Here is a 72,089-nt window from a genome sequence, read left to right as displayed (position 1 = left end):
GTATAACACTCTTAATATTTAACTTGAACGAAAAGTTTTTGGCACCTAGGGATTTTGACGATGGGGACTGCAGGAGAGTGAATCGCTACGTCATTATGAAGTTCCACAGAATACTGAAAATTCAAGGTAAAGTGACGTTTGTCAACAAAAAAGACTCTAAAATGACCATATAACTGACATTTTAAACGTTAGCGTAACCAATTGTTTATTATTCCTGCTTGTAAGTATTTATTGATTCAACCAGTTTAGACGAATCCACTACCGATATTTTGCGCCACTCTACTTGAAGTGTCTTCTTCAAATTCATTTATTTGTAGTACGATAGTTCAAAAATGTCGATGTTCTCCACAAATTTTCGGTTGAATTACATCAGGACGCTGGGAATATATTAAGTCTCGTGGGGCATTATTCCGTGTGGTAGTATTCAGTAAACAGTAAAGGAAAGTCGTATGACATAAGTAGCTGGGAGGCTCCGAAAGGCGGGTTCAGCCGCCTGATTGGAAAGGTTTTCCCTATCCTTCTCGTCCACAATCACCTAACCTTCGCGAAGTATGAGAGCTATATGCATCAAGTTGATCTGTTAAGTTTGAGTGAAGGCAATGTGTGTATCAAAGTTGTGTGTGTGTATTCTGTCTTCAGTTATTACATTGACTAGAGCTAAATAACTACCTGCAAGAAATTATGGAATGTCAAGTTGAATATGTAACACCACTTCTCCCTGTAATTCCCAAAAAGTGCAGTTACCTCATTATATTCAAACGAGTCATTTAACCAATTTTTTCATGAACTATCTCCTCGTGCCTATTCCGATGATAACATGGCATCGTGTCAGCACGTTCCTTTTCTGGTACAGTATTCTTGGCGCATTTCTACGATAAAGAAACAGAGATGCTAATTGCTAGTTTTCTGTCCCTCAAGTTAAGTTGTGCCTCATTTGGTGACATGTTGACTCCAGGAACACGCTCCTGAAGTCTCCAAAATATTGATATGATGTTAAATTTTATTCGGCTTTAACGTGGCTAAACTTTAACTTCCAGATATATAACCCAGTGGTTCTGCTTACGCACAGCCACTAGAGCAAACTGTTTTCACTCACAAACACTCATCAGTTTCAGAATCGATGCCGTTACATAAACTTGTTCTGCCTTTCACAACGAATCTCGTCTTTCTTATACGCTGCAATCGGTTTTGTGTTATTGTCGTCAGTCAACCGCATTCATAATGTTTGATCACTTTCTGTCACAGTTAGATTATACGACAACTTTTGCAACACAAATTTTAAACACCATGACTCATACTAAACGAACAAAAGGAACACCATTTTGTCATCTCTCAAAATCGGTGTTTCTCACAACAGCTAGTAATGAACAATTGTAAGTAGGTTATTTATGTTTTTATATTGGTAACATCACCTAGCGCTCTGTATGAAAATCACTGGCTGTGCTGTGTGCAGTCTGTGGCTGGGTGGCATTGTTGGAATAGTAGCTATTGTAGTGTTGGGCAGTTGGCTGTTAACAGCGCGTAGCGTTGCGCAGTTAGAGGAGAGCCGCCAGCAGTGGTGGATGAGGAGAGAGAGATGGCGGAATTTTGAGAGCGGACGATCTGGACGTGTGTCCATCAGAAAGAGTAAATTTGTAATATTGGATATCATGGACTGATATATATATTATGACTTTTGAACACTATTAAGGTAAATACATTGTTCGTTCTCTATCAAAATCTTTCATTTGCTAACCATACCTGTCAGCAGTTAGTGCCTTCAGTAGTTAGAATCTTTTATTTAGCTGGCAGTAGTGGCGCTCGCTGTATTGCAGTAGTTCGAGTAACGAAGATTTTTGTGAGGTAAGTGATTTGTGAAAGGTATATTTTATTGATAGTCAGGGCCATTCATTTGTAGGGATTATTGAAAGTCAGATTGCGTTGCGCTAAAAATATTGTGTGTCAGTTTAGTGTTGATCAGAATAAGTAAAGAGCGATATGTCTGAGTACGTTCAGTTCTGCTCAGCTGTTTGAAAATCAAATAACGTAAGGGGTTTACCAGCACAGTAATTCAATAATTTTTCTAGACGTTTCACAGTCTTTACAAGATAGGGTCCATTCGGAGCATAATCATTCACTTTTGCCTCACACTGTTTGTCCAGGCGGCACTATTCCTCCGCGCATGGATTCTAACGACAGTATTCATAATGCAGACACTGATATTTACAACCTTCTACTATACGATAATACGTCCATTTTTCACAAACGAATTACAACGGCTGTACAGGGAGAATTATGTGGAGATCCTTGTAAAAATACTCTTCTGACTGAAAACAACACCAATTAATGTGTTTCCTAAAACGGTTGTGTATATGAAACAGGAAACTCAAAGAGTTTGTAATTATTTGAGGCATAGTACGCTAAGTTTTAAATTTCCTGTACCCTTTCAATCTAAATAAACGTCAAGTAACTGCAACTCTTCGTGAGTTGAAATAAACGTCATCAAAATATACCTATGTGCCAGAATGTCTTAGTACCAGTTCCAAAGCATAGGCTGCCTGAATCGTTTTTTTTTATTTTTTATTAATAGTAACGAGTTTAAGTACATACGTTGTGTGTGAACTCTGAAATGTAGTACGTGGGAGCACGCTTGAAATAGGTAACTGGTTCATTGGGTACTGTCTTGATATGTTTTGGGCTCACTTCTGAGCACTGGTGCAACTGCATTTCGTTTTTGTACTTTATTTTGTTTCTGTGCTTTTGTGATTAAGTTTTCCACATTGCTGGTATGTTTCCATTTTCGTTTCTAATCGAACACAGTAAGGTCAGACGTAAGCTGTTCAGTTTTATTTTTAACTATAGCTCTTTGTTTTATTCACATATTCCTGTAGTTTCATGCGTGCTACAGTGTTACTTATGTCTGCTTTTGCAGATATTGCCCCCTTTCCTGTAGCTAATTGTGTGTTATGTTTTTTTTTACATGTCATTTATTCATTTATCTATCAATTCCGTGATTAGTCCTATACTTACACCTTTGTTTTGGTTTTTCCGTCATTGTGCTATGTTATGATCTGTTTCTGTTATGATGTCCCTAATGTCAGCATGTGTGTGTGTGTGTGTGTGTGTGTGTGTGTGTGTGTGTGTGTGTGTGTGCGTGTGTCTGTATGTGTCTTGAGTGAGTGTGCGCGTTTGTGTGTGGTTATGTGTATGTGTACGTGTGCGTATGTACTCTTATGTATGTGTGTTGTTCAGGTAAGTTGCTATGCACAAGTGCAGATTATGTAGTTCTTTGTCAGTTCAAGTTTGTTTCTTCTCACTGTTGTCTAATTCTCTAGAATCGCACGAAAAGTGTTTTGTAAGTCAATTATTTCGTGGATGAATTACAAATCCTTAAGAGTGTCTTACTGAATTTCAGCTTGACATCTGCTTTTCCTACAATTACTTTGATCTATCATTCCACTTTAGGTCAATCCAGGTGGTTACTCAGAGCTATTTTACTTTACATTTCTCGAATAGTCATGAATTTCTTAGCCTATTGAAGCTCTGCATTTCCGTTCTGGGTCACTTCCCAGTTTCTGCACCAAACGTTGATTCTCTGTACGTCTAATTGAATATCGTTGCAGACTTCAAGAGTTTCACTCTTTCTGTAGAAAACAGCATCGCCTGCAGACGGCTTTACGGTTATTCGGTAAATAATTCATATATGTTGTTTACAACTTTTGCAACAAAAAAGGGTTCAAATAGCTCCGAGCACTATGGGACTTAACTTCTGAGGTCATCAGTCCCCGAGAACTGACAACTACTTAAACCTAACTAACCTAAGGACATCACACACACCCATGCCCGAGGCAGGATTCGAAACTGCGACCGTAGCGGTCGCGCGCTTCCAGATTAGTGCCTAGAACCGCTCGGCTACAGCTTTTGCTGCGTGGTCTTTAGTCCAAGACTGGTTTGGTTCAGCTCTCCATGCTAGTCTATCCTGGTCAAACCTCTTCATCTCTGCATAACTATAACAATGCCCATCTTTTAACTCCCTGCTGTAGTTAAGTACTGTTAATCCTCTAGAATTTTTTGTCCCTGAACATTCCTCTTTACTGAACTGATATTTCCTTGAAGCCTCACGATATGTGACATGATCCTTTCTTTTCGTCAAGTTGCGCCAGAAACGATTTTTTTCGCCAATTAGGTTCAGTACCTTCTCATTTGTTGTTGCATCTTCCCATCTAATCGTAAACATTTTTCTATAGTATTGCATCTCAAAGGCTTCTATTTTCGTCTTGTCTGAACTGTTTCATTTCCACACAAAACTACGCTCCAGACAAAGATCTTCAGAAAAGATTTCCTAATACCTAAAATTTATATGTGATATTAGAAACAATCTCTTTTTCTGAAATGTTTTTCTTGCTGTTGTCAGACTGCATATGATATCCTCACATAGTAAAACTCATCGTCTACATTTAGCGTCTCATTTCCTAATCGAAATCCCTCAGCATCGCCTGATTTGATTCGACTACATTCGATTATCCACATCTCACTTCTTTTCAAAACACTATCCTTTCCGTTCATCTGACCTCTCAAGATACAATAACAGGCCTGCAACATTTCCATGGGACACACCAGATAATATATCAACATCTCCTGATTTTGTTCTATTAGTAACCACGTATGGAATTTTGTGTTCAGGGAAGTCCTTAACTCAGTCGTAAATCAGGTCCAATATTTTGTAACTTCGTGTCTTGTTCACTAAATGGCAGTGTGGAGGTGTATCGATTGCGTTCTGAAAATTAAGTAACACGGTTACAGTGTCCTTCCTTTGGGAACACTCGTGTACTTTGTTGTCGAGTGTCATTTAGCCAGCGATTGCCGAACACTGCAAATAGTTTGAAGGGTAATAGTAAATAGCAACTCCCAATTGCTTCTACGAGAGGGGACCGGTAATATCAAAGGTTGGTAAACGGTGACGTAATGCTAAGGTTCTTAGTAAGTCACGACGAAATACAGTGCGTCCGAAAAATATTGTACCCTTTCCCTTTTGTGTATAGGTGTCCAGTGATATCCCAAGCTACAACTGAAATACCCGCTGTTCCAAAGGCCACACAACAACACAAGGGATTTGGTGCTGTGGAACACGCAAAGGCATGTCTATTATCACAGTTCAACGTAACTTTTGATAATAGTTTGGGGCCGTTCCACCCGATAAGAATTCCAGTAAGCGTTGGCAGGGGAACAGGTTGCTTATTCGACGCCAAAAATACCGGCCCTTCTTCGCATTCTTGCAACGTAGCCCTATGATGTCATTTCCGGGAGCGAGCCGTGAGTTAGTATTGCTTTGCTCAACATTTCGACCAGTTCATTGCAACTGTTTGACATTTGTTAGTCTTCAGTCACGAGGCGACCTTCAGTATAAAAGACAAAGTCAACAGGAATAATGTTCGAATCTTGTCCAGGACACACCCAGCAAATCATAGTACTTGTCAGAGATTATCCAAAGTTGAACGTTTTCGCTGCATTGTGTATAACAATGATTTATGGACTATTTTTCCTTGCACAAAGATATGTATCGAAGTCTAGTATCTTGACATGCTCCAGATATTCTTGATACGAAATCTTGAAGAGGACCCCAGAGATTTATTTTCCAACAGGTTGGGGCGTCATCTCACTTTCATAATTACGTGAGAGGGTATTTGAACGAACATCTCCCACAGCGTTGGAAAGGCAGCTCGTGATGACGAACCTTTATTGAGATGGCACTGAAATCTCCAGATAAGACCCCATGCATCTCCATTTTATGTCCTTGCCCATCACTGCATCAGGACGTGCGGGACCTGCGAAACGGATCACAAAAGCCTTTACTGCTGTTACAAGAGACGTGTTAGTTGGAGTATAGGAAGGAATGCATTACCGACTAGGTATCTGCCGTCTCACTAAGGACACTCATTTCGAATCTTTGTAAGACACACAATGTGATCAATGTATCCGGATACGTTTTTCATATTAGGTGCATTTTGCTGCCACATACTGCCAGATACTCCCTATCAGCGACCTCAGTAGTCATTAGACATCGTGAGAGAACAGAATGCGGCGCTTCAGAAAACACACGAACTTCGAAAGTGGTCAGGTGATTGGGTGTTACTTATGTCATACGTCTGTACGCGAGATTTTCATACCCCTAAACATCCCTACGTCCATTGTTCCGATCTGATAGTGAAGCGAATGTGTCAAGGGACACATACAGCACAAAAGCGTACAGGCCGACCTCGTCTGTTGACTGACAGAGACCGCCGACAATTGGAGAGGGTCCTAATGAGTAATCGGCAGATATCTATCCAGACCATCACACAGGAATTCCAAACTGTATCAGGATCCACTGCAAGTACTGTAACAGTTAGGCGGGAGGTAAGAAAACTTGGATTTCATGGTCGAGAAGCTGCTCGTAAGCCGGTAAATGCCAAACGACGCCTCACTTGGTGCAAGGACCATAAACATTGGACGATTGAACAGTGGGAAACCGTGGAGTGACGAATCACGATACATAATGTGGCGATCCGATGGCAGGCTGTGGATATGGCGAATGCCCAGTGAACGTCATCTGCCAGTGTGCGTAGTGGCAACAGTAAAATTCGGAGGCTGTGGTGTTATGGTGTGGTCGTGTTTTTCATGGAGGGGGCTAGCACCCCTTGTCGTTTTCCGTGGCACTATCACAGCACAGGCCTACATTGATGTTTTAAGCACCTTCTTGCTTCCCACTGTTGAAGAGCAATTCGGTGATTGCGATTGCATCTTTCAGCACGATCGAGCACCTGTTCATAAAGCACGGCCTGTGGTGGAGTAGTTACACGACAATAACATCCATGTAATGGACTGGCCTGCACAGAGTCCTCACCTAAATCCTATAGAACAACTTTGGGATGTTTTGGATCGCCGATTTCGTTCCAGGCTTCAGCGACTGATATCAATACCTCTCCTCAGTGCAGCACTCCGTGAATAATGGGCTGCCATTCCACAAGAAACCTTCCAGCACCTGGTTGAACTTATGCCTGCGGGAGTGGAAGCTGTCATCAAGGCTAAGGGTGGGCCAAAACCATATTGAATTCCAGCTTTACCGATGGAGGGCGCCACGAACTTGAGTCAGTTTCAGCCAACTGTCCGGATACTTCTGCTCACACAGTGTAAGTAAAACACTTTGACCTACTACCTTACTTTTGAGATATAAAGGATGTTAATATCACATCAGGGATCCCGAGAATTTATTTTTTGAATATGGTACGTTCTTTTTCGGACGCCCAGTACACAGGTATACCAGTAGTCATAGAGGAATGCTAGTGCAGTCGTGGCCGAAACGTCCGGAGCACTCATTGACAATTATAAGATGACACATCACCCTGCCCAGAAAACAGTTACGTCAGTTGACAATTCCTGCGCAAGTCTACACAGTTATATGTAGCCAACAGTAAAAGTCATCGTGGACTCTGTTATGTCTATAAGTAAGTCAGTACCCAGTCAACAACCAAGAAAACGGGACGGAGAAGCAAACCAACAGCTTTTCTGAAATGAAGAGAGCGTTCACCGGTGCAGTAATTGAATTGGTCGCGTGACAAGTGTTGGCATAAGCAGCGCACTCCGGGGCTGTCCGGCCGTCTGCAGAACTGGCCACGAGTGCTTGGACCGCGCGGCGACATTCCACACTGAAAGGGCAAGGGTTCGTTGCCTGCCCACGTCGCGATTAACCCGTTCACCGGCCGTTGCGAAAAAAGCCACTCTCGGCCGAGCGGAGAGTGACTCCGCAGCTATTGACAGGGATTAATAGGCAATAAATCCTTAGAAATGGCGGCGCTGCCACACTGTCCGCTTATTAATTACCTCCGTCGGCGGTGCAGAGAAAGAAGGTCGCGTGATGTCACGGTTAAACATAAAGACGTTGTAGACGGCATTAATAACAGGCTGTCTCATTTTTTCTTTCAGGCGAGCAAGGACACGCCTGGGCGGCGCCTAACATGTGACCTGCGGGACAGCTAAGCGTGTCAGAGTGTCTTATCTCGGAACGCAAAATAATTATCCTGAAACAGTGCCGCCTACCTTACTTAGTGTATAAGGTGTGGCTCGCAACACTGACAAATTGTTTTGTAGGTTTGAGATTTAGAAACATTTCTTGAGCGTTAATCGCATTTCGTGTGCTATCGCGAACCTTGAAAGAAACTAGTTTGACGTTACTTCGCTGACAACGTCGTTCCCCTCGGTAATTAAGTTAAAATTTGTAACTAATTTGTTACTGATATGTGTAGCCAAGGACAGCCGCATTTTTCCAAAAGGGTGGGCGGAGGTAAAATTACAAAATTTCCAGTTTTAATATAACTGAATCGATGTGTTTGGAAACATGTCGTGCACCAATAAACAAGTTTCACGAGAAGTACCTGTCACTTATTATTTCAGAAGACTGATTATTAACCAGTTAGCGTTTTGAGGTTTTTCCTCTGTCATCTAAAAAGTTAAATTAATTCAACAGTATATCCAAATATTTTATATTACTAACACGCATGTACAGGATAATTTCGCTAAAATGATAACCCGAAATTAGCGGTTTTTAGCGACATGTAGGGAAATGGATGATTTTTAGGACACATTGCGAAATTTGTAATTTCTTCGAATAAAGATGTTATAAATCTGAGGGTAACAGTTTACTAATATACGTAACTAGTAGTTACCGAATTTTAAAACTGCATTTTGGCTTCTGATCTTCTAAAGCCTGAGGTTCACGAATAATCTTATAATGACAGTATGATCGTATGGCATTGTTGGCCACGATGTCCCAGTCGGGTTCGGCCGCCAAGAGCAAATATTATTTTATTTGGTGCCACATCGGGCAATTTACGGCCGATGGTAAGGATGGAATGATGATGAGGACAACACAACACCCAATCCACGAACGGAGAAAATCTCTCACCCGACCGGGAATCGAACCCGGACCCAGGCCATGAGAGGCAAGCACGTTACCACCCAACTAAGTAGGCGAAAATAATGACAGTTCATTTCAGGTGTAATGAACTTCGATGTGGCAACGCCCCATACAGCACTGAAACTGGCAAAAAACGCGCTGAATTTAGCAAAGCAACATCGAATCGGCCAAATAACCCCTAATTTGGCCAGAAACATGGAAATTGTCAAAACAACAATATAAAATATGGCTAAAAACACCGAATTTGGCAATAAACCGAATCTGTTTAAAAAAAAGAACCACATTTGCTGAAAGGCAAAACCGAACTTGGTAAGAACACCGAATTTGATAGAAACACTGAATTTGCTAAAAAAACAACGACTTCGATAAGAAAATACCGAATTTACTAAAGCCAATGGATTGGTTAAAAAATATAGAATTTCTCAATGAAACAACCGAATTTATCAAAAAGTTACATCAAATTTGGTAAAAAAATAACAGCGAATTTAGCAAAAACGTAACACCGAATATGGCAAAAAGCAACGAATGTGGAAAAACAGCAAATGAGAGAAAAACACCGAATTCGGTGAAAAGCACCTGATTTAGCAAAAAACATCGAATTTGGCGAAAAATAATACCAGATTTAGTAAAAAAGTCTCCGAATTTGGCAAAAATAACCAATTTGCAAAACAACAGATTTTGCAAAAACAACAGCAAATTTGGTAAGAAAACCACTCAATTGCGTAAAAATGACAATGAATTTCAAAGAGTTGGCAAAAAACAACAAACTTCACAAAGAAACGAATGTGGCAAAAACAGCATCTAAATTGGGGAAAATAACAATGAATCTGCCAAAAAGATAACACTGAATCAGGCAAAAGAAATTCCGAATCTGGCAAATAATAAAATCAAACTGGCTATAAAATAAAACGATTTTTCCTATCGCTACTAATACGAATATTGATGCTACCTCTTTGCTCGAACGGTCTGAAATTACGTCCTCGCACGATTATATTCACAGTTTGCAACGAATTAGGAAAGAAAGCTACAAATTTTAAAAGAAACTATACTAAAATTACCATAACAGAAAGCAGAAACTAAAAATTAAAAATAGGTTATAGAGAAAGCGCCAGAACGACTGAATACTAATGGTCAAGAAAAATTGCAAATTAATACTCCCCAAAGTGGAGAAAAAGGGAATAAACTTTATAAAACGCTTATTCAACTCGTATGAGATCAACAAGATGTTTTTTGCATAAAAAATTAATATCAGATTACGTTATCGAATTTATTCAATTAGTTTCATGCCTTCTGTTTTTTATTTTTTTACTAATGTAGCTAAAGTTGAACAACATGTGTTTCGAAATCTATATTTTCGAGTCATTCAGGAAAAGTGTAGCTCAGTTAAGTATACGACCAGATGACCGTTGGAAATCTCCCAAAATCCCCCTCATATTGCCCAGTAGAACTGACCTTAAACAGGTGAACCAGTGCCATCCCTGTCTTTAGTTTGCCTCATTATTGTGCAGAATTCATCTGACTGCTTGCGGAGCCGGGTGCACCCAATTGAATTCCAGAAAGTCTCAATTCATAGAGAGAAGAGAACGGTCCCGTAATTTGCAGTTTAGTAGACTAGCGATCATTGATAGAAGATGGGCTGCTAGGGGGTGACTGAGCTGTGTCTGACCAAGTCATACGGAGCAAATCCGAATACCCTCCGCGCTTCTAATTTCTGGCGTCCACTGCAGACTAGATACGCTACTTGTCTTTTACTCTCAAAAAAATTTTTTGCATATGCCGACTCAGTTGAACTAGCATTGCTGTAATTTAATATACATCTCACATAGTAATCAGAGTGCAGAAATATCATGATGTATTAACGTTCCTTTCAGTTTCATTCTGCAGCTAGGTTCCAGAATTGCAAGGTACTACTGACGGTGAGTGTAGGAGGTCTGTCTAAACAGTATCCGACCTTTGACTTTCCCGCGCAAAACAGAGACGATAGCGTGGCGCCACTGTACACAGTAAAGGAGAGACCTTTATGCGCATGTGTGAATTTTGTCCCCGCCTTCCAGCGAGTCAGTCGATGCCTGTCGGTCGCCGAGCGAGGTGCTACACAACATGTTCGTTGGTTTACCGATTCTCTCAAGATGACAGAACGTATCGAGCGAAGATACTGCATCAAATTTTGTCAAAAGCTTGGCGATTCTCAAAGCGAAACATTTCGTAAGACTCAGGAGGTGTTTGGAGAAGATGCGATGGGTGTAACACAAATTAAAGAGTGTTCAACCGATTCAAAAATGGCCGCGCATCAGCGGAGAGCGACCAGCGTTCTGGCAGGGACCCAACTGCTCGGTGTGCAGCTGTTGTTGAGAGGGTGCAAAATTTGGTGACGGCAGATCGTCGTTTGACCGTGCGGGAGATTGCCCAAGGGGTTGGAGTGAGTAAAGAATCTGCACATGCAATTTTGCATGATGATTTGAACATTCACCCACTGGCTGCGAAATTCGTGCCCAAGTTGTTGTCGCCGGAACAAAAAGACCTCCGTTTTGATGTTGCACAGGACCTTCTGGACACCACCAACACTGGTCCTGGGTCTCTGAACACCGTGATAACTGGAGATGAGTCATGGGTGTACGGTTACGACCCAGAAACAAAAAGAGAGTCGTCGCAATTAAAGCATCCCAAGTCTCCAAGGTCGAAGAAAGTACGGCATGTGCGAAGCAAACTGAAAGTGCTGCTTCTTTGATGTCCGTGGAACTGTGCATCACGAATACGCACTGGAAGGACAAACAGTGACAAAGGAGTACTATCAAGATGTTCTCCGGCGACTCCGTGACGCAGTTCGGCGCAAAAGACCAGACATGTGGACGGCGAAAAACTGGCAACTGCATCACGACAACGCCCCCACACATTCATCCCACAGGATCCAAAATTTCTTGGCGAAACATGGAATTACAGCCGTTCGCCGACCTCCCTACTCTCCAGACATGACTCCTTACGACTTCTGGTTGTTTCCAAAATTGAAAACGCCACTGAAAGGGTCCTTTTTTGAAAGTAGTGAAGAGATAATGTAGAACATGACGACGGAGCTGAACACCATTCCAAAAGAAGACTTCCAGAGGTGTTTCCAGCAGTGGAAGGATCGGTGGGCTAACTGTGTGCATGTACAAGGGGCCTACTTTGAATGGGATTAGGGTCCCGACCCCGTCAGGTATTTGAAATATGTTTTCTGGTGAAACGACAGATACCTTTTAGACCGGCCTCGTATAGTATTATGTTTTTAAATTTATTAAAATGTGGAGCATAAACGTTAACAATTCTTTCCTACGAACTGCTAAATGTTAGTAAGTGTAAGTTTTAATCATGGGAGTATAGAGTTAAATATTTTTTTGACATTCAGGTCTTAACGAAACTTATCTCAATGTATTTCGAAAAAGAAATGCCAGGTGATAAGGTGAAATGTAGGGAGTATAACGTCGAGTATCTAAAATCTGAATGTACAACAGCGTCTTCAGACAAGCCCTAACGTGTTAAAGAATCTTCTCTGTTGAGGCTATGAGACATTCCACAATAACTGTACATCTAACATAGGGACATTATGACAAAGTGAACAAGAATATAAGTTTTTTCGAATCCCTCCGAAATCGATTTGAGAAGGGACCCGCTCTCTCAAACATGTTCCGCAGTGTTTCACAACAAAACATAGAGCGTTTGCTTCGGGCATACAACATCTCACCTTAACAGCCACTCTGGTCAACTTCATACAATAGGTGAGAGATTCATCCTACCAGCTTTCAGTAAGGTTGTGGGAATTGTTTTACACACATGAGATGACAGTTGTGAGCAAAGGCGAAGAGATGAAATGGCTAGTAAGTGGGAGACACTGTACTAAGAACGGCAGATTTTGCATTAGATCTCGATAAGTCAGCTTTATCATTGAATGAATCTTTACGTTTAGCTTACTGGCGCCTTATAAAGAATGAAAGCTTGGTTCAGGAGCTATATTTTGTAAGGCTACTAGACAAACAAACTAAAGGAGAATCAATATAGAGCTTTGTTTAACAGTTGTTCAGAGAAAAGGATATTCCACTTAGGGACATATTTTCTTGCGCAGTCGTTGTAGCACAGTCGCTGATATGTTTACAATATTCACTGTGTCATTCATCGCCAACATTTAATGAAAACTAAGCGATTCATTACACAACTCCTTTCAAAGTGTCAGCACTGAAGTGGATAAAATTACATCCCAAACTCTCAATGCTCGACTTTTTCGAATGCTTTGTGACGAAAATGATGAAAATTTTGAACGTTTGCTGCTTCATGCAGAAATTTGATGTCTGTTGAAAGACAACTCTGATTTTTTGACTACTTCGGCATTTATAAGGAGTGTTTTGAAAGAAAAAATTCGTTGCTCAGAGAAGAACTAAAAGCGATCAGACATGATCTGTCACATCTGCAGGAAAAATTCAAGGAAATTGACGTCCAGTTGTAAGGTAACGAAATCCGTCTTATCAAAGCCAAATCTGTGATCTCAACCTTTGTTTCAAAGTTTGTTTTGTTCAAAAGAAAGCCTTCGAGAGTTGTTCCGATGTCCAAGTCTCGCGGGATTAGATGAAAAGAGCAGAATTCGTGTTGGTGATCTGCAGGTTTACTGTGATGATTTGAGTGGTTTGCGTGAAGATATGACTAAACAATTTAAGGTTCTGTTTTTCCTAGAAATTTCAGACAGGGTGACAAATTCATTTTAAGATATTGGGAAAGTGGGAGCTCTGGAGGAATAACTACTGGAGCTACTAAATGACTTACAATTGAAACCAAAATCTGAAAAGTCTATAAGGATTTGTCTGCAGAAAGATTCTTAGTCGGTATTGTGCAATATGGAGAGAGACTACGAAACTTCTTATTTCACTCCAAACATCGTATTCGGTAGAATGCGGTTTTAGTGTGAGAGTGCGACTTCCGTCAAAGGAAAGAAATATTCTCAGATAACTCAACTCGAAAGAATGACACTCTTGTTAATTGGGATTAAACCAGATATTGGCAGACTGAAAACTCTGCACAAAGTCCATCCATCACATTAAGATTTTTCTGAATATCATGTGAAAACATGAAGTCTGTTTCGGCGCATTTCAATCTAAAGTCACTGATCTGTTATAAAGTTGTATACAAGATTAAATTTAAAATAAATGTCAGTTTTTGTTTTAAAATAACATGAATGTCTTTCATATTTAGATTTCAAAGTAAATGTAGGATAATTTAGGGAGGCACTCAAGATAAGTGCATTTTCCTAAGTGGGCAGTCGTCTGAAATAGTGTCAGTGATATCCACCGATGTAGATGAACAATCCCTCTTCATGAGTGCTTTTGTATTATGAGTCAACTTCTTCATTTTCCCAAATAACTTCCAACCATTATTCCCAATATTTCATAAAAAACCAGATGAGCGGAATCTTTTACAACTGTCTGCTCCTGTCACTTCAGAATCGTCTGAGCCTGGATGATGTAGTACATATTCCCCTTAAGCATTCCTCTTCTGAAAATAAAGGTCTTCAAAATCTTTTCACACGCATTGTTAATCTCCAAGTTACGTTTCCACTTGACTTTAATTTGCTTTGTGGACAATATTTCAGGCGTTTCTAGTTTCCTGATTTGAAATTTCCTCACAGTGCAAGCTCAACTTAAATACGCTGCGGTATCCAAAACAGCGAAGTTTTGGAAACTGCACTTATTCTTTTCTGTCTTCTGAAATTTTGATATTTCCACATTTGTTCACGTATGTCCCACCCATTGAAAGTAATGGCTATTTTTACTCTTGGCGATTCCAGGTAATGGTACTGTTATGTCTTCCTTACTATTAGCCAGAAGGCCTATGTTACCTCGAAATATTCGTCCATATCAAAGAATGTTTTTGTCGACTTTAGTATACTCGAAGAAGACTTTTTTAAAACTATGAAAACTGTTTTGATGCTTTCACACTGTCATTCTTCGTTTTTCTCTTGCAACTATACTCGCATTTTGAACTTTTGCTTTAGTTCACTCCTTAGTTTCTCATAATACAAGATACGCTATAGGTTTGATAAACTTAACATCTGTTCTGCATCTTTTCTGTTATGCTGGAAACTCAAACTTCTTTTTCTAGTTCATACTGTCAAATGCATTTTGTCGATTCAGGAAAATGTCGAAGATATCAGCTTTTCTCATAGTCCTTCAACGAATATTTAAAGGACAAGTTCTGCTGTGCACTGGATTTATACAAATAGGACTAATAATATCTCCGCGATCTTCTATGTATTTTCGTAGTGAACAGTTTATAATAGTGCAGCATTTACAAGACTATCTGCTACACAGTACACGTCTGTGATAGTTAATCACATACTTCAGAGTAAATAAATAGCATAATATCGTATTTAGCATTTTTATTTTGGAACAAAAGTCTGTAGTTCACATTGAGGAATGTCTCATGGAAAACTGAAGTGTTAACTATAGTACAAATTTCAGTAAATATTTTAGTTGCTAGAACCTTCCTACAAATAGTGTATTTATTTGCTCTTGAGGCATTAGTGTTACAGATGATATGTTGCAGGTGGCAGTTTGTGTAGTAAAGAAAAATCAAATTTATAACCAGCTAATAAAATAATGCATTACTTAATTAATATTTGCATGTAGTCGTCAAGAATAATTTCTACACAAGGCACTTCATCAGAATGCTGCAATAAATTTTGTAAAAACTATGTTTAAGGGCTAGATAACGGATACAAAGTCTACGGTTCGAGCATTTACCATTTCTTCCATCTCTCGCAATGTCCGTTACTGTGATAAATTTGCTTTAAATTTTACCGTGATTCTGGGCCCATGTTAAACTTTAAGTCCTCCTATAATAGGTTGGGTAAGTTAGTGCTAACATGGAGGTAGGCAATGGTACACTCTACCTCCAATAGGGCCATACCTAATAGAGCATTGGGGTGTTGAAGCCAACGTATGGGTTAATGACAGGTTTATTGAGGTGACATCACAGACAGTCAGGTGGCATGTCTTAACTTCGCAAAATTTGCAACAAGGCACAATGGAATGGAGTCGTAAGTATGAATGTTGTGTGTTATTCATTTAGTACCTAGATAACAAACGTTTCAGTTTTGGCCCAAGTATAAATGTGGAAAATATCTACATCACACATTCTAGATCATTGTTTGCCCCGCTAGCGACGCTCAAATAAATGTATTTTAACTTAAATGCTGAGCAAGACGTCAGCTATTCATGAGGAAGCCGTATTATCTCCAGTTCAAGTGTAAACAGGTCAGTGATGGAAAGATCAAAGATGTTACATAAGGCATGCTCCGCCTTCCCTAGGTGTAGCAGTCGACGTACTACTACCTTCTGTTTATTGAGCATCTACCCTCAGTAAGAGTCCGAACACAGCAAAGCAAAACGAAGTGTCAACAGCTGTCATTAAGTTGCCACTACGGTTGGTTACTATAGTTAACGTGCGCAGACGGCCAAACATTTCGGTCTAAGCTATTCCGCTAGCCGTCAATTGAACTCTAGGAAATCTAGCACTCAAGGAAAGCTTCACGAGTAGGTAGTAGTTTGCAGTTGTTAGCGACGACATCAATGCAATGAGGTGAGCCGTATTACTCGACGGCCATTCGTCAGAGCCGTCTTGAGTAGTTCTGTGGAGTGTAAACAATTTTTTTTTTTTAAATCTGGGAAAGTTATATGAGGCAGGTTATTCCGTAGCTGAGTGTTGTCAGTCGAGGACTACGTATGTGAAATTTAGGAGAAGGAGGGGCAAGGAGATGCTGTGATTCGTGAGCCAAGGATTCAGTGTCAGCGGTGTTACTGATGTGGGAATGCTGTCTCTGAGGGCAGCTACGTAGAATTGCAATTACAGAGATGTCTCAGTGAATAGTAATTATCTCTTCAGAACGTATATAGACAAGATAGTAGTCCGCGGAAAGGGATTATGCATGTGTAAAATGGTGTGTCTTTATGTATTTCCCGTAGAAACGTAGATCAAGTACACGGAAACAGAGGTTCTCGCTGTTTGGATGTCGCTGGAGGATGACGCTGTATTCGAAGTTGACCAATACGAGCCACTTACCTTTTTGTAAGATGTTAGAGCACAACGAATCATTAGGGGAGAGAGTTGCACCTTCGAACACTATTCAGATCTACGCCTCCAGCCAGCTCTGCAGTATAACTTAAAATATTGTCTTCTGCCATTTTTAAATGTGCACTGCAGTTTTTTCTGCGAAATTTTAAAACTTCGTATATATTAGGTTTCTCTAAACGTGGAAAAATATATCAAGGTTCAACATGGCCATATACCTAAGAAAAAATGTTCTCCTGAAATTTAAAAACGTTTAAATCGATAAAATATTGTCAGTTCTGTACTTAACAGTCTACCTGATTAAGTAGTTAGAAGTAAAATATTAATAACAGATAAAGCTTGTCTTATGTATGAATGAAATCTATATAGTTTGAGGTTGAAAGGATGTGCAGCAGTCTAACATATTGCCAAAGCTCTGTAATAATGTTTATTCAGCCTAATCGCACACACTGAATTTAGACTGATGATTAAACTCAATTACTAAGTCAAGCCAATCGAGAATGGCTTCCTCCCCCGATACAGTGATTAGCAAACAGATTACACAACTAACGACTCACGAAGACGTCATTCTTAATTGTTTCTAGCCGACAAACAGAAGAACAAAATATTTATTTTTTAATTTTTGTACAAGTGTTGGCATAAAATGAAAAACAACCAGGAAATAACTGCATTAAATAATGACAATACTAAAATATATTGATGGTGTATAGAGATAAATTATACTTATTAATAGACTACATGATGTTAATAAAAATGGGCCAACCCGGTCTTAAAAGCAGTTACATGTATTAATATTTAAAATTCAAAAAATATCGACTGAGATCTGTACAAAACACATTTATGTGCTGGCGTTACATTGCGCTAAATATAACGCAACCGAGTTACTAAGTGAAAAGATAAATATATCAAAAATCGATGTATAAGTAGTATATAATACGCTAAGTGCTACTGGTGCGCTCATTGATGAGCCTTTATTATTTACTGCTATTTGGTGGTCCGTAAGTTCTGTTATCTTGGTTTAGTCGAAAAAAACTTAAAGATTTTCTTTACTAGCGGCATCAATTAACAAACGGTTGAAGGTCGTCAGCACAATGATATTAACTTAAACACTGTTTATCTATTAGGCGTCTCTAGATTTACATCTACTTTTTGACTTTACTTGGAATATTCCATTACTGCTAGCGTGACACGTGACCAAATAATGTAGATGCTGACAGGCGTGGATAGAACCGCACCATTACTTCAGTAAATCTTGGTTGCAAAATGCTGACACGAATGTTTATTACAAGCAGAAGAAAATGGTAGAAAACGAACTCGAGAGTGATCAGTTTGGGTTCTACAGAAATGTAGGGATCCGTGGGGCAATACAGACACCACGACTTGTCTTAGAAGGTAAGTTAAAGAAAGACAAACCTATGTTTGCAACATTTGTATAATTAGGAAAAGCTTTCTAAACTGTTGACTGGACTACTCTCTTTCAAATTCTGAAAATAGTAGCGATAAAATATAGGGAGCAAAAGGTTATTTACAACTGAAGTTACAAGATTCGAAGGACATGAAAGGGAAGCAGCGTTTGGGAAGGGAGTGAGGCGGTGTTACAGTCTATACACTGAGCCAGCAGTGAAGGAAACTAAGGGGAAATTTGCCAATGGAGGTGAATTTCAGGGAGAAGAAATATAAAATTTGAAGTTCGCCACTGACATTGTAATTTTGTCAGACACGGTGAAGGATCGAGAAGAGCATCTGAATGGAATTGACAGTGTTGTCTTGATGAAAAGTTATAAAATTAAAATCAGCAATAGTAAAACAAACGTAATGGAACGTAGTCTAACAGAACCAGGCGATGCTGAGGGGAACGTAGTCTAACAGAACCAGGCGATGCTGAGGGAATTAGATTACGAAACGAGAAACTGAAAATAGTAGATGAGCTTTGCTGTATGAGCAGCAACAGAACTGATAATGGTCGAAGTAGGAAGGATATAAAATGTAGACTAGCTACTGCAAGAAAATCGCTTTTGAAAGCTAGGAATTTTTTGAGATCCAGTACAAATTTAAGGTTAGGAAGTCTCTTCTGTAGGTAGTTGCCTGGAATGAATCCTTGTCTGAGAGGATTTACTTAAATCTACAAGAACATAACAACTTTAACTTTTCAGTAAGTAATAAAAATGTGAGGTAAAATCGAGGTTTTCGAGGACAAGATAATCTTATGACTGTTACCTAGAGTCACAAGTTTTCATGCAGAAAATTCTTCAAACGACGTTATGCCACTAATGCTGTTCATACGTTCCTTATGTTGTTATTATCCACAGTGGTGTTAATTTTGAAAATGTGGAGCGTGTTATGAGACTCAGACGAAACATACTTGTGTGTGTGTGTGTGTGTGTGTGTGTGTGTGTGTGTGTGTGAGTGGTTGGGTGGGTGGTTGGGTGGGCGGGTGCGGTTGTCTGCATCTACATCTACGTGATTACTCTGCTATTCACAATAAAGTGCCTGGCAGAGGGTTCAATGAACCACCTCCAAGCTGTCTCTCTACCGTTCCACTCTCGAACGGCACGCGGGAAAAACGAACACTTCAATTTTTCTGTGCGAGCCCTGATTTCTCTTATTTTATCGTGATGCTCATTTCTCCCTATATAGGTGGGTGCCAACCGAATGTTTTCGCAATCGGAGGAGAAAACAGGTGATTCAAATTTCATGAGAAGATCCCGTCGCAACGAAAAAGGCCTTTGTTTCAATGATTACCACTCCAATTCACGTATCATGTCTGTCACACTATCTCCTCTATTTCGCGGTAATACAAAACGGGCTGCCCTTCTTTGTACTTTTTCGATGCTATCCGTCAGTCCCACCTGATTGGGATCCCACACCGCACAGCAATACTCCAGAATGTGTGCGGTACTTCATGGTGGGAACACTGTAGAGTTTAATGATGCTGTTCTCGTCTAAGAACTGTTTTGTTTTATCTTGGTGATAAACTCTGTTTCACTTAAGAGTACTAGTGCTATTCCTTCATTTTCTTCTATGATCACAACGTTTCTGCTCTTTTTGGTTGTTGATTGGTTTTCCGGAAATGTTTTGCTTTTCCCCTTTCATTTTAGACTTGAAGTTGATCTTGTCTTCACTGATTATATGTTTATCTCTGTTACTCTCTGTTTTGCCAATTACTTTCTTAAGTAAGTATAGTATTTTGTGTTGTTAAACAATACCTGTTTTATTATACGCTCTGCTTCTGTGATTAGAGTTTTTGTTGCTTGTGTGACACGTTTGTGATTCTTTTGTGTTTAGGCCCGTTTTAAATAAGTCTTTTCCTTGTTTTGTTAACTCTGGTCAATTAGTTTGATAATTATGTCATCACATTGTCTTTGGCATTTATCGTAACTTCTGTATTCACTGGTATTATTTTTCATTAGTGTTTCTACATAGAGCCAAACAAGACATCAACGCAATGATCATGTTAGCACCAGTAATAACATAAAGTATCCTCATGTGGTGTCGCCATTAAACCCAAGAAATGGAATCGTGAGACATTTCAACTTCAAGTTGAATGTGCTTTATTTTAGTTATTTTCCAGATATTTTGGAGAAGACGAAACTGGTAGTAATTCAAACTTGCCACTAACTAGGAATGTGATACAATAATTGGACAGGTGAAATTCAAACAGTGGAAGTAAAAAAAAATCTACGAAAGGCAAGCTAGTAGGACATATACTGCAGCATTCAGCAATAATAACCTTAGTACTCGAAGGACCAGTAGAGGGACAAATAGTAATGGAAGAGAGAGACAAGTACACTATGTGGTCAAAAGTATCCGGACACTTGGCTGAAAATGACTTACAAGTTCGTGGCGCCCTCCATCGGTAATGCTGGAATTCAGTATGGTGTTGGCCCAAACTTAGTCTTGATGACAACTTCCACTCTCGCAGGCAGGTGTTCAATCAGGTGCTGGAAGATATCTTAGGGAATGGCAGCCCATTCTTCACGATATGCTGCACTGAGTAGTGGCATCGATGTCGGTCGGTGAGGCCTGGCACGAAGTCGGCGTTCCAAAACAGCCCAAAGGTTTTCTATAGGAGTCAGGTCAGGACTCTGTGCAGACCAATCCATTACAGGGATGTTATTATCATGTAACCAATCCGCCACAGGCCGTGTATTATGAACAGGTGCTCGATCGTGTTGAAAGATCCATTAGCGAATTACTCTTCAACAGTGGGCAGCAAGAAGTGCTTAAAACAATGTATGCCTGTGCTGTGATAGTGCCACGCAAAACAACAAGGGGTGCAAGCCCCCTCCATGAAAAACACGACCGCACCGTACCTCCACCACATACGAATTTCAGTGTTGGCACTACACACGCTGGCAGATGACATTCACCGGCCATTCGCCATATCCACGCCCTGTCATCGGATCGCCACATTGTGTACCGTGATTAGTCACTCCACACAACGTTTTAACACTGTTCAATCGTCCAATGTTTACCCTTCATGCACCAAGCGAGGCGTCGTTTGGCATTTACCAACTGATGTGTGGCTTATGAGCAGCCGCTCGATCATGAAATCCAAGTTTTCTCATCTCCCGTGTAACTGTCATAGTACTTGCATTGGATCCTGATGCAGTTGGGAGTTCCTGTGTGCTGGTCTGGATAGACGTCTGCCTAATACACATTACGACCCTCTTCAACTGTCAGCGGTCTCTGTCAGTCAACAGACGAAGTCAGCCTGTACGCTGTTGTGGTGTACGTGTCCCTTCAAGTTTCCACTTCACTATCACATCGGAAACAGTGGAGCTAGGGATGTTTAGGAGTGTGGATATCTCGCGTACAGACGTATGACACAAGTGACACCCAATCACCTGACCGCTTCCGAGGTAGGTGTGTTCCGCGAAGCGCTCTATGCTGCTCTCTCACGATGACTAATGACTACTGAGGTCACTGATATGGAGTACCTGGCAGTAGATGGCAGCACAATGCACCGAATATGAAAAACCTGTGTTTTTCTGGTGTATCCGGATAGTTTTGATCACATAGTCTGTATAGGAAACAGATTTTGGAGGGTGCTGAGTTTGGTAGTTCCGTAGAGATGAAAGATTAGTCAAAGAAAGGAAAAGATAGAACAGAGCATTAAATAAGACGACACACAGATGATATAAAGAAGTCAATTTTGGTATTAGTTCTTCAACTGTGGCTGATTTGTATGCAAATCTTATATTGGATGTATTCCCATAAAAAGATCTCCACAGCTGTGTGGGCTATTTAAAATGCTCAATTTATCGCGTTGACAGACTGACGTTACGGTAAGCCTTACAATAAATTAACTATGAGAAATTGTTCGAAACTACTAAGTGTAAAACATGTTGATAAAAGTTTGTGAATGCAGTACTCTTGAGAAACACAACGTTCTGCACTGAACTACAAACACAGGTGAGTTAATTCGACGTTTTGCGGACTTTGAGGAACATCGGAGGTGTACTGGCGTCGTGTGGTTGACTGGAACTGCTTGATATTTGAATGGACATTGTTGAACGTATTCTGCTCTACAGTCAGGGCTATCTTTGTAGCGAGCGCTTGTTAATGTTGATATGCTTCCTAACGAAAACACTTTAGAGTCTAATGGATGCGCAACTGTGTCAGCAACAATTTGACATAGGGATTTCTTTCAAGATCTGACGCGTGTGTTCTGTAGTTGGTCTTTGTCTCTGACTACCTACTCCAAACAACATCTATTTTAACCTGCTCAATATATTCATATCTTGTCCTCTCCCTCTTCCCTTTTTCCATCTACAAATCCCGCCATCCATCCCACACCCACACACTTCCTTCCATTACCAAAGCGACTTTTCATTGGAGCCTCGGGCTGTATCCATCTACTGATAGCTTCGCGTAGTTAACTTGTACCATAATTTTCTTTTTCCCCTATTAGATCGAATACTCCTTCATTAGTTACTAAGTGTATCGATCCAATCTTCAGCTTCCTTCCACAGTAAGAAATAAAAGTTTCTATTTTCTTTTTGTTTGAACTGCATATCTTCCGCGTTTTAGTTGTGTACAGTTCCCATTTTGGTGCAAAAGTATGACAAGAAAAATCACCTGACAGAGAAGGGAAATGGTGCAATCGCCGGGAAGCATATAGTGCGGCTTAAGATAGATAGAATACTGGAGTAGGAATGTGACGCCAGCGTCTTTAGTATCAGAACAGAGGAGAAAGTGGTCAAGGACGGCGAAAGGGTTAAACGAGAGAGTGAAGACGGCGAATGATACGGAAGTGCACGTAAGGTTTTAGACAGAATACTGTAGACATAAGAGAGGAATAACTATTGAATAAGAAAGTTAATGACCAAATTTTTTCTTTACAGTGTACTGATAAGAGAGAACTAATATTATGGAAGCAGTGGTAAGTTTGTATGATAACAGTCGGTGCCAAAAATAAGAAATTGAAAATAATAAATGATAGCGCGAATGAAAAAATTGCAGGTACATTATTTCGTTTCATCAGTTACATCCGAAATATCTCCAAGAAAAGATCAACCCATTCAAGACGAACTAACTGTTATCTTAAAAGCAATCCATAGCAGATTATATACATGTGTAACAGAGTAATCATTTCCAGATGACGACTAGCCAATTTCAGTGTCCATAATTAAAGGTTTTCTTGCAGCAGGTTCTTCCAACAATCTTGCATAACACTCAGATGACATCAGATGGGCGGAAGATGTAAGAATCTGCTGCACACGTAAGTATTTAAAATTTAAAATGTAACATGTGGAAGTTCATAAACGCTTAAATGAAGTAACATCATGTTGTATTTGCCTGCCCATGCCAGTACATATAAAACCCATACAATATTCTTGGCTTACCAAGCCAGGGTTATAACTGACAGAAAAAGTTGTTGATGGGCACATTACAGAGTGAAGTGACAAAACGTGTGTACATAATTACAACTATCGATGCACAACAAGGCAGCAAATGATGACTGATAACATCAGTGGAGAACATATTGGAAAAGTACACAAAAATATCTTTGAAAGCAAAGAATCACATTTTTTCTCCACTTTATAGATGTCACGCAGTCAAGTCTTAAAGCATATAGAAGCAGTCCACCTAGTACAGAAACCCTACTTTTGGATTTAATGTAGCCCCACATGAGTAATAACAGAATGAATGCGCATGTTATAGTTTTAGGCCTAAAATAAAAACAAACCAAATTTTGCGTAATATTTTGTAGAAATAAACGGTATACATAGGAGATGATGGTACCCTAACATGTATTGGTAAGCATTAAGGAAAGAAATTTTTCCTTTTCAAAAAGCTGAGTTTTAAAAATCAGATTCGAAAATTGGTGCAACAGACTGAATAATTTATCTTAAACCTAGACATTAAAAAATGGGAACATTTCTTGTGGCTCCTCCCATACAGAACATAACCCCGTTTCTCAAACTTACAGTTGATGGATACCTTTAGCATGTACTTTAGGTTGTGTAATAGGCATTCTGGAATTCTACATTCTTTGAGTAATCCCGCAACTAAGAATGAGAACTTTAAATTAGTCAAAGCTGTCAGAATACGTTTGCAGAAATAACGCAGCTCTGGGAACTATGTTAACTGTCGTTTCATGTTAATGTGTACTTTACCCGTACATTCGTTTCAATCTAGGCACTGAGTACTTGTATCTCAACTAATCCTAATCAGTTCGTTGTATTTCTTAAATCTGAGGTGCCAGAACAATTAACTCTGTTAAACTACAACGCAAAATTTTACAAAGGATGCCAAACGCTTTGTTAAACGTCTACTTACTTTTTTTGTGTGTGTGTGACACAACACCATTGTTTACAGTTGATACTTTTGTATACTGAGGTGACAAAGGTCATTGGATTCCTCGTAACGTCGTGTCCGACTTCATCTTTCCCGGTGTTGTGCAGCAAGTCGACGTGCACGGGGCCAACAGGTCGTCGGAAGACCTTGCTAAAATACTGAGCCATGCTGCACGGCCGATTTCCTTCCCCATCCTTCCCTCACCCGAGCTTGCGCTCAGTCTCTAATGACCTCGTTGTCGACGGGACGTTAAACACTACCCACCACCACGACTAAAGTGTTACCGGTGGAGGATTTTGTGCACGAACTGACCTCTCGATTATGTCCAATAACTGTACGAAGGGATTCATGTCGGGCGATTTGGGTGGCCAAATCATTCGCTGGAATTGTCCACAACGTTCTTCAAACCACTCGCGAACAGTTGTGGCCCAGTGACATGACGCTTTGTCAACCATAAGAATTTCATCGTTATTTGTGAACACGAAATGCTGAAAATAGTCTCCAAGTAGCAGAACGTAACAATTTACAATCAGTTATCGATTCAGTTGGACCCAGTCCATTGTATTTAAACATAGCCCACACCATTACTGAACAATCATCAGCTTGCACAGTGCCTCGTTCACAAACTGGGCCGGCCTTTGGTGGCCGAGCGGTTCTAGGCGTTTCAGTCTGGAACCGCGTGACCGCAACGGTCGCAGGTTCGAATCCTGTCTCGGGCATGGATGTGTGTGATGTCCTTAGGTTAGTTAGGTTTAAGTAGTTGTAAGTTCTAGGGGACTGATGACCTGAGATGTTAAGTCCCATAGTGCTCAGAGCCATTTGAACCTTTTTTTTTTTTTTTTTTTTTTTTTTTGACAAACAGGGTCCATGGCTTCGTGGGGTCTGTGCCACAGTCTACCATCTGTTCTTAGCAAGTGAAATCGGAACTCATCTGACCAGACCATGGTTATCCAGTCATCCAGGATCAAATCAATATGGCCACGAGCCCAAGAGAGGCGCTGCAGGCGATGTCGTGCTGCGTCATTCGTCTACTGCCGTAGCCCATTAATGTCAAATTTCGGCTTACTGCTCTAACAAATACTTTCGCCGTATGTGTTCTGCGGTTATTTCACCTCGTGTTGCTTGTCTGTTATCACAGACAACGCAGACAGCTATACGCAAACGCCACTGTTGTCGGACGTTAAGTGAAGTCTGTCGGCAACTGCGTTGTCCGTGGTGCTAGATACTGCCTGTCGTGCGGCCATAGTCACCTGAGTCTAAATAACTGCTCCGCTAATGCATTGCCCTTTGATACCTTGCGTATATAGGATACTACTACCATATGTATATGTGTATATCGCTATCCCATGACTTTTGTCACCTCAGTGTACCTGTTTCTGAATCAACAGCACACTTCTAATGCCCTTTGTTTGACTTGTATCTGTCCGCTCTCCTATTACTCCGTCAGTTGATGTTTTGTACTCTATGCTGGGTACTCTTAGCTGGGTAAATGGCCATTAGTTGCCGGAGGGTTGGGGTTGGGTTGTTTAGGGAAGGAACCAGACAGCGAGGTCATAGGTCTCATCGGATTAGGGAAGGACGGGGAAGGAAGTCGGCCGTGCCCTTTCAAAGGAACCATTCCGGCATTTGCCTGAAGCGATTTAGGTAAATCACGGAAAACCTAAATCAGGATGGCCGGAAGGGGGATTGAATCGTTGTCCTCCCGAATGCGAGTCCAGTGAGTTGCCGGAGGCCAAATAAATAAAAATAATAAATTTGCCAATGTGTAGGACAATCGGCACATATTACTGAAGAGTAAGGATAACTTTCAAGCCTCGCGTCCAGTTTACGGATTCCTGTGGGTTCGCTAAATGAAACCACGTGATTCCATTGCCGTTCCTTAGACAAGCAAGGCCATTTCCTGATCCTATCCCTCTCCAGTTAAACCTGTGTTTATACCGATGTCGGTACCAATGAGAAATTAATTCCACTTGTGGAAGAAACGTACACGCCTACCACAGATTACCAGGTCGGGCAGAAGAAACCATGTTGTAAACACCACTACCGGATTCCGCACGTATCTCGTTTAAACGGCTTGCTAAAAGAGAAATAATTCCCGCGGCCGTAGGTACTCTGGTGAGCGGTGAAAAAGATTTTATTTTCTGAGGCGCGGCCAGTAAATAGGAGCCGTGGTGTCCGTGCGGTGTGCCGCAAGAACGGCGGTTTCAGCTGCGACCGCCCTCCCAGGCTGGACCAGCGCTGACAAATGCCGCCTGCCCGGCGTCCGTGGCCAGCTTTTGCGTCGCCGCAGTCGGCACAAATGTTCGCTTTATCGTGGGCAATATTTATCCCACCGCCAGTCGTATTAATATTCCAGCCGGCCGGAAAAACCTTGTTCTGTTGGCCGCTGCTGCGGCAGCAACGACGCTTTAATGATACTTCAGATAGCGCGAATGACCAATGGAATACAATATCGCCTTGTCGCTGTCAGTCTGTATTATACAGCCGTGTACATATACACGCGCGAGATTAAAAACGGCTGTTAATGGAATGTTTAATTTATATTCGCAAAAAGAACATCGCTCGTGGGGCTTTGGTGTAGCCTTTCTCTTCCGGCGTTATGAATGAGCTTGCAAGTATAATTAACTGTCACGGAGAGAAGTCTAATGTAGCTCTTGACAAACTTGTATTTACTGTGCCTTTTTGTTTGTCAATTTGTTTAGTGAAAGGCGGCACCGTATAACTTGAAGACTGGCGGCTCAATTTCCTCCACGTTCCGTTGAAGGTTCCCACGCGTAAGTGAAGTGTGCTTTCTCATCGACGGACCTGCTAGTATTATTTTATGGAAAACATATTCCTAAAGACGTCCTGCAGACGTGTGATTGCTGTCGGTTACGATGACAATCTGCAATTTTGTCACGAGACTGTCTCCTGGAGAGTATGTTTGTTTTGAATTTACGGACGCTCAACGGCGATGTTATCGATGTCTCGACACATTTTCATCTACATCTACATCTACATTCTGCAGCCGGCCGGAGTGGCCGAGCGGTTCTAGGCGCTACAGTCTGGAGCTCCGTGACCGCTACGGTCGCAGGTTCGAATTCTGCCTCGAGCATGGAGGTGTGTGATGTCCTTAGGTTAGTTAGGCTTAAGTAGTTCTACGTTCTAGGGGACTGATGACCTCAGCCGTTAAGTCCCATAGTGCTCAGAGCCATTTGAACCATTTTTTGTTACTCTGCAATTCACAATTAAGTGCCTGACAGAGGGTTCATCGAACTATTTTGGTACTACTTCTCTACCATTCCACTCTCGAATGGCGCGTATGAAAAAGGAACACCTAAATCTTTCCGTTCGAGCTCTGAGTTCTCTTATTTTATTATGATGATCGTTTCTCCCTACGTAGGTGGGTGACAATAAAATATTTTCGCATTCGGAAGAGATAGTTGGTGATTGAAATTTCGTAAATAGATCTCGCCGCCTTGGTTTCGGTGACTGCCACCCCAACTTGCGTATCATATCAGTGACACTCTCACACCTATTGCGCGATAACACGAAACGGGCTGCCCTTATTTGCACTTCTTCGATGTCCTCTGTCAATCCTACGTGGTAAGGATCCCACACCGCACAGCAAGATCCCAGCAGAGGTCGGACAAGTGTAATGTAGGCTGTCTCTTTAGTGGGTTTGCGCATCTTCTAAGTGTTCTGCCAACAAAGCGCGGTCTTTGTTTCGCCTTCTTCACAATTTTATCTATGTGGTTTTTCCAATTTAAGTTACTCGTAATTGTAATTCCCAGGTATTTGGTCGAATTGACGGCCCTTAGATTTGTGCGATTTTTCGTGTACCCAATATTTATCGGATTTCTTTTAGTACCCATTTGGATGACCTCCTTCTTTCCTTTGTTTAGTGCCAATTGCCACTTTTCGCACCTTACAGAAATTCTCTCTAGATCATTTTGTAATTGGAATTGATCGTCTGATGATTTTATACACGGTAAATTACAGCGTCATCTGCAAACAATCTAAGGGGGCTGCTCAGATTATCACCTAGATCATTTATATAAATCAGGAACAGCAGAGGGCCTATGAACGCCAGATATAACTTCTGTTCCAATTGATGATTTACCGTCTATCACTACGAACTGTGACCTCTCTGAGAGGAAATCACGAATCCAGTCACACAACTGGGAAGATACTCCATTTGCACGCAATTTGATTAGTAGTCGCTTGTGAGGAACGGTATCAAAAGCCTTCAGGATATCCAAGAACATGGAATCGACATGAGATTCCATGTCAAAAAATGGTTCAAATGTCTCTGAGCACTATGGGACTTAACATCTATGGTCATCAGTCCTAAGGACATCACACACATTCATGCCCGAGGCAGGATTCGAATCTGTGACCGTAGCGGTCACGTGGTTCCAGACTGAAGTACCTAGAACCGCCGGTGATACCTTGTCGATAGCACTCATAACTCCATGGGAATGTTGCACAAGAACGATATTTCCTGAATCCGTGTTGGTTATGTATCAGTAAGTCATTTTCTTCAAGGTGATTCATAATGTTCGAATACAGCATATGCTCCACAATCCTACTGCAAATTGAGGTCAGTGATATGGCTCTGTAATTAAATGGGTTACTCCTATTTCCTTTCTTGGATATTGGTGTGACCTGTGCTACTTTCCAGTCTTTAGGAACAGACCTTTCGTCAAGTGAGCGGTTGTATATGATTGCTAAGAAATGCGCTATTGTGGCTGCATACTCTGAAAGGAACAAACGTGAATTAAATAGCTAAAACTGTTGCACGCGGAGAGGATGAAACCTACAAAACGACACTCGCATTCACTTACACAATAACACTATCTCACACGTTTTAAGACAAAGGAGAAAGAATGAGAAGTGCTGCACCAGAGATGAAAACACTTGTTAAACGACGGAGGAACAAAAATGATGGCACAGGGTAACGTGACCGTTTGACCACTTACAAAAACTTGGGTGAGCCAGTCACCCTGTCAACACATCTCCTCAAAATCTGGGGAAAAGTGTTGGGCAATTCACAGAACTTGTAAGAGGTCCGAGCAGATGTAATTTCGATGTGCAAGGTATAAGAGAATCGATGACCAGAGAGCAGTGTTGACTGCAGTAGCAACTGTGTAGCTGTAGCAGTAACTTGTGGCTAGTCTGCAGTCTGCTCTGGTCTGGTCTGGTGTATCATGTTGGCTGGGCCGGTCGCGGTGCAGCGATGCCGGAGCCTGAGTATTATTGTATAAGGTAAAAAGCAGCCTCGCGCATATGTAGTAATGTTATCTCAAGTCCCATGTTAATGTTTTAAAGATGTCCCAATAATAATCTTTCTCATAAAAAGTAATTTTTAACAACCATTCATTTCAATTTAAAGAATTTACTAATTTCTCCAATCCATGATTATCCCGATTGTTGCAAAAGAAAAATCAGTTGCTTCCTTTCATAAATGACAAATCTATCGGCTAGCATTGCACAGGGCTGTGCCAAAAAAATTTATTGTAAGAGCAGATATATATATGCGTTATCCCGCGACTTCATTGAGGTAAGAATTTTTCTCTTTTTTATTCAGAATGATCTTTCAGGGCCATGACGCAGCACTGCTGACGTCCAAAATTTACCAGGTAAAATTCACAGTGAATTACTGAAAAGTTATAAGTGAGCGACAATTTAATTGAGAGGTTGATTACATTGTACGAGGGCGGTTCAGAAAGTAACCTCCGATTGGTCACAGTGCGGGTTGTGGGGGGAGTAGCGACGCCATCTGTGCGTTCACGCACTCAACAGGTCAGTCGGCATCAAGCCGTGGTCGAGTGAACGTCGTACCTGCGCTAGTTTAGTTTTTGTGGCAGTTTGAAATGTGTGCTGCAATAGAAAACCCCGCCAAATGAGAAGTGCGTGCTGTCATAAGGTTTTTTACAGCCAAAGGATATTCTGCAGCAGCTATTCATCGTGAGCTTTGTGCCGTGTACGGACCAAGAGTTATGAGTGAAGGAGTTGTCCGTGAATGGGTACGTTTATTTAAAAGTGGACGAGAAAACGTTCATGATAAAGAGAGGAGTGGTAGACCATCATTGGTGACTGACGAACTCGTTCAGACAGTTGATGCAAAAGTTCGTGAAAATCGACGTTTCTCAATGTCAGAGTTGTCTACTGGTTTTCCACAGATTTCTAAGACTCTCTTGTACGAGATAGTGACAGCAAGATTGGGTTACTGTAAGTTCTGTGCACGATGGGTGCCCAAAATTCTTACCGACCACCACAAAACTCAAAGAATGGCCTCTGCAGTAGACTTTCTGTCACGTTATGAGGACGAAGGAGAACCATTGTTAAACAGAATCGTGACCGGTGACGAAACCTGGATTAAGTACGTGAACCCTGAGACAAAAGAACAATCAAAGATGTGGGCACATTCAAATTCGCCTACCAAACCAAGAAAAGCCTCGCAAGATTTTTCTGCCAGAAAACTGATGGCAACGGTGTTTTGGGATGCCAAAGGGGTGTTGTTGGTTGAATTCATGGAACGTGGTACGACCATTAATCAAGACGTGTACTGTGAAACAATAAAAAAGTTACGACGGGCTATACAGAACAAACGCCGTGGTATGCTGACTTCCGGTATCGTTTTTTTGCACGATAACGCCCGTCCTCACTCTGCTCGCAGAACAACGGCCCTTCTTGAGTCCTTCAAGTGGGACGTTATCAACCATCCACCTTAGAGCCCAGACCTGGCGCCAAGTGATTATCACCTCTTCATGCATTTGAAGAAATGGCTCGGGTCACAGCGGTTTGATGACGACGAAGAGCTCAAAGATGCGGTCACAGGCTGGCTCCAGGCACAAGCAGGTGATTTTTATGCAGAAGGAATTTCAAAGCTTGTGAAGAGATACAATAAGTGCCTCAATCGCTATGGAGACTATGTAGAAAAATAGTGCAAAGATGTAGTTGTAAGATGTATATATTAAAATATTTTTATTTAACTTGGTGTATTTTTTTTAAATCAACCGGAGGCTACTTTCTGAACGGCCCTCGTATTATTACGAGGTTACTGAATTTATTTTTTAGTTGGGACGTTACACTGAATGTGAACGACATAATTATAATTTTTACTGTTGAGAGGTTTAGGAATTTTTCTGTTGAGGTTACACTAAACTTGAATATTATTAATGTTAATATTTTCTGTTGGGAGGTTACGGAAAATTGCTCTGTGGTGAGGTTACACTAAAAGTGAATGAATTTTGTGTGGAGGTTAAATGTAAATAAAATTTTGTGGGGAGGTTACACTTGGTGACAACCGACCAGGATCGTATTTTTGTGAATTTCTGAGAAGTAGTCACATATCTGCTCTTATTTACTTAAATGTAGTTTGCATCTGGCGCAACGCATTTACTAATTTGTCACTCTTTCTTTCACAGGTCATCGGCAATTTATTGCTCTTTGTTCTAATTGTATTTGTTCCATTTTTGCTTTGACTTTGTTTCATTTTGTGCTTAATTTTGATTTGTGAAAAATGCCGCGAAAAACTGTTAATAGTACATCGCGATGTGCAATGAGTGAAATAGCTGACTCGAATAATTTGACAGATAATACTAGAGACACTCAGTGTGATAGTGATAATCCCGTAACTACAGATAATCTATGCGTGCCGGTCACTAGTATTGATTTTGATCCTAATGATGAGCAAACAAATTCAATTATGTCCAGAGTAAATGTAACAATTGATGACGCGGCACGTTCCATTACAATGAACGCTGTCGAGCTTGACACGCCTAATTTGCAAAATTTACGTAGCGAACAGATAATTGTTGCTAACGAAGGTGAACAATGTACTCAAAGTACGTCAGATTTATTTGATTCCGAGGTAGTGACTAACAGTGCACATCCAATTGGTGAGCCTTTTCAAGAATCAGAAAATGACCAAATGATTAGACAAAACGTGACGAATGTAGATACACCAACACACAATATAGAATATAGAGTCGCTAATTTTGGCTTGGATCAAGTTGTAGCATTATTAGTACAATTCAATGAAAAACAAGACAACAACTACGAACAACTTAATGAAAAACTAGAGAACAATGCGAAAGAGTTGAATGATAAACAAGACAACAATTTCAAACAGCTTAGTGAACAGATTACAGCTGTTGTCGTGCAATGTCATGATACTAAAGAACAATTACGTGAGGAAATTAAGGCTTGTGCTAGGAACAGTAGAGAAGAAATTAGATCTGTGGCACAAGAATTAAGTAATACTCATGCAGCCACAACTAAATTACTTAGAGATGAAATTAGTGCAGTCGCTAAACAATGTTCTGAAAACGTAACACAGTTACGCGGCGAATTTAAATTAATGTCAGCAGAACTTTCATGCACGCTGGATGTGAAAGTAGACGCGAAATTTGACCAACAGAAAAGCCAAATTGACGAACCTTTTAATCACCACCTACAAAACAGTGAAACGCGTTACCGTAAATTTATACAGGAACAGAATAAAGTAAGGCAACAAGTCATGGAAACGATTACTGCACAGAGACAGGAAGATAAGCGTAAATTGATTACGAAAGCAAAAACATATGTAGACAACAATATTGCTACAGTATCAGACAAAATTAATACTATCAAACAGTTGAACGCCGAATTGCATGATGAAATCTCTGATCTTAAAACAAAAACAGACACACACACATTAGACTCTCAGACAATGACCAACAGACTTGAAAAGTTTGAACTAATACAGGATCCCGATGCCATCAAAGCAGACGTTAAAAAATTGAAAAAAAACCACACGTAAAATACAAAAACAAATTAATGCTTGTGATACTAAAAACTATGATCAGGCAAAAGCACTGACTGAAAAATATGATGAACTGGCCAGTCGTATTGATGTTATCGAAAATAATAATGACATCAAATCAGACGATTCTTCACCAGTTTCGTTTAATCAAACACCTGAATTCCAAAATTTACAGCAGACGATCAGTGAGATAGGTTCGTCCAGTAATACATAACGTAGAAAATTGTCATCTTTACAGCAAGAAGTGACGGAGATGAAAAATATATCAGCCTTTAACACATCACAGCATACGCCACTCTCCGAACATTTGTCAGACTCACACAGCCAGTATAATTTAGGTAATTTACAGAGAGTAAGTGAGTTGGATTCCGAACAGTCACAGACAAACAGATTAGCATACAATCCTGAACCTGTTCAGACATTCAGAGACGAAAATTTTGATTACAAGCACTTTCTATCCGTGAGAAAATTTAAAGTATTTAAAAATGACAGAACACAGATTCACCCCTTGGATTGGATACAACAATTTAGCTTTGCTTTTCCACCAACCTGGCCCGTAACACACAAATTTGAATTTATTTGCAGTTTTCACTTTTAACAGGTCAGCAGAAAGAAAATATTTCGGCATTCAGAGATCTGTTACAGCTTTTGGAAGTTCAGCAATCAGATTACTCCTTCATAAACAAAAATTTTTCACATCATAACCAAAGCCAACCAACATACAGTAATTACGATCAGCCACGCTATTTCAATAGCAAAGGTAATAGACGCTCCAGGAACGACAACCACCAGAACTTCAATAACAGACAAAATTTTAATTATCAGTATCGTCAAAATTATCAGCAATAGGAACCACATTTTGGTAACAATAGAGGATTTTCCCAACAACAGCAACACAACCTGCCGGTTAGCATACCTAATCAACAATATAATGTGCAAGGTCAACCAAGCTTTATTGTTTCGCCGCCTACACGTATAGCGTCGGGTCCGCCAAATAGTAACGCGCAGCAAGAAGGAAATCAGTACGTACAGAAAACACACCATTTCAACTCATATCGCAATGCACCGTATAAAAATGACTATCATGACAGACGTAAAAGCAGTGAGCACAATTTTCAGCGTACATTTAATAACAGTCGGTCTTACCAGCAGCAAAATCATCCGCAACAACAGATTATCATGAATGAACCAGACAGTAGATATCATCCCGAACGTAATACGTCAGGACGAAATAAAAGAACAATACAAATACACTCCTGGAAATGGAAAAAAGAACACATTGACACCGGTGTGTCAGACCCACCATACTTGCTTCGGACACTGCGAGAGGGCTGTACAAGCAATGATCACACGCACGGCACACCAGACACACCAGGAACCGCGGTGTTGGCCGTCGAATGGCGCTAGCTGCGCAGCATTTGTGCACCGCCGCCGTCAGTGTCAGCCAGTTTGCCGTGGCATACGGAGCTCCATCGCAGTCTTTAACACTGGTAGCATGCCGCGACAGCGTGGACGTGAACCGTATGTGCAGTTGACGGACTTTGAGCGAGGGCGTATAGTGGGCATGCGGGAGGCCGGGTGGACGTACCGCCGAATTGCTCAACACGTGGGGCGTGAGGTCTCCACAGTACATCGATGTTGTCGCCAGTGGTCGGCGGAAGGTGCACGTACCCGTCGACCTGGGACCGGACCGCAGCGACGCACGGATGCACGCCAAGACCGTAGGATCCTACGCAGTGCCGTAGGGGACCGCACCGCAACTTCCCAGCAAATTAGGGACACTGTTGCTCCTGGGGTATCGGCGAGGACCATTCGCAGCCGTCTCCATGAAGCTGGGCTACGGTCCCGCACACCGTTAGGCCGTCTTCCGCTCACGCCCCAACATCGTGCAGCCCGCCTCCAGTGGTGTCGCGACAGGCGTGAATGGAGGGACGAATGGAGACGTGTCGTCTTCAGCGATGAGAGTCGCTTCTGGCTTGGTGCCAATGATGGTCGTATGCGTGTTTGGCGCCGTGCAGGTGACCGCCACAATCAGGACTGCATATGACCGAGGCACACAGGGCCAACACCCGGCATCATGGTGTGGGGAGCGATCTCCTACACTGGCCGTACACCACTGGTGATCGTCGAGGGGACACTGAATAGTGCACGGTACATCCAAACCGTCATCGAACCCATCGTTCTACCATTCCTAGACCGGCAAGGGAACTTGCTGTTCCAACAGGACAACGCACGTCCGCATGTATCCCGTGCTACCCAACGTGCTCTAGAAGGTGTAAGTCAACTACCCTGGCCAGCAAGATCTCCGGATCTGTCCCCCATTGAGCATGTTTGGGACTGGATGAAGCGTCGTCTCACGCGGTCTGCACGTCCAGCACGAACGCTGGTCCAACTGAGGCGCCAGGTGCAAATGGCATGGCAAGCCGTTCCACAGGACTACATCCAGCATCTCTACGATCGTCTCCATGGGAGAATAGCAGCCTGCATTGCTGCGAAAGGTGGATATACACTGTACTAGTGCCGACATTGTGCATGCTCTGTTGCCTGTGTCTATGTGCCTGTGGTTCTGTCAGTGTGATCATGTGATGTATCTGACCCCAGGAATGTGTCAATAAAGTTTCCCCTTCCTGGGACAATGAATTCACGGTGTTCTTATTTCAATTTCCAGGAGTGTAGTTGAAATGCCACAGCATCCTCCCGAAAATAACAGCACGTCAGAAAGAATTTGACTAGATACAGGGCAGAATGAATATTCCAGCAACGGAAGCAATACTTTTGACACAGAGAATCTTGTTCACGAAAATGTTGTTAGTTTTGACGACATCCGATACACACTTTTGCATTAAAGACAGAATCACAACGTATGTAGACGACATTCTTATTGCAGAAGCTAACTGGTCTGTACACAATTTGATTCTTGAACAACTGTTGCAAACTTTTCGTGCACAAGGACTCACAGTTAATCTTAGCAAATCGCACTTTGGCAAAAATTCTATAAAATTTCTTGGACATGTAATTTCAGCAGAAGGCATTGAGCCTGACGCGGAAAAACTTCAAGCATTATGTGACATTACTGTACCTACGACGAAGAAACAATTACGCAGCTTTTTGGGATTAATTAACTTTTTCCGTAAATTTATTCATTACTCTGCTGTAGACACCCCTAGATTATGTCAGTTGACGGGTAAAAACACTATTTGGTCCTGGGATAGCCAAGCACAGTCTGAATTTGTCAATCTGAAACGAGCTTTGTTGAAAGCACCACTTTTATCACACCCAGATCCTACCAGAAATTATTCCATTGCCAACGACAGTTCTAACACCGCTTTAGGCGTACACATTTTTCAGGAAATTGAAGAAGACGGTACTACAGTAATTAAAAACATCGCCTTTGCGAGTCGCATTCTGTCACCTGCTGAGCGCAATTATTCTGTTACAGAACTTGAAACATTATGTGTTGTATGGGCATTTACGAGATTTCGGCATTTTCTTTGTGGAAGACATACGACCGTTTATACAGATCATAGAGCTATCCAGTTTTTACTTTCCGCTAAATTTACACACAACAGATTAAGCAGATGGAAACTTTATTTACAGGAATTTAATTTTACAATTGTTCATATTCCCGGTACGTAAAATATAGTAGCAGACGCACTATGCCGTTCTCTCAGCTACAATCAGCAAGACATCGCAACCAACTTCTGCCAAGCAAATCCTAGCGTCATATACTCGTATATTCAGCAAGTCGCATTCGAAAATTTTATTTCGTCGTCATTACGAGATATAGCACAAGAGCAGAGTAAAGACAACGTGTGGAAAGAAATTAAACACCTTTGGCAAGATAGGAATAATGTTACCATCAGAAACCATTACACTGAACGCAATAACATTCTGTTTCGCCGCTCTCACCCTGACAGCAACAACTGGATACTATGTATTCCTGACGAACTTGTTAACAAATTCATTTGGTATACTCATTTAAGTTACGCACATTATGGAGTCAGAAAATGTTTTCTTATACTGAGGCAGAACTGTTATTTTTCCAACATGGAGAAACGTATACGACGAGTTTTAGCGTCATGTAAAATCTGCCAGAAAGCTAAGTCAGACACGACTTCACATATTCCTCCGTTACATCCCATTGTACCCATTAAATTGAGACACATGGCCGCTGTAGACATTTTTGGTCCGATTTCCAGATCTAATAGAGGTTTTTGTTACATCTTTGTCGCTGTTGAACTCACTTCGAAATTTGTTACCTTATCTCCGTTACGCAAAGCTACTGCTAAATCTGTTTCGAAAGCATTTGTAAAACATTTTCTATTTCATGTAGGGCATGTATTGAAAGTAATTTCCGACAATGGACCACAGTTTCGATCCGCTATATGGACACGTATGTTACAAACAAGAAACATTTTTCCGATTTATGTATCCAAGTATCACGCTTCTTCGAACGCTTGTGAACGACTAATGAAAGAAATTGGTAAGCTATGTAGAATATACTGCCATAAAAAACATCTTGTTTGGTATACAAACATACTGTCATTCCAGGCTGTAATTAACTCCATACCAAATGAATCTACTATGCTATCTCCGACTGTTATATTGAAAAATGTTGAACCACCCAACAAAATTAAATAACTAGTATCTTTTCCTACATCTCGTCGACTACGCCACCATGAAATAATTGTCATTGCACTCAACAACATCAAATGTGCTGCAGAGCGCCGGAGAAGACAGGAAAAAAAGGGTTAGTACACGCCATGACTTTCACGTTGGACAGAAGATATTAGTACATACATACTATTTATCCAACAGAGGAAAGAGTAGATGCAGTAAATTTGAGCTTCTATACGCAGGTCCATATCGAATTCGCAGCATTCCTCACCCCAATGTAGTACATGTGGAAACTTTGAGAACCAGAAAAAGCAAGGGCAATCACCATGTTTCCAATATTAAACCCTTTATTGAATGAACATGCTTTATGATTTATCACAGTGTAATGCCTTTTCCTGATTTTTATATGACCACTTATGCAATTATACTTATATGAACACTTACTGATGATTATCATATTTTTCTTGGCAAGTGCCTGGCAAGGTAAGGTTAGCAGGTCACCTTTCTTGTCGTTACACATCAGATCGTGCACATTTTTCCAGATAAACTTACATATTTTATGACCACTTATGCAATTCTATCTATGTGATTACTTACTGATGATTATCATATTTTTTCTTGGCAAGTGCCCGGCAAGGTAAGGTTAGCAGGTCGCTTTTCTTGTCGTTACATATCAGACCGTGCACATTTTCCATTTTTCGTGTGTGTATGATTGTTTTCCTGTTTTGTTTGTATGCACTACGTAATCTTTAAGATATAACAAAACACCTGTTGACTTTGACATTTTTCCTTATGATATCTCAACATCGTGACTATTTTACATTTTTTTGCTACTACATTATGATATTCTGTGTAATTTTTTTTTTTTTTTGCACTTGAAAACTGTCTGTTTTTGACATAATACGTTTTCTGTCATTCTATGCTGTGTGCTTAATTATATCACTAGAAACAAGTTTTTATTTAATGAGAATATGATTCAAATGCAAGATATTAATCCTTATTCATCATTTTCAGAAAACAATAATGTGTAAAAGAAATAACTTAAACAAACCAGAGTGGATTACTATGAAATGGAAATTTCACCATCAGAATGAAGGAAAGAAAATGCAATATCTTGTCACGAAGAGTAAATGGATCAGAATTAACAAACATTAACAAGAATATACTATAAACATCGAATGATAGCAGTCTTAACTAATTACTTTTCTTTCAGAATACGAGGCGATTGATGCAGGCTGTCAGACAGAACTACACATCTTAGTTTTAGTGATGAAATATGCTAGAAATAAGAAACTCTATACTACGAATAGTTGTATGAAGTCAATGGTAATATGAATAATGAATAATGAAGTGTCTTTATTGCAGATGATAATGAATGATGATGAATAGTTATATGAAGAATGTGCTAATATGAATAATGAAGTTTTTCTTTGCAGCTGATAATAGTAATGAAGTTATGGTAATATGAATAATGAAGTTTTTCCTTGCAGATGAGAATAATGATGAAGTTTATATATTTACTATTAGTTGAGAGATGCTATGTAGTTATTTAAGTATTTGTTGCAGTTCATTTTGACAGTATGTCTTATGTCGCATGGTATAATGACTGAATGTTTTGGAAAGGACAGCTAGAGTACATACATATTGAGTACACGTTTCATTACCTGTTAATTCAAAGTTCGGTACTTTTCAGCATAATATGTGGTTCTTCTTTCAGCTGAATAATCCATTTTGTATTTTTTTCAGGAGAAGCTGTTCATGAAATTAATGTGCTATAAGCAGTTAGTCATTAAACCTGTTCTAGTACTCGCATTTTTTTAGCCATTTGTATATGTCATTCATGAATGTGATCACATATACTCTACTTGTTTCATAACCTTGCTACAGCTGACTCATGACAAATGACGTTATTAATTCTTATTTCCAGCAATAAGTCAAAAGCAAATACTTTCATGCCGCAGCAATTAATTATCGATCTCAACGCAATGCGTTGCTAGCACAAAAAAAATGTATTACCAGTCCCAAATAATGCTGCCAGTTTAAGAGATATTTCTAGTTCTAAATATAATGCAAATTTCTCGGATGTATTGAATTCATTATATCTATGTATTATTGGACCACAGACCTTGAGTAATAGTTACAGTGTGTAACATTTTAAATATGTCCTATGTCACTTGAATGATGAGTTCTGAGTAATACTGAATGATGTTTTGTACTAATGCATAACTGCTATGCCAATAATTTCTGTAAATAATATTTTTGTTGTACTCTATAAATGCTATGCCAATAATTAATGCTCATTTTGAATGATGACTTCTGAATAATACTGAATAATGTTTTATAAAACTATATGAATACTTTGTAACTGGCCAATGAGTGCCAATAATTACCGCAATCAGATGAGTTATGAAAAGTGTTTTGTAATATTCAATACTTGCTATATGTGTAGTAACTGGCCAATGAATGCCACTTTTTCTTGTATTTCAAATTTATCTTATGTCACTTACATGATATCATATATGAATACCAGTAGCTTGATGCTACACTCATTACCTCCTGTTTTGAATGATGACTTCTGAATAATGCATAAAAAATGGTTTGTAACTGGCCAATGAGTGCCAACAATTACTGCAATCAGATGAGTTATGAATAGTGTTTTGTAACATTCAATACTTGCTACATGTTTAGTAACTGGCCAATGAATGCCAATGGTTACTATACTTAGATGAATAATGTAAATGCTATGCCATTAATTAACTCTTGGTTTGAATGATCACTTCTGAGTAATGCATAAAAATGGTTTGTAACTGGCCAATGAGTGCCAATATTTACTGTAATCAGATGACCTATGAATAATGTTATGTAGTACTCCATACGTAGTACAGAAATGTTTAGTAACTAGGCAATGAGTGCCAACAATTACTCAAATTGGTTAATAGACTAGTGTAATTCTCAATGATGACTACCATAAGACTTAATGTCCTTCACCTTCTGACCTAATTACCAGAAATTACTGCAATATCCGTTTGTCCTGTCCATCCTCATGATCATGGAGCACTATATTTGGATTTTGCACTAATTCTACGTTGGTGAAAGAGTATGGATTCTACAAGAATGTGGTGTTGACACATCATGCTGTCCACCACCTTGAACGATGGAGATGTCATTATGGTCCCATTGTTTGCTGTACCTAATGTACTACCAAAATGATAACATTGAATATTAATACAACATTTCAGTATCTTGGCTACACTGATTAATACTTCAGGGAAGAGAACTTCAGATTGTCTCACTTGGTGTTGTGCTTCTGTAGAAAGATATGGACTTTCAGTGCAGCTACGTGCAACCTACTGTGCTACAACCATGATGCAATCCTTCCCTTTCCCTTCCTAGTTCTTGTAAAATGGTAAAAAATATATACATTTTGTTATTTCTTGATATGTTCTGTACTCAGTGCATGTGCACTCTATTTTATTTCATGTTCTGCACTTATATATATATGTATATACTCTGTGACTGTAAACTTAGTTAATTAAGTAGATTATAGAAAAATTTGTTGCTCATGGCAAGTCCGGTTGACCACCATCTCTGCCAAATTTTTGCCCCCCCAGTGGAGGGTTATGTAAGAGGTCCGAGCAGATGTAATTTCGATATATTGCTCATGCACTGCCTGCGATATGCAAGGTATAAGAGAATCGCTGACCAGAGAGCAGTGTTGACTGCAGTAGGAACTGTGTAGCTGTAGCAGTAACTTGTGGCTAGTCTGCAGTCTGCTCTGGTCTGGTCTGGTGTATCGTGTTGGCTGGGCCGGTCGCGGTGCAGCGATGCCGGAGCCTGAGTATTATTGTATAAGGTAAAAAGCAGCCTCGCGCATATGTAGTAATGTTATCTCAAGTCCCATGTTAATGTTTTAAAGATGTCCTAATAATAATCTTTCTCATAAACAGTAATTTTTAACAACCATTCATTTCAATTTAAAGAATTTACTAATTTCTCCATTGCATGATCATCCCGATTGTTGCAAAAGAAAAATCAGTTGCTTCCTTTCATAAATGACAAATCTATCAGCCAGCATTGCACAGGGCTGTGCCAAAAAATTTATTGTAAGAGCAGATATATATGCGTTATCCCGCGACTTCATTGAGGTAAGAATTTTTCTCTTTTTTATTCAGAATGATCTTTCAGGGCCATGACGCAGCGCTGCTGACGTCCAAAATTTACCAGGTAAAATTCACAGTGAATTACTGAAAAGTTATAAGTGAGCGACAATTTAATTGAGAGGTTGTTTACATTGTATTATTACGAGGTTACTGAATTTATTTTTTTTGTTGGGACGTTACACTGAATGTGAACGACATAATTATAATTTTTACTGTTGAGAGGTTTAGGAATTTTTCTGTTGAGGTTACACTAAACTTGAATATTATTAATGTTAATATTTTCTGTTGGGAGGTTACGGAAAATTATTCTGTGGTGAGGTTACACTAACTGTGAATGAATTTTGTGTAGAGGTTAAATGTGAATAAAATTTTGTGGGGAGGTTACAAACTTTAATCCTCTAACCGCATTCGTTGGAAAGTCACTTAAAATAGAGGGCAGGTCTGTCGGCAAATCTGCCACTACCGTATGGTCTGAAAATTAAACACAGTCTAAAAATATGTGGCGCACAGTGATCTGAACAGACTGAAGCGTCCTTTCGCCGGGGGAAAGAGCCATGCGTCATAGGGCTGTGGCGAGTAAGGAGGACCTCGTCACGATGAAGTGGCTGGAAGGAGACACGCCACGGCCGCGTCGTGGTCTTTACTAGATGACGCCTGATGTCTGTCACTTCAAGCTACTCATCCTCCCATCCACGCAAGACTTCTATCATTCGGACTGCTGACCACACAAACTTAACTTATATCTGCCCCCATTTACGGTGGAATGGAATCTAGGTGTATGGATGAAACCATTACTGATAATGAACCAATACAGAAGATGGTGTCTACTAACCAACTTCGGCATTTTTATATCGAGAACACTGTATTAATCATTTCACACCATTAATTCTTCTTCATTATTTTTTGTCTTTTATTTAACGGCTTTTATCAACACGTGGCCACGGCACTGAATATGAATGGCGCACACATTATAAATTCGGGACATTATGACAACATAAAATTCGAAGGAAAAGTCCACCAATCTTTTTCTTTTCACTATCTTATTTATTCCGATAAATTCTATAACCTAAGCACACAAATTCTATAACCTACAACAATAACACATGAGAAATTCCGCCCAGTGGGCATGGCTTTACATTGGTGAATCTCTATCTTATGGTCTCGTAATTATTTAACGCTACAGTGCACTTTCTGGATAGGATGGTGGATCTTTTATTATACCTCACACTTCGACTCTCACAATCATCATCACGAAACTTTCCTCCAGACCGAGCGGTACCGAAGGAACAAGCATAGCCCACTAATCTTTTGAAACTACCTTGCTACTCTCCCATGCAAACCACACATGCCCAAATTACATGACATACACCACACTACAACGTGGAATACAATACAATAAATAGTCACAACACTATCACCTTCAGCTTTCCCACTTCAATTAGTATTTATCCCAGTTTCACACGACACTGCCCCACTTTGTAATTCTACTTTCCTACTATGAACTCTGGAGATATAAGCACGTCTTCCTGTGCAATGCAAGCCAAGTGGCGTTGCTGGATAGACGGCCGACTCACCTTGCTTCTCTCTCAGAGTTTGAATCTAGCGTCACACGGAATCATATCACACAAAGTAATATTAAGAACATATTCATCACACACGCGAGTCCTCAACTGATACCATGGACGAGTACTTCTCTTTATCCTTTGTCTCATACACAGATTGAGACTCACACAGTACTCACCACGTGGAAGTACTCGTCTCTAATTTCAAGTCCTGCACACGCCATTTCTTAAATAATTCAACTTATGGTACACTCGCTATTTCTTAAATACTTCAACTTATTGTACACACGCTAGTAATTCAGCTTAACTTAAGCACACGGAAGTATTTCAACTTATTGCTACACGTGGTTTCATTGTGACCGTTGGTCACTTCCGAAGATTACTACGATCCCATTAATATTACCTGCCTGACATTTAATTTCCCTCACAAAAGTTCCTGAAATAGAGAAATTATTATTTCAAACTACTCTTAAATATTCCACATGCATACCATGTCTCCACTCTTTTGTCTTTACGGAGCACACCCAAGACAGGTCTTAACAGCACAAGATCCAGCGGCAGAGTCCTGAAACATGGCCGTTCTTCAGGTCATCCCGCACCTCTGCCGAGGTGGGGGAAGACCATGCTACCGTATTGGTCAGCCACATTTCAGGCGCTCGTTCCGGTAAATTTCATCTCTTTGGTTCCACCAAAGGTGGCCAAAGGATCGTCTCAAAGATGATCACATGTTCACATTCACTATCTGCGGTTAGCAGACGACCATACATTCATTCATTTCACAGATCTCACCAAACTGGATGTAGGGATTTATTTTGTGGGAGTGCACATGTGATCAACTAAATAAATAAATTGTCATTCTTTCCCACACTGGTATCCGGCTTCACTGTATTAATTGAAATTGAGTTATTATTAGAAAAAAAATGTGTTGTTCAGACAAAAATAATGAAGTATGTTGTACCTATTTTCAATATCGGGCGGTACTGTACCATTTCAATATGCTTAATCTGGTGTTACTGCCAGTGTTAGCCGGTGCTCCAGTGAATTCCATCATTTCGCAAGGGAGCTGGAAAAAGACGTATTTTCTAGGTGGGTGAGATTTCTGTTGTCACAGCGTCAATTGAACCACAGTTGAGAGACAAGAACATGTCCCTGAATCGTATAAAAACTGTGGTATTACGTATCGATACGATCCCACGAGGTTCATACAACTGGCAACAGAACTACAAGTTTCCGCGATATACTGATAATGGTCGTGCGAGATCCAACGGACCCAATGGAGCACGCCCGCTGATCCACACCTCCAGCAGTTCTCTACCACGAGTAACCTCAGCCGCTGCGACACAGGACGGCCTGAGGCTCCCACCAATACGACTCGCACTTGGAGCCCCATTGATAGAACACCTTCGTTCGTACTTAGTCCAGACAGCATCATCATTGTTGCCTTTGAAATAGCTGGACTCTGTTTCATCTACATCTACATTTATACTCCGCAAGCCACCCAACGGTGTGTGGCTGCATTATTTACAATGAGACTTTCTATGCTTGGAGATATACACTGAAGCGCCAAAGAAAATGGTATAGGCAGGGGTATTGAAATACAGAGATATGTAAACCGGCAGAATATACGGTGCTCCGGTTGGCAACTCCTATATACGCCAGCACGTGTCTGGCGCAGTTGTTAGATCGGTTACTGCTGCTAAAATGGCTGGTTATCAAGATTTAAGTGAGTTTGAACGTGCTGTTACAATCGGCGCGCGAGCGATGGGACACAGCATCTCCTAGGTAGCGATGAAGTGGGGATTTTCCCGTACGACCATTTCACAAGTGAATATCAAGAATCCGGTAAAACATCAAATCTCTGACATCGCTGCGACTAGAAAAAGATCCTGCAAGAAAGGGACCAACGACGACTGAAGAGAATCGTTCAACGTGAGAGAAGTGCAACCCTCCCGCAAACTGCTGCAGAGTTCAGTGCTGGGCTATCAACAAGTGTCAGAGTGTGAACCATTCAACGAAACATCATCGATATGGGCTCTCGGAGCCGAAGGCACTCTCGTGTACCCTTGATGACTGCACAACACAAAGCTTTTCGCCTCGCATAGGCCTGTCAACACCAACACTGGACTGTTGATGACTGGTAACATGTTGCCTTGTCGGACGAATCTCGTTTCAAATTGTAATGAGCGGATTGACGTGTACGGGCATGGAGCGAACTCATGCATCCATGGACCCCGCATGTCAGCAGGGGACTGTTCAAACTGGTGGAGGCTCTGTAATGGCGTGGGGCGGGTGCAGTGGACGTGATATGGGACCCGTGATACGTCTAGTTACGATTGTGACAGGTAACACGTACAAAAGCCTCCTGTCTGATCACCTGCATCTTCATATCTATTGCGCATTCCGGCGGGCCTCGGCTGGCCCTTGTGACCGAGCGGTTCTAGGCGCTTCAGTCCAAAACCGCGTGACCGCTACGGTCGCAGGTTCGAATCCTGCCTGGGGCATGGATGTGTGTGATGTCTTCAGGTTAGTTAGGTTAAAGTAGTTCTAAGTTCTAGGGGACTGACGACCTCAGATGTTCTCCCATAGTGCTCAGAGCCATTTGAACCATTTGAACGGACCTCCGCAATCCAGCAGGACAATGCTACACTCCACACGTCCAGAACTGCTACAGAGTGGCCCCAGGAACACTCTTCTGAGTTTATAAACACTTCCGATGACCACAAAACTTCTCAGACTAGAACATTATTCAGCATATCCGGGATACCTGGCAACGTGCAGTTCAGAAAATATCTGCACCCCCTCCTACTCTTACGCATTTAGGGATAGCCCTGCAGGATTCATGGTGTCAGTTCCCTCCAGCACTGCTTCAGACATTACTCGAGTCCATGCCATCTCGTGTTGCGGCAGTTCTGAGTGCTCGCGGGGGCCCTACACGATATCAGGCAGGTGTACCAATTTCTTTGGCTCTACAGCGTACAAGCTAAGTAAATCTTGTGTTTACTGTGTTAAATTACTCGCTCATCATTTCTGCTCATGTCCAGCTTTCCTGCGAAGATGGATGCCGCACCATAAGTTCAAATGGTTCAAATGGCTCTGAGCACTTTGGGAGTCAATTTCCGAGGTCATTAGTCCCCTAGAATTTAGAAATACTTAAACCTAACTAACCTAAGGACATCACACACATCCATGCCCGAGGCAGGATTCGAACCTGCGACCGTAGCGGTCTCGCGGTTCCAGACTGCAGCGCCTAGAACCGAACGGCCGCACCATAAGTACCTCACCTCTCCTACTGTGTACGAAATTGTACACTACAAAAACTATGTATTCTAAAGCTCTTCGTGTTTGATGGGAGAGCTGAAAAATACAGCACTGACGTGAACGGCTGTAGAAAACATTCTGGAAACCACAGAAGAGCTGGACGGTGTCTAACACAACGGACAGTAAAACAGAAGTACGTTTTCAGTCTGGTTCTAGCACTTCCCATTTAACACGCAGCTATATCTGTTCGTTTCCGCTCTCCATTTCCTGGAAGAATCTTCAGATCCGTGGAAAAAAGTCCTAAAGCAACTGAAAATTGCAAATAAACTGCACGTAGCATGGGAAACGAAACAGAGCTCGATGCAATTGGATTGTTCACGACAACAAGTGGCAAGTTGACAGTGCTGCGCAAACGCACGTGCAGCGGCAACAGCAGCAGTCTGCTCGCGACGCCACGTCGCATCGGCCGACGGCCGCCGTCAATAGTATCGCGAATTGCCTCCGGCGGCGATAAAACGCGGCGAGTTACTGGCGGCGTTTTGATCGCGAAACCGCCGCCGCGCGACGCGCAGACTCACCCGTTTAATCCGGCTACGACGCGCGCATTCCGGGCGGCCGGACGCAGTAAACAAGTGCTTTTACAGCGCGCCCGCGGTCCGCGGTGCTCCCACGGCTCTGTTTACCGCAGGAGCGCGAGTTACGCCTCCGACGGAGAATATTTTCCGCATCTTTATAGGTCCGAGCAGTGTCCTCGAGTGGCGCGGTTCCTCTTGCGCGGAATCCTCTAATTTGTAGGCGACGCAAGTGCGGTGACGTTGTCCGAGAGGCGATCGCCCGCCAGCGGTCCTAGGCGGCTCGTCCTCGATGGTCAACGAAATGTCCTGGTGGGCGCTGTCTGCCTATACAAAACTCATTTCTTTGGCCAGAGTGCATTCCTTCCGACTGCAAGAGTCCATGCCTCTACAGGGCGTTCTACAATTCATATTACAGGTTTTAGAGGAGCCCATATCCGAAAATATCATCCACCGACGCTATAGAGCGCCAAAGGTATAGCTGCCGACTCCTGTTAATGTATGTATACAGGGTGGTCCATTGATAGTGACCGGGCCAAATATCTCACGAAATAAGCGTCAAGCGAAAAAACTACAAAGATCGAAACTCGTCTAGCTTGAAGGTGGAAACCAGATGGCGCTATGGTTGGCCCGCTAGATGGCGCTGTCATAGGTCAAACGGACATCAACTGCGTTTTTTTTTTAAATAGGAACTCCCACTTTTTATTACATATTCGTGTAGTACGTAAAGAAATATGAATGTTTTATTTGGACCACTTTTGTCGCTTTGTGATAGATGACACTGTAATAGTCAGGCAGAAGATAGAAGAGCAACTCTCGCCCACTGAGTTATAGATCATCTTCCAGGGCTGACTTAGACAGGGAACGTAATTTAATGAATCCTTAGAAGTGAACAGACAGTTGTTATAAATTGCATTTGCTGTGTACTGTGAAGTTTACCTACGACTATTAGCACTTAACCATTGTTCCCTTTTTTATGTTACATGCAGTGTTGCAGACTTAATGATTCAAAAAGTCAGAAAGATAACTAAACTTATTATTTAATTTGTGTGACTATGTTACTAATTTTTTGAAGCGTTGTAGAACTTTTCGTTCTTCTATCTTGTTCACCTGATCCTGGGGCATAGCTGTGTAACAGTGGCTGGGAGAATTTGTCTTAGCGGTGTACTGCACCAGAAGCCGTTTTACGAACTTACCAATTTGGCCTCCACAGCAGTAGCGACGAAGCCTTTACAAAACTGGTGACGAGGGTTCATAAAAGTGGCGACGGAGCTTTAAAGAATCGACGATACGGCCCTTAGAGATCATCATAATTACGACATCTCGATTCTCAATAAAGACAAATACACACTTCACCGTGCGTCAGATACAGATCGAGCACGGAATGTGAGCTGTAGCTGGCTTCTCATGAAAACAGTTGTTTAGAGTTCAAAACGATGTATTGACCTCACCTCAGAGCTCTGCGAGACAACTCTGAGTTCTCTGTGATTACTGTATATTGACAAATGTGTCAGAAGGATTGTCGTTTCGTACTTACTGTAATCAATTCATGAAATGAAGGTGACCTCCCTGAACTAGCTTATAACCATACTGTGTATTCAAATTGATAGTTCGCTTTTATTTCAGAGTGACTGAATAACACTTCACGTTTCACGTTGCCTCTATGGCGAAGTCTACCCGTCGATTCGGGCAAGGTAATAATTTTGAACATGGAAACCAGGAAGAGATGTTTCGCAGATCGCACAGCGTGATTTGCAGACAGGAAATTACAGTGCTGTTCCTCACTGCGGCATACTGCTGTAGTTCGTACTGCAGTCTCCGCGATGTATTTTCGATTCAATTTCTGTTATGGTCTGGCGGCTTTGCCACAAATGTTATCGCTGTAATGATTGAGAATCACGGCAAGCGGTTCTGCAGCAGCGTACATGAAATTCGGATCATTTAAACTTCGGAATTTATTCCTTCCTGCACACTACGGATATATCTCTCCCAAAGTATACTGTGCAACTTGCCAAAACTCCACACTGTCCTTTAAATTGCCGACAGTGGACATTTACGACACAAAAATGTTGTGGCTGAAGCTTCTGACTCAAATACTGTTTGTTTCCACCACCGCTTTTTATCTATAATGTTAATGAAGCCACCTATAAAGCTGAAAGCTCACTTAATGTACGAGAACGAAGTTCCATTACTATCCTCTTACTGCTTTGGCAGACGAAAATGTTGGAGCAGACATGTCCTCAATATCATCTATACACCTGAAGCAGGAGGCTTTGGATTCGGACCATGTGTTTTCTCTAGCGAGATTCGTTTTCTTCAGCGAAGCTGGTCAGCTTCCGTTGACAGAAAACAGGTAAAGTCGTTTTCTGTACAATCAACAGTGGTCTAGTAACTGGGTGGAGTGAAGAGAGTTGTTCGGAACGCATTAGACGGACCACGAAGCATCTTACATCTACATCTACATCTACATGGGTACTCTGCACATTTAAGTGCTTGGCAGAGGTTTCATCGAACCACCTTCACAATTCTCTATTATTCCAATCTCGTATAGGGTGTCGAAAGAACGAAGACCTATATCTTTCTGCACGAGCTCTGATTTCCCCGGTGATTTCTCCCTATGTGTCGAAAACATATTTTCATATTCGGAAGAGAAAGTTTGTGTGTGGAATTTCGTGACAAAATTCCGTCGCAAAGAAAAACGCCTTTCTTTTAATGATTTCCAGCCCAAATCCTGTATCATTTCTGTGACACTATCTCCCATATTTAGCTATAATACAAAACGTGCTGCCCTTCTTTGAACTTTTCCGGTGTACTCTGTCAGTCCTATCTGGTATTTTTCCACACCGCGCAACAGTATTTTAAAAGAGGACGGACAAGCGTAGTGTAGGCAGTCTCCTTACCAGAACTGTTACATTTTCTAAGTGTCCTGCCAATAAAACGCAGTCTTTGGTTAGCTTTCTGCACTACATTTTCTGTGTGTTGCTTCCAGTTTACGTTGTTCGTAACTGTAATTCCTAGGTGTTTAGTTGAATTTAAGGTCTTTAGATTTGACTGATTCGTCGTATAACCGAAGTTTAACGGATTCCTTTTAGAACTCATGTGGATGACCTCACACTTTTTGTTATTTAGCGTCAATTGCCAATTTTCGCACCATACAGATATCTTTTCTAAATCGTTTTGCAATTTGTTTTGATCTTTTGATGACTTTATTAGCCGATAAACGACAGCGTCACCTGCAAACAACCTAAGACGGCTGCTCAGATTGTCTCCCAAATTGATTATATAGATAAGGAACAGCAAAGAGCCTATGACACTACCTTGGGGAACGCGAAAAATAACTTCTATTTTACTCGATGTCTTTCCGTCAGTTCCTACGAACTGTGACCTCTCTGACAGGAAATCACGAATCCACTCGCATAACAGAGATGATATTCCATGAGCACGCATTTTCACTACAAGCCGCTTGTGTGGCACAATGTCAAAAGCCTTCCGGAAATCCAGAAATACGGAATCAATCTGAAATCCCTTGTCAATAGCACTCAACACTTCATGCGAGTAAAGAGCTAGTTGTATTTTAGAAGAACAATGTTTTCTAAATCCATGTCGACTGTGTGTCAATAGATCGTTTTCTTCGAGGTAAATTTGGAAATTTGTGGTAAGAGCTTATGGGACCAAACTGCTGAGGTCATCGGTCCCTAAGCTTACACACTATTTAATCTAACTTATTCTAAGGGCGACACACACACACCCATGCTCGAGGGAGGACTCCAACCTCCGATGGGGAGAGCCGCACGGACCGAGTCAAGACGCCCAAGACCGCGCGGTTAACCCTCCCGGCTTCTTCGAGGTAATTCATAATGTCCGAACACGGCATATGTTCCAAAACCTGGTTCATATCGCGTTAATGGTATGGGTCTGTAATTTAGTGGATTACTCCTACGACCTTTCTTGAATAGTAGTGCGGCCTGTCAAACTTTCCAGTCTTTCGTCGAATGAACGGTTGTATATGATTGTATGCTTCAGCATTCTCTGAAAGGAACCTTACTGGTATACAGTCTGAATCAGAAGTCTAGATTTTATTAATTGATTTAAGTTGCTTGACTACTCCGAGCATGCCGTGGAGCTGGTAACAAAAATCTTCATTATTCATTAAGTATGCTGCGAATGGCCTTCAGCCAGCCGCTGATTTATTAGGATGATTTAAATACTGCATTTTCTCGCAGATACTCAGTTTTCTCGCGTGACGAACTCGCTATCTAGTTCAGTCCAGCCTAGTCGCTTCGCCGGCCGGAGTGGCCGAGCGGTTCTAGGCGCTATAGTTTGGAACCGCGTGACCGCTACGGTCGCAGGTTCGAATCCTGCCTCGGGCATGGATGTGTGTGATTTCCTTAGGTTAGTTAGGTTTAAGTAGTTCTTAGTTCTAGGGGACTGATGACCTCAGATGTTGAGTCCCATAGTGCTCAGAGCCATTTGAACCATTCTGAACCAAGTCGCTTCACGGAAAACTATTGGGATATATTCGGAGCTACAATATGTTTCTTGGGTTCTGTGTCTTACGTAACTATCCCTGTCTTTGCATTAGTTATCGCTTAACTTTAAAACCATGATTTAGTCAGCGTTACGATTGAGTAGCTGCAGTTAGTTGGCGTTCGTGAGTCCTGTACTTGAATCACAACAGGTTTAACGTTGAACTAGTAATTCAAAGCGTGTTCAGGCCCAAATGGACATCCTTTCTTCTCGCGATCATTTTTTACCAATAAAATGAGAAACCCCGTTCCTATAAAGAATCGAACTTAGAAGTATACAGCCGGTTTGAAAGACTGATGACTTTACATATGAGTTAATGTGTTAAACATTTGACGGTAAGCTAATTTTTCAAGCGTATCAGTGTTCATGATGCCGTACCTCTTGAATTACGTGTTGTAGAATGATATAATTGCGCAGGTTCATTAAGTGCCGCGTATTGACGCTTGCGTTGCAAATTGAGTTAGTAGTAAAGAAGTAATAAATTGCAAGGTCACACGTGATGCTCAAGTTTTACTGCGTGAAGAGCAAAAACGTAGTAAGCAATAAACTTTTTCCTTTCATTATTTTGTGGGAGGTATCGGCGAGTCAAAGTGTCTAAAAGGTTTGAAATTATGTGAATAGTTTCTTGGAAGTCACTACGGACCATCCGTAAATTACGTCACTAGAATCTCGTGATTTTAGGAGTTCCTCCACCCCCTCCCCCCCCCCCCCCTCCTGTCCTTGTTGTTGTCGTACGTGGTCACAATTGTGCGAACCGCCCCACGACCTCTGGTATGACGCAATATATTTTGTAATTTAAAATTTTGAAGTTATTAAATTAAAATGGCACTTCCAAAATTATTTACATATTTCTATATTTAATGTATTTTCATAAAATCAACAATAAGTCAAACATTTTAGATAACTTACAAAACAAAAAAAATCAAGATGGACTATACAAAATTTAATTACTTTGTGTCCATGGACTTCGAACCCACAACATATTGTTTATGACCGGCGTAGTAGTCACTTGTTTCTCGATGTCAGTAATCTTAGGAACATTCCATTTGTCCACAGCTTCTTCATTCAACCATATAGTATCGTCATCGTTTATCAAACAAAGAACATCTCTGGCACATCTTAGCTGCAATTGTTTGAGGAGGAATCTTTGTGATGGACAAAACCTCTTGTTGGCTGTTAGGTAACTGCACGTGTTAGTTTGTGGTTTTGTACGATTAAAGCTATTGAACAAACATGCCACACGATCGTTTAAATAAGAATGTCTCGACACTGGGGCAATATCCATCACATGGAACTTGCTTCAAATGTGATGACATACGAAGATCCAAAGATAGCTATAGTAACAGCGGAGCAAATTTACCTTCAGTCATAATTTTCTACAGGTGTATGAAGTCTGAAGTCTGTTTAATCAAAACAATTGGTGGTAGAAACCTCTATCGTAAAACCACCACAGGATAAATTGTCTCATACCGGAACATGCGATTACCTCGCATTTTACAGTTTGTAAAATATATTGTGATTCACGTAAATGATCTGCGTACCAAGTAGCATTTTTTCTCAATGTCGTAGGCTGCACGATATACGATAGACACTCTGGTATCTGTTGGCACAATGTATCCGGTAACCTCAGGAAAATCGTCAATGACCAGTTGGCTCCAAATATTAGCCAACACGATGTCTGCAGTTCCGTTTTTTTCTGACTGAAAGTCAGTAGTTCGATTACTGGAACCAAGATTTGTCATGCTTTAATATAACAGTAGTAAGTTCACGACTAAGAGGCGCCATTCGTCGCTCCACTATGTTAAATGCAGTTCTTCCGGGACCTTTTATGGCAATGTAAATAGCATCCCAGTCAAAATATTATTGAGTTCTCATTAACTTTTCGTAACAGGTAATTCAGAAAGCGTATGTACGTCCATGGCACGAATCTCTGCGTTAGAGGAAGAGTGTTGTCCACTAAGGGATGCTACGAATGTAGGGCCAGAATTCCTCTTCACCATCTTTCTTTATTGCAGTTCTTGCAGAAACAGAGGGAGTAAGTTTATGTTTTCCAGCGGCCACGAAGTCATGATCAAGTTATTTTCCACGGTAGTAGAGATGCATTAGTATTGGTGCTTGAGCGTTTGTTGCTGTAATACCTAATGACACAGGTGCTTTGTCATTCGTTGATAAAAGACTATTAGAACAAGGCCGAAAATTGAAGCTAAAGATTCATGGTTTCTTACCGTAACTGTACAGAATCTGCCGTCTTCATGGTTTTCACGTGGTTCAGAGTCTGGTTTGCACAGTTTAACAGGAACAGTTATCACGTTGTTTTTTCCTTCTTTGTACTGATACGTCTGAGAAGGAGTCTAAGTATAGCCCTCATCGACTGATGTTATAGCCTTGCTTACATAGTTTGGCTTGTTCGTTTTCCATTGTTTTGCAAGATCTTACAATTTCAGTGCGGCTTTGACCATCACTTGTGCCACGAGAAACTGCAGCCTCTTTTATGACTTCAAGTAAACCGGAGTGATTTTCTTCTACTCTGGGCCGACCAACGGTATACAAATTTCTAGAATGTTTGTTTTTTAGAATAACGATTTTTCTTTGTCGTTCCGGTGCTCTGATCTTTGTCTTCAGTATGTCTGCTTCCTGTTCAATGTCTTTCCTTAATGCTGCTGTTTTTTTACTGTTTCGTCTATTATGTGCTAACAGCAAGCTATTGGGCTCAGATTCCAATACTACTATTTTATTCCTAGAAGTATTATTTTTATTGATTTAGGTACTGTTTGAAGTAACTGGCTCTCAGTTGATCGCATACTACATTTTCAATGTCTACTGGTATGTCTTGCCTGATTTCTTCGTGTAGTCAAAAATAAACACGTAAAACATTGAATATGGGTATTTCAGACAATATGCATACTAAGTCATCCTGAAGAATCCATTTACATGATGGTGGAAACCGCATGAAACGGACCGTGTATTTTTCGACCCTTAATTCGAACAGACAAACAGAAATAAGCGGTTGCCGACTTTCCTTTATAATAAATAGAGAATAACAACTGAACTTAACCGACTGGTTTATTGTGTTTCTCAATTTTCCATCGATCAGTAGATATATTTTGCGTGCAAGAACTCGAACTTTCTTTTACACCCGCGTGCTCCATTTGCGCTCCTGTTGCTTTGGAGGTTTAGACGACAAAGAAATTTTTGAAAAAAATCTGTGACTGTCACTTGCTTTTTCGTCACAACATTGTCACTACTTTCAAATTTCGCCCTAAGATTTCTATCGGCAGAAGCTGCACTGTATAGGCCTACACCATATGCGGTAAAGAATATCTAAATCAATTTTTTCCCGTTACAAATTTGTTAGTTAAATTGAAGATCATAAAATAGTAGAACTAAGAAAAACACGTGCATCACTCAACGGGAGTGAACTGGTGACGGCTTGCTAGAAACAGTTAATCGTATATGAAATTGACGCTGCGGCACTTATGTCAGAGGCGGTGTTCGCCTTTTGGCGCAAGTCAGAGGCGGTCGATGCGCGACACCATACGTACAGAAGAGATGAACTCACGCAGTCGGCACATGTCGAGAAGTAATATAAACAAGTTTAAACCTAATTTAACAATGTTGATACAGTTGGTAATATTTTAAAGTTCTTCGTCAGAGTTGAAATAATACATTTATACGTGTAAGGTCACGAAGCTTATGACACGTCCATCCCCTCCCCCATTGATACAAGATGTCACACTTTGTTGACTCCTTCCCTCCACCGAAAAGAGTGACGTAATGTATGGATGGCTTTTAAGTGTTCTTTCTGAAATGCTGGATGAACATAGGAAGATAAATTGCGCGCCACGAGTTACACTACCTCAATATATACACACAGTTCGTTACTTCAGTATTTGACTTTTTATGTTAAACATTTAACGTAATATTCTACCTCTTAATGATTAGATTATGACAGCATTTTAAATTTTTAAAGTCGGTCAATTCAGGCTTCTCAAGGCTAGTACTAACAAGTATGTAGAGCCAGACGATGTGTAGCTGTAATAGCTTATGTACAAGAACCGGTCTGTATATTGGTGACAACAACACCAAAACCCTGCAGTAGCTCAGAAGATATAAACTGAAAAACGCGATGGGGTATTTTATTGTATAAGGCGTATAATTAATGAAAATCAAGTTTTTGTTGCACCTGGATGCAGTTAGACAGGCAAGCTACAAGTGGCACTGGGTGACTTTAGGCATTTGGTACTGTACGAGAGGCGCTCCGTAAGTAATGCAACACATTTTTTTTCTGAAAGTAGGTCGGTTTTATTCAGAATTCCAATACACTGTGTTAACCCCCACTCTTTTGGATATAAAACCCTGTTTCTCGACATAATCTCCGTTCAGTGCGAAGGCCTGACGCCAACTTACTTGGAGGTCCAATATGCCCGCGTGGTCCCACTCTGCCGATCGACATCGGAATCCACGTCTTGCTGAATCAATAACTTCCCTATCATCCACGTACTGCTTCCCGCGGATCTCATTCTTCATTGAACCAAACGGAAGTCGGAATGTGCGAGATCCGGGCTGTAGTGAGCATGACGTAGAACAGCCCAATGAAGTTTTGTGAGCTCCTCTCGGATGCGCAGACTTGTGTGAGGCCTTGCATTGGCATGGAGAAGGAGAATTGCGTTTGGATATTTGTGGCGATGAACACGCTGAAGTAGTTTTTTCAGTTTCCTAATGCTAGCACAAGTTACTTCAGAGTTCATCGTTGCACCAAGAGGGAGGACATCAAAAAGAATATCCCCTTCAGAGTACTTGACCGTCACCACGACTTTACCGGTTTAGGGAACGTCGTTGAACATTTAGTTCGGAGGTGAGATGATGTGACACCATTCCATTCGGGTTAGAAGTGATGAACGGATGTTTCATCGCCTGTGACGCTGTCATGATCAGCCTCCTAACGCACAGGTGGTCGTTGTTCTTATGGTCTCCTGTTAGGCAGCGAGGAACCCAGAGGACACAGACCTTTGAGTACCCCAACAGGTGGAGGAGTGTGTCAGTACTACGACCAGAGACATCCAGTTGTGCAGCGAGGCATTTGATGGTGATCCGTCGGTCAACTCGAATGAGAGTGTCCACACGTTCCAACATTGCAGGAATCACAGGAGTGCCTGACCTTGTTGTGATGATGACAGGCGCTTCGCCGAACGACTCACCGTGCTTTTGTTCACCGCCAGATCTTCGAAAAAAAATTCTGTAAACACCTATAAATATCTGCCATGCTCTCGTTTCCCGCCAAAGGAAACCCAGTGACAGCTCTGTGTTTGGACTGAACCTCAGTTACAGACGCCACTTTGAAGGCACATACAGCGCCGCCACATATCGGAACTTCATGAAACTATACTCGCTAAAGCGGGGATACTCCACGATGCTGCATTCCTTACTGAACGTCCCTCGCAAATTTTTTATAACATTTGCACTACAGCTCTGTGTATTTTGCAGTGCTTTGGCAACTATCGTCGTGTAATTTCGTGTAGTTTGCGTGTCAGTAACACGTAGTGACGGGTTTTGTGCCTTCAGTTTTTGGCTGCATAAACCTCTACTGTCTATAATAGGAATCTTTATCGCTTTAACTATTTATAGTGCATACAATATTGCAGAACATACAAGATCGTTTAGAGGTTTCTTCAACCCAAGCCTGTTATTTTCCGTAACTTTCTTCCCATGGTTGCCCGAACTTGTAATTACGTATGTTTGCGACAGCTAAAGGCATGACCGCAGCGAACGGAAATATAAATGTATTATCTTTCAGCGTATCAGGTAAGTACATCACTGTACTAGTCTATAAGATGAAGGACAGACAAAGCATAGATTATCTGTTATGCATAGTCACAGGTCTTACAAAAAGTTTTTCGGTGCAGGGCGTAATTCTATCAGTAAATTCGTATTAAGGGTAAAATCAATTTGTTCATCAAGAAATAAATTAGGTGCATTCAGTTAATGTTTATTTAAAGTCACAACCGAATCTAACTTCAAAATTGACGACACGAGTATATCACAGCCAAGGTTACAACTACGCTCCGCATTAGAAGTCGATTCCGGATTCTTTCCGATAGACTGAGGATGATTAAATGTAATGTTCCGTCGATGAACAGTTTATTTACGAGAAAAAGTAGCTCTAATTAGACAAAGAAGGCAAAAGATATCGGTCTTGAACTCTTTTTTCAATAGTTTTCTCCAGACATTAGGAACCACTGTTTTAGGGGAGCGGAAGGAAACGTAATTTTCGATGGATGGACTGGGATCACCTAGTTCCCTCGCCCTACCCCTCCTCGTCATCAAAATGGGTGTTCAGTCTCTTAATTACTGATCCAGTGGGCTAACTAACCCTTCTTGAAATCGGATGAAGTCTTTAAAACTCTCGGTGTACGTATTTTTATGAAGCCTTAAATAACAATACATAAAATATATCATTTTAAAATACATACTTTATCTCTTCAGATAAAAAAGTGGCCACTTAATTAAGCCTTTGCCATCATGTTTTACTAAGTAAGATAATAATAACAACTGTGTAAGTTACTGTCTTCCTTCTGTGAACGACTGTCTACATGATATATCACGTCACTGATTAATTATGGCGTGCACCCCCAAATATTTGCACTGCTTTTCTCTGAACACTCGCTGCGATTCGGAGTGGTAGCCCTGCATTGCAATTTCCATCGAGAATTAAGTTACTGCTTGTCGTGTGTACCCTGGGATATTACTAGTGAACGCAGCTGTGATTCATGTGTAACCTCGTTACAGTCTTACAGTAGGCGAAATTCAAACAGCACATCTCTTCATTTGCGCACGGCCTGTGAATAAAAATTTCAGTGAGCTGTGAGGCGCGTCAGATTCATTTGCGATGCCTCGCTCCGGAACAAGCGTTGAAAGAGTAAAGCAGCTGCCAGCCGCCAGTAACGAAGCAGGGGAGATGAATAAACATCGTTGCTCCGTGGAGCCTACTCCTCTGTTGATTGGAAAACTTTGGCACCTGTCTGCGGCAAGTAGAACGGGCAGTATGGTCTCCTCGCGACCACCTCAGAGGCCCGTCTACAAAATGCATTAGCGTTTGTGAATATTATGATAGTAAAGATACATGTTACTGAAGTGATCTTTATACCACAGACTGAATGCAGAACAATACACAATTTACCTTAATTCCTGAACTGCACGTGACCTCTGAATCTGAGAGTTCATTGTGACGTAAAGCCAACCAGCATGCTGCAAACCTAGCTGGTAAAACGCCGTAGCTTATTGGGCTCCTGTACCCAAAATTTTTCTTAATCTAACATCGAGATCGCAATCTGCTTTGGCGATATGAGCTCCCGAAAACAATTACGATGTTATCTCTGGAGTCAAAGACCGCCTCTGTATGTTCTTATAAAGTTTTCATCCATACCGTCGACTACAAGTCCACAAAGCATCAACAGTAGTCGCTGAAAGACGAAGTGGAATCAGGCGTAAGGAGTTGCATCAAGCACTGGCCGTACAGCGGCCCTTAAAACATTTGTGACAGTAAACTATCACTCGGTTACAACAGGCACTTCCCTCATCCGATCATAGGAGGCAGTGAATATTCGAGACTAAAACGAGAGTTCGCGTTCCGACAGGAGACAACCGAAATAGCCATGTTGGTCGAATGGCAGCTACACATCATTTTCTAGACGAACTGCTTTGATAGACAGAAGAGAGCTCAGAATCAGGCCGAGGGGATCAGGTGGGTAACTGTTCATAAGTCCGTGTGTTAATCTACAATTATTTTTGTCACTTGTGCCTTATTTCACTTTCAGAAATGATTTATAAATGTGAAAAATGTGAAGCCACACCGCAGTTCGAAGCCCACGTTATACTTCAGGCCCCCTGCAACTCACTCGGAGGGCAAGTACAAAACCTTTCCTCTTTAAGTTGGGACCCTCAGCTTTTATGAAAGATACAGGGGATGGGCAAAATAATGCGAACACACGTGCTTACTTGAGAATGTTTTATTGATAAGGTGTTGGACGCCCATTTGACCCTAATACTGGTACGATTCTTCTTGGAATACGGGCATATAATGATTTTTGTCTCCAGTGGAATGTTATGCCACTCTTCGATCAGAACTTCTCCAAACTCACGTAGCGACGAGGGAGGCGGAAATCTACTCCGGAGTCGGAGCTTCAATACCGCCCACAAGGGTCCGATAATGTTAAAGTGCGGGCCAGGGAAGATGCTGCAATTCAGTTGCATGCTCCTCACACCACGATTGTACTGTCCTGGCTGTGTGAGTGGGTGCATTATCGTCCTGAAATAAGGCATCATTGTTGCGGAAGAACATTTGAATAACGGGGTGCAACTGACCACCTAAAATGTTCACATAATCGTTGGCTGTAACACGGCCCTTGAGAGTAATAATGAGACCAGCAGAATACCGTGAAGTAGCTGCCCACACAATCTCACTTCCACCTCCATGCTTAACAGTTGGAATCAAGCATCAGGATTGTAGGATTCCTTTGGAGTCCTCCAGACGTAAACCCGATGTAAATAACGAAAACGTTGACTCGTCAGACCATATAACATGTTTCCAGCTATCAGCCGCCCAGGATTTATGTTCCTGACACCATGTTTTACGCTTCTTTGCGTTGGTTGTCGTCACTAATGGTTTCGGTACAGCAGCTCGTCCATGAGCATTCGCTTTATGGGGTTTCCGGCGGACAGTGTCGATAGATACGTGATCTCGAAAATGGCTATTGAGCTCTGCAGTCACTTTAGCCGCCGTAGTTTTGTGTTGTTTCAACACAATTCGTGTTAGCATACGGCGATCTCTGTCATTCAGTTTTGATTTGCGCCTACTATTACGTTTACACTATGATGTTTTTCCATCTTTTGTGTAAGCTGTTATGAGTGTTGCAACAGTTGCTGTTGAAAATTTCAGTAAGTTGGCTGTCTTGGCAACTGACGCTCCAGCTAATCGGGCCCCCACAACTGCCCTCTCTGGAACTCTGTTAGGTCTTTCATTACACGTCGACCTCGTCCTGTGAATGCAAATACGAAGTGTGCACTACCATTAAACAACCTGCACTGATTTCTGGTTCGTACTGAACACCAAACACAACCATCTCATTACTACCGCTGTTCACATTATTTTGCCTATCCCCTGTATTTTCACGTATAAAGACCAGAAAAGTGCTAAAGTCTTTATTTTTCCATAGCTGCACTAGTGTGCAAAACTTGAGGACGAAAGTAAAGTTCGCATCTAGTGTCACTGCAAAGTAACATAGCTCGATGAAACTTGGACCATACTTACAGAGCATTGCCACAGTTGAAACATTCCCTTAGAAAAATTAATGAATGACTGTGCTGATAAACCCCTTACGTTATTTGATTTTCAAACAGCTGAGCAAAACTGTATGTATTCAGACATTTCTCTCTTTACTTCTTCTGATCAACACTAAACTGACAGACAATATTTTTAGCGCAACGCAATCTGACTTTTAATAATCCCTACAAAAGAATGGCCCTGACTAACAATAACCTATACCTTTCATGAATCACTTACCTCACAAAAATCTTCGTTACTCGAACTACTGCAATACAGCGAGCGCCAATTCTGCCAGCTAAATAAAAGATTCTAACTACTGATGGCTCTAACTACTGATAGGCTTAGATAGCAAATGAAAGATTTTGACAGAGAACAAACAATATATTGATCTTAATAATGTTCAAGAGTCATCATATATATATATATATATATATATATATATATATATATATATATATAAGTTAATAATATCCAGTATAACAAGTTTACTCTTTCTGATGAACACACGTCCAGATCGTTCGCTCTCAAAATTCTGCCATCCCTCTCCACCACTGCTGGCGTCTCACCTCCAACTGCGCAACGCTATGCGCTGATCACATCCAGTTGCCCAACACTACAATAGCAAATACTCCAACAATGCAAACCAGCCACACACTGTACACAGCACAGTCAGTGATTTTCCTATAGAGCGCTACATGACGTTACCATCATAAAAACCTGAACAGCCTTCTTACATAGTATACTACAGAAGGTAAATAACAGAAAAACGCAATGAGACGAACAGAAGTGACACTTTTATTCAAAGACAATAATTACATTGAAGTCATCGTGGTTTATGATGGTCCCCTGGATTTCGCACAGAGCGGGACATGGCTCTTGTGATCACCACGGACGGCAACGTATTGTCTGCGCTACCCTGCTGGGCCTCCCCCCCCCCCCCCAACCCCCCGCCAAAAAAAAAAAAAAAATTCAAATGGCTCTGAGCACTATGGGACCTAACATCTGAGGTCATCAGTCTCCTAGAACTACCTAAACCTAACTAACCTGAGGACATCACACACATCCATGCCCGAGGCAGGATTAGAACCTGCGACCGCAGCAGCCGCGTGGTTCCGGACTGAAGCGCGTAGAACCGCTCAGACATGGCGGCCGGTGCTGGCCCAAAAGTTGGTAAGGAGTTCATTCGTGTTGGTTGGCCGTTCCACTCCTCCACCGGCGCAGGTGACAACTGCTGGATGGTCGTTGGTGCACGTGATCGTGCTGCAATACGTCTCTCCACCGCATTCCAAGTGTCCTCTTTGGGCTTTAAGTCGGTGGAACGGGCAATCAAGTCCATTCGCTGAATATTCTCCCATTCCAAAATCTTCACCATCTGCGCCATTCGATGATGTCGCGCATTGTCATCCAGAAAAATCATGTTGGAGTGAATACTTGGGGAAGAGGTACAGCACCACAATAGCGTTGACCGGTAAGTGTAACGTGTTCAAAGATGTCGAGGTCGGTATGCCCGCGCAACATTATGCCTCTCCACACCACAACACCTGGACCACCAAACGAATAGTTTCGACAATGTCCTTGGATGCATTACATATCCTCACATAGTTTGAGACTGGGAGCACCTCCAAAGCTCTCCTAAGGGCGTCGTCTAGTCTTCGCCATGGGCAGTCACATCAGGAATTTGTCTACAGATTTTGGTACACACTATTTTCAGAGTCTTACCCTCCGTGCGATTTAATACGAGGAAGCAAGTAAAACCATGAGTAGAGCATAGAGAGAGTGAATTGGATTTAAAAAAAAAATGGTTCAAATGGCTCTGAGCACTATGGGACTTAACATCTGTGGTCATCAGTCCCCTAGAACCTAGAACTACTTAAACCTAACTAACCTAAGGACATCACACACATCCATGCCCGAGGCAGGATTCGAATCTGCGACCGCAGCGGTCGTGCGGTTCCGGACTGAGCGCCTAGAACCGCTAGATCACCGCGGCTGGCAGTGAATTGGATTACACCAACATTTTTCTCATAAGGTATTTTAGGTTCAACACTTGTAATCATATTCATATCATTGTTTTTCTCCAGCCATTAATAGATTACACACACACATACACCGATACATACATACACACACTCACGCACACACACACCACGTACAACAGTGCTGGTACCGAAATTTCAGTGAAGGCACAAAACTGTTTTCATTCATTCAGCAAAATAGATTCCCAAGGATCAGAATACCTTGTTCGGAGAATTTTATAGCTAAAAATGTACCCATGTTGCAGAGGTCTTTCTTATTTCTCAATTTCCGAGGAGAATGGTAAACCTGTTTAAGCCTCCCGCACGAAGCTCATAACTCTTTCGAATCGTTTATTATCCTTCATTGGGAGATAATGCAAACGCATTTGCTTTATGTAAACAGAGTTTGCGAGCACAACCTGTTTTATTTTATTGTCTTACGTAAACTTATATCTTGATTTTCTTGTGATGAAACTCTTTCACAGGTACATATCTCCGAATGTGCACCTCAGTTTTCGTATTAGCAATGTGACAAATATAGGAATAATTGTTATAGACAACTAAAATTGTCATAGATACTCCAAATTATCTGGTTACTTTACTGATAATAAGAATAAACATATAAGTTTGGTACTATGGATGTTGCGTATATTCATTTGAAACAGATATTATGTATTAACATAAAAACAGATTACGCAGAGTTACGTTATGTAAGGTATTGATCCTAAGGATATAGTAATTTTATTGCTCTTCATTTAAATTCACATAAACGCAAGTGTCTTCTGGAACAAAAGTCATGAAAGCTATAAAGGAGCTACAGTTAACTCACACTTAAAAAGGAGGAATCATTTATGCAGTGGGCTAGTCAAGATCAAAATAAATTAGTAGAACAGCGGGTTCTAAAAATGTGAGAATTCTACAGTGTATTTGGTATGTTAGATTAGTTTGTAACTATAGTTACTTTGTTTTATAGAACTTAGTTCCGTAGGTAAATTTGATGTTCCAATAACACCGAATCCACAGATCTTTTATAACCTCTTCAGATTATTAAAATTATGGACAAGGCATTAATTTTGTTTCGTGTGGCTGGAAAATGTGATGACTGTTAAAACATAACATAAATTTTTTTGATCGAAGACACATTCCTTGGCTTCATAGGTAATCACCACAGCTTTATGGACTCGATAAGTATGATGAAACTGAATTCTATAAGAAAAAAGAAAGTACTAGGAATGCCAAAACTAAGTGAATTTAAACTGCAGACAAGAGCGACCTGAGTAAAGCCGGAATTAGCTGCCCAGCAAGTAGGAAATTTCTCTGACGCTAGTGGCACGAGGAGAGTCACACAATAACATAGTCAGTGCTCACATAGTCACTCCCACGTCAAAAATTAGACTAACCCCAAAAAGGAGAAGCACACGGCACTCAATAATAGCGCACTTAACGATGTAAGATTGTACCTGGATTGCCCTATGAAAGAAGCGATTGGTACTCGAGCGGGAGAGAGCCACAGTATTAACTGGCTTAAAAAAGTTCTCTCTGTACAAGCATCTCCACCGAGGAACATGACAAGAACTGAGCTAATACTCAATTCGTGTTAGAAAATGGGAACACAGGTTACGGACAGGTGGTAAGTATAAACAAAATGGTTCAAATGATTCTTAGCACTATGAGTCTCAACAGCTGAGGTCATCAGTCCCCTAGAACTTAGAACTACATAAACCTAACTAACCTAAGGACATCACACACATCCACGCCCGAAGCATGATGCAAACCTGCGCCCGTAGCGGTCGCGCGGTTCCAACTGAAGCGCCTAGAACCGCTCGGCCGGCTGGCTGGTAAGTATAAACGTCTTCAGTATACTATCCACGACTTGATTGTCTTTCAGTCGTTGTTAACATTTTGTAGAAGATCGAAGTTAATGCCTTTAACTTACGACCATTGGGAATTTTTTTGTTGTATTCAAAAAGAGTTGGCAACCAACCGTTGTTCCTGGTAAGATATCCTGTTAGAGTTTGACTTAAGATAGAATGCAAGCATTTACGGTATCTACCTCTACACTACTCATTCGTAATTAAGTTTGATTGCACTGAGAAATACAATCTAGGCGAAAGAGATTACGCCTCCTCTGGAGAAGCACTAGATGTAAGATTCAGTCTTCAGCTGGAAGAGCCTTACATCTCCGCAAATTGCTCACTACAGACAGCGCAGCAGCCGACGACCATCACTTAAAGACCGAGAGCAGAGGCGTTTCCGTAGAGTTGTCAGTGGGACGTACGATGAACGTATCCTTTGGGGCAGTGCTGCAAAATCTGGCGTTAATGGGCTACGGTAGCAGATCATCGACATGAGTGACTTTGTAAGTAGGCTGTTTAGGTTTTTATATTGTAACGCCACTTAGCGCACTGTATGAAAATTACTGGCTGTGCTGTGTGCATTGTTGTCTGCCATTGTAGTGTTGGGCAGCTGGCTGTTAATAGCGCGTAGCGTTGCGCAGTTGGAGGTGAGCCGCCAGCAGTGGTGGATGTGGGGAGAGAAATGGCGGAGTTTTGAAATTTGTAAGACTGGATGTCATGAACTGCTATATATATTATGACTTTTGAACACTAATAAGGTAAATACATTGTTTGTTCTCTATCAAAATCTTTCATTTGCTAACTATGCCTATCAGTAGTTAGTGCCTTCAGTAGTTTGAATCTTTTATTTAGCTGGCAGTAGTGGCGCTCGCTGTATTGCAGTAGTTCGAGCAACGAAGATTTTTGTGAGGTAAGTGATTTGTGAAACGCATAGGTTAATTTAGTCAGGGCCATTCTCTTGTAGGGATTACTGAAAGTCAGATTGCGTTCCGCTAAAAAAAAATATTGTGTGTCAGTTTAAGCACAGTCATGTACAATTTTTCTAAGGGGACGTTTCAACTTCGCTAACAGTACGACATCACCTGCATGCAGTTCGTCTCCAAGGTTCCTGACCATATCGGTTGGACGCTAGACAACTGGAAAACCGTGGCCTAGTCAGATGAGCCCTAATTTCGGTTGGAATGAGCTGATGGCAGTGTTAGAGAATGGTGCAGGTGCCACGAAGTCATGGACCCAAGTTGTTAATAAGGCACTGTGCAAGGTGGTGGTGTTTCCATAATGGTATGGGTTGTGTTTAAATGGACTAAACTGGGTCCTCTGTTATTTTCAGCTACATGGAGACCATTTGCGCCATTCATGAACTTCATGTTTCCGAACAACGATGGCATTTTTATGGATCACAAAGCCCCATGTCACCGGACCACAACCATTCGCAACTGATTTTAAGAACATTATGGACTGTTCGAGCGAATGATTTGGCCACCGCATAGCTCGATATGAATCCCACTGAACATTTATGTGACATAACCGGGAGGCCAGTTCGTGCGTAATGACCTGTACAGGTAACACTTTCGCAATTACAGACGGCAGACGTTATGGCACATTCTTTCTGCAGGGGCCTTTCAAAGAGTTGGTGAGTCCATGGCAAGTTGAGTTGCTGCTCTGCGCCAGGGAAAAGAGATCCGTCACAAAATCAGAAGGTATCGCATGACTTTCGTCACCACAGCGTACTATAATGTATGAACCAACATCCACACTGTGGTTTAGGTTTCCAGTTGGTCGCGTCAAGAGAGTGGGGAACTCAGAATTAACAGAAGGTTAAAAGCGTTTACAAATAACTGAGCCCAGTTGAAGAACAGCTACATATCGATCAATATTATCTTACTGAACTTCAGGGTGACATTGTCATTGTTTTATTCGTTTCAATCACAGAAGAACTTCAGTAAAATATGGAAGAACTAAATAGAACAGATATGGACTGAAAATTACTCGCATTAAGACCAAAATTATAAATGTTCTGCGTTGCACACCATATTCTGAACGTAGCTGACAGAAAATGCTGTAATCACTGAATCAAATGAGGTACTTAAATGTATGAAGCAACCAAAAATTGAGAGTTTACCAGAGTGGAAACAATGTCTTTGTCCTCTGAATAATAAAAAGGCACATCGTAAGTTATAGACGCTTTGCGAGGAGACATATCTACTTGACTACTCCGCAATTCACACTTACGTGCCTAGCAGAAGGTTCATCGAACCATCTTCAGACTATTTCTCTACCGTTTCACTCTGTTAATATCGCACAGAAAAAAAGAATACCTAAGTCTTTGCCTGCAAATTCTGGTTTTTCTTATTTTATTGAGATGATAATGTCTTCCTATGTAGGTTGGCGTTAAGAAAACATTTTCGCATTCGGAGGAAAAAGTAATTGTTCGCACTTTCGTGAAAAGATCTCGGTGTAACGTGGAACGCCTTTATTTTAATTATTGCCATTCCAGCTTGCTTATCTTACCCGTGACACTCTCTCCCCTCTTTCGCGATAATACAAAACGCGCTGACCTTCTTCGAACTTTTTCGATGTCCTCCCACACTCCTATCTGACGCGAATCCCACCACTCGCTGCAGTACTGCAGAAGAGGACGGACACGCGTGGTGCGGGCGGCCTCTGTAGTAGATTAGTTGCATCCACTTCGTGTTCTGTTAATAAAACGCAGTCTTCACTTCGTCTTCCCTAAATCGTTTTCTGGGCGACGTTTAAATTTTATCTTGTTCGAAACTGTAATCCATAGGTATTTAGTGTAATCTACGGCCTATAATATTGTGTGATCTATACTACAACAGAAATTTAACAGACTCTTTTATTACTCATGTGGAGGGCATCACACTTATTATTTAGAGTCAACAGCCGATTTCTGAAAATACAGTTATCTTGTCTAAATCATTTTGCAATTCGTTTTGATCTTCTGATGGCCTTACTAGATGGAAAAAAGACGGAACCATTTGCAAACGATCTGAGAGGGCTGCTCAGATTATCTCCTAAATCGTTTATATAGATCAGGAACAACAGAGGGCCGATAACAATTGCTTCTGATGGGACCACACAGACTGTCCTTTGCAGTGACAGAAACAAAGAGAGAGAGAGAGAGAGAGAGAGAGAGAGAGAGAGGGGGGGGGGCGGGTTGGAGGGGGAGATAGTTATATAAAATCAATGCAGATAGTCTGACTACTGACACACATTTGTGGCGAGATAACGTGTTGATTGATACCGAACAGGAACATGTCACTTGATTAATTTAAAACTTCCCAAGATAAATCATTCGATTTGACCATTAAAACTCATTTTCTCTGACCATCAAACCACACTGATGTCAGGTCTTCAAAGGTTGAGGGCTGGAGAGGGCTAACTATTCTTCAACTTTTAATTAATGTTAAAATCCATCTAGATGGCAGTGATGTAAAATTTGTAACCGTTACGTTCCAGTACATCCAGATGGCAAGCGCTGAGACACCAACACGCTCTCTACGGGGAGTTGACGCCCAAGCAGGCCTATCTACCTAATCTTCAGACACCGAGCCGTGCTTCCAGTCCACCACACTGGAACCGATAGCTCCTCACCTTCCAGTAATCCGGCATCTTTTCGTGTATAGCAGAAGCGCACCGTAGGAGGTGCTCGTGGTAAGAAAGGTCCTAGGCAAACATCTTTCACCTCAGTCGTATGCAGTTGTTTGGAGATGCAAGACGTGCCGCTTCGTAAATAGCAGTGACACGGAAGTGGCCATCATCTTAATCAAGGCTGTATTTTCTTCACTTGAGAAGCAGCCTCGTGTAACATCCAACTGCCATGACGCGAAGTACCAAGCTTGACTCTAGTACCACGACTCCCTCAGCTATAATGTAGTAAGTTACATCGTGCTGCCTCTTTCCCTGCTTTTGGCCCTCAACTCCAGTGGCTTACTTTTACTATGATGGAGGTAGAATTCTCATAATTATTTTCATTCTCTCTCTTGAGGTATTAGTTCTCAATTTTATTGCTTCCTTGAACTTCGCATGTGTTAATCCTGTGTATTTATTGGCCTATAGCAGGACGAAAGATTGAGCTTTTAACCAATATTCATAATGGCACCGTCATAACTATCGTGACCACACTACTTCAATTTTTTGTTCTCTTTGGTACAATGTAGTTGAGACGTTGGGAACCGAAAGGGCCTATAGTACACCGTCTGTTGATCTTTCTGATATTCACTTCCATAAGGGCGCAAATCACAAATTCTCATTGCTGTAGGAACTCTCACTGGCTACACTGAGGCCCATTTATTCATAAAAGCTGAAAGCTCTTGAAGGAGTGCCCCCATCATAACCTCATGTTCAATGGTTTCAGCATTCCAGTCTTTAAAATGGACGTTGAGAACTTCAGAGCCTTTAAAGGTGTTACCAGTCTCACCGCCAAAAAGTGATGTTCGTGGTAACAAAGTACACTTCAGAAATTTGACAATCATAAAGTTTTTAATGGGTTACCAAGAACTCATTCTTCACTGGAGAAGTGCGAGGCCACCATTTTCTTCAAGTCACATCGAGGGAGACCACAACTTGTTATTTCTCCACAGTTTGTGGATGCCTTGCAAAATCTGGTGCCCAGTTACATAGACGGAGGGCAAATATCAACCTTGACACATAAAGACTTAAAAAGAGTACTAGGTCAAACTTGAAGCACATAAACTTAACCAAGTTCTATATTTCATTCCTATAGTGCACAGAAACTTTTATCTGAACCTCAAGCCAGAGAATGTGCTTAATGGAATCGATGATAACGAGGATCATTAAGCGTTGGGATAGGTTATAATTGTGAGTGTGATGCATTTAGTATCTGTTCTTCATGTTCTGATTCTAGTTCCACATCATTACAAACTACACACAAAAAAAAAAAAAAAAAAAAAAAAATACGCGACTGTCACTAGCCGAAATATGAAAATTTTGTGGTTAGACAATAATAATAACTCTAATTGTTAATTAAAATTTGATGACATAAAGTGGGTTTAATGGTTCAAATGGCTCTGAGCACTATGCGACTTAACGTCTGAGGTCATAAGTCGCCTAGAACTTAGAACTAATTAAACCTAATTAACCTAAGGACATCACACACATCCATGCCCGAGGCAGGGTTCGAAACTGCGACCGTAGCGGTCGCTCGGCTCCAGACTGTAGCCCCTTGAACCGCACGGCCACCCCGGCCGGCCATAAAGTGGGTACGTGATTTTTTTTGTAGGATATATACATATAAAGTTGATTTTCACACATATTTATTTTTCTCAAAACTTTGTATCTGTGCTGTTCACCCTTATGGCTCTCAGCGCCTCATTTCAAAATAACATCTCGAGGGGCCTTCCACTGACTGTAGTTTTTCCCTGTCCGCTTTCCGTAAATTCGTCAACGTCTAGACAACAACAACCGCTGCTAGCAGGAGGCGAATCCGACAGTGTGCCCAGTCAATAGACAGTACATCAGGAGGTGGGTGACTATCATTCTGTATGGAAAGGAAAACGTGTGAGGTCATTTTTCAATCTTTAATCACAGTCGCCACAGATGCGACAATTGTTTGGATCCATGTGACACTCTGTTACATCCAAGAGGATCTGAAATGGGAAAGCTCAAGACTTTGTGGTAGTCACAGCGACGGGAGATGATATAAAGAATTATTTTCTGGATTTCTCGTGACAGGTTATGGTCCATACGACGTAAGGTAGCAGACAATCAAGAAACGAGCAGGACATATTTGTTCGATACACATTACCTTGTCTGAGGGACAACCGCAGCAATAGGTAGACATTTTCAACAACAACAGTTTGCCTGCTCTTGTAAATGAAAAAATGTTTAGTAATATGATTTGTTTGCTTATCACTTATTTCTTACAATATGCTCAAGTAAGCACACCTCAAACAATACGAGTAATTTATATGTCTACATTCTGACAATGATGTTTCCCAGTATTTTTCTCACAAGTTGCTTAAATAACGTATGACAACTCGAATTATTTTATGCTCACGGTTCTTTGTTACCTACCATTGTTTTATAATGGTATTCGGGGCAGGATCCTAACATTTTTTGTCTCCGAATGTGACGTCACCACACGAATTTCTACACGTTATATTGCCCCACTGCGCATTCGTAGACCCGATTTCCAACACCTACACGGCGTATCGCTCAGACCGCCTGCTTATCCATGCATTGCGGTCTCCTGTATTTATGGTATGTCATTTTCACACAAATTTCCCATCAGTTGTAGTGTTTATACTATTTTTATTACTAAGTGGGTTCTTGTTAATACCTCCCGCAATTTCATTAATTTTTAAGGGCTCTTGGTGGATTTTGTCCCTATATCTATTTGTTAACAAGCTACGTTCTGTCTACTGTTGTCCGTTTGGGTTCATGGTAGGTGTTTTTAATTTTTGACTGGTTGTTCTAACCCGTTATTGGTCTTTTATCGCATTATGTTGGAGGGACACTTCCTGACGGTTATTATAGTTTAAAAAGAAATTACGCACGCTTGAGGAACCGTGGACATATACTTTAAGCTTACCTGACGATCCGC

The sequence above is a fragment of the Schistocerca piceifrons genome, chromosome 4 (genome assembly GCF_021461385.2).
Source record: "Schistocerca piceifrons isolate TAMUIC-IGC-003096 chromosome 4, iqSchPice1.1, whole genome shotgun sequence".
Taxonomy (NCBI): domain Eukaryota; kingdom Metazoa; phylum Arthropoda; class Insecta; order Orthoptera; family Acrididae; genus Schistocerca; species Schistocerca piceifrons.
The sequence above is the reverse complement of the archived record's forward strand: the minus strand, read 5'-3'. Positions refer to the sequence as shown.